At 44.8% G+C, this 72,089-nt stretch overlaps 1 protein-coding gene across 1 annotated transcript; it reads left to right on the top strand.

Moving 5' to 3' along the window:
* Nucleotides 1-31,985: 31,985 nt before the first annotated feature.
* Nucleotides 31,986-56,382, top strand: LOC144764050 (uncharacterized). Its single transcript, XM_078650199.1, has 2 exons — nt 31,986-33,890; nt 54,295-56,382. Exons 1-2 carry the CDS (start codon nt 33,309-33,311, stop codon nt 55,951-55,953), a joined length of 2,241 nt encoding a protein of 746 aa, XP_078506325.1. The 5' UTR covers nt 31,986-33,308; the 3' UTR covers nt 55,954-56,382.
* The last annotated feature ends 15,707 nt before the right edge of the window (nt 56,383-72,089 follow it).

The following is a 72,089-nucleotide window of genomic DNA, read 5'->3' as shown; positions in this document are numbered from 1 at the left end:
GTGTGGCTTGCTCATTCTAGAACACATGCTAGTGTGGCTCGCTCATTATAGAACACCTGCTAGTGTGGATTGCTCAATATATGACACCGCTAGTGTGGCTTGCTCATTATAGGACACCTGCTAGTGTGGCTTGCTCATTATATGGCACTTGCTAGTGTGGCTTGCTCATTATATAACACCTGCTAGTGTGGCTCGCTCATTATAGAACACCTGTTAGTGTGGCTTGCTCATTATAGAACACCTGCTAGTGTGGCTTGCTCAATATATGACACCGCTAGTGTGACTTGCTCATTATATGACACCTGCTAGCATTGCTTGCTCATTATAGAACACCTGCTAGTGTGGCTCGCTCATTATAGAACACCTGTTAGTGTGGCTCGCTCATTATAGAACACCTGTTAGTGTGGCTTGCTCATTATATGACACCTGCTAGTGTGGCTTGCTCATTATATGACACCTGCTAGCATTGCTTGCTCATTATAGTACACCTGCTAGTGTGGCTCGCTCATTATAGACCACCTGTTAGTGTGACTTGCTCATTATAGAACACCTGCTAGTGTGGCTTGCTCAATATATGACACCGCCAGTGTGACTTGCTCAATATATGACTCCTGCTAGCATTGCTTGCTCATTATAGAACACCTGCTAGTGTGGCTCGCTCATTATAGAACACCTGCTAGCATTGCTTGCTTATTATAGAACATCTGTTAGTGTGGCTTGCTCATTATAGAACACCTGTTAGTGTGGCTTGCTCATTATAGAACACCTGCTAGTGTGACTTGCTCATTATAGGACACCTGCTAGTGTGGCTTGCTCATTATAGAACACCTGCTAGAGTGGCTCGCTCATTATAGAACACCTGCTAGTGTGGCTTGCTCATTATATGACACCTGCTAGCATGGCTTGCTCATTATAGAACACCTGCTAGTGGGGCTTTCTCATTATATGACACCTGCTAGTGTGGCTTGCTCATTATAGAACACCTGCTAGTGTGGCTTGCTCATTATATGATACCTGCTAGTGTGGCTTGCTCATTATAGAACACCTGCTAGTGTGGCTTGCTCATTATAGAACACCTGCTAGTGTGGCTTGCTCATTATATGACACCTGCTAGCAGTATTGAAGACCTGTCTGCTTTCAAGAAAAATCTTAAAACGTATCTTTTCATCTGCTAGTTTCCTGCTCCCCCAAAAGTGTTCGCGCCGGGACACTCTTGAGTAGCTGTGCCCATTATAAGTCCAACTAACATAATATAACAGAGACAAAAATATAAACGATATATTGTTTCCAGATTTTTATATTAGTATTGAATGGGTTGTCACTATTAAAGATATGTATGGTTTCAAAATTGTGTACATAGGGACATGCTATGCTTGGTGTGAAGGTGCTACCCATTGATGTCTCATGTGTCTGTTGGTCCTCAAATTGAAAGTAGTTTCGGGTAAGGACCATATGTGCACAATTGAACACAAAGTGTATGGGTGTGATGGAGTCCAATGGTACCTTGTTCACTAAAGTCTCTAAAACCTTTAGTGATGCCTCCCGAGGAATTCTTGTATACTTGGCCTAAACGTCTAGAATCCTGAGTAAATCGGAATTCGGATCAAAATTAATCTCTTGAATAATTTTTAATATGTCTTTAGTGTCGCTTGCATACTTTTCTTGATCTTGCTGAGGGGACTACAATCTTAGGGTCCACCTCTGGGTTAGAATAGATACTGCCTTCTTCCTTCTACCAACTCTCAGGGGTGATTACTTCCTCCAGTTGAGCCTGCTTCCTTCTGGCTTCTTCCCAGGCTCTCAGGGCTTTCTCCAGCTCCTCCTTTGTCACAGAATGACCTTGTCTTTGGGTCCACCTCTCTCTCCCTGGGAGGAGCTGTATAATTTGGTAATATGTTTTTCTGATTGGCACGTAAGAGCAGAGACTGTAGTGAGTACAGCGTAGGTGCTTCTTGGGGAAAGCAGGAGTATAGTGCTTTCATTGCTGCCCTTAGTCTATAGTATACAAAGCTATGCAATGGGATGCACTCCTGCCTACCCCAAAACTCTGTGAGCATGAGAAAAGATCCCGCAGGGAAAGCATCATCCATAGTCCTCACCCCGTATCCCGCTATATGGTGAGTGCCCCTGCCTCCTTCGTGATTGATAGGGATGGGTGGTGTGTTAGTAGTAGTGACATTGCAAAGAGTGGAGTATTGTGTGCACGTGTAGCGAGTGCCTACCATGCTCTAGTTGTGCTGTACACTGGGCCAATCGACTTTAGGGTGCTCGACGGCCGCACTATCATGTAAGGAGGATCGGGTGGGTTTCATCATTTCAACAGGGGTGTGTGCCATGCACTGTTGGGGGGGTACCAGTAGTGAGTGAAATGGACCTGAGCACACAAGTAATACAGATAAAATTCCAGAGCTGCGAAACCTCCTCGGAGATAAGGACGTGTGAGCGTCTGCCATCTGATTCTTGGCTGTTTTCCAGCCCATGTGAGAGTTGGCATGCAAGATTGTGATGTTTAAAAAAACTCTTGTGTTAATGGGATGGGGATGTTGACAAACAAAGAGAAAAACTTGGGTAGCACGACTATCTTGATGATTGCTAGCCTGTCAGGTAGTGAGAAGGGAAGATGAATCTAGCAAGATATCTGATCTCACAGATTCGAGACGCCTGTTTCATGATTTTTACATATTACAACTTCTGGGTCGCGATGTATCCAGATCCCCAGTTATTTTAAGGGTTCTGTACACCATTCAGTGGGTGCGCTAGCACATGCGGAGTTGTGGTGGGGATCATCAGAAAGACGACCGATTTGGCCCGAATGATGATTAGACCAGAGTAACATTTGTACTTGACAAACTCCCTGACTGTCAAATCTAGGTTTACACCAGGTTCCCTCACATACACCACCATATCGCTGCCGTAGAGTGAGATGGCTAGGGGATGTTGGCATAAGCGCAAAGCCAAAGACGAGTGCTTTTGTCTGATAATGCATGCGAGGGGCTCCAGTGTCAAGGCAAAAAAATAGGGGAGAGTGAGCAGCCCTGCCGCGTTCCACTGTATATTTGCATGGGGTCAGAGGTTGCATCGTTTATGCGACACATGCGATGGGGTCTGCTCACAGCAATCAAATCCAGATAGGGAAGCTGATAGCATCCCCATTCAGACCAGCACAGTGAACATGTATGACCATTGTATGGAGTTTAACACCTTAGGGGCGTCCAGGAATACTGCTGCAGCCAGCATATATAACAGCAAAGAGGGTGCGAACATTATGAGCTGTGGACCTAGAGGGAATAAACCCCACTTGGTCCCGCAATAGAGACAGTAGCAATGGCTGCAGCTGGTATGCAATGATTTTCGCTAATATTTTAAAGTCAGTGTTGATTAGTGACAATGGGCGATATTAGTCCACTTTCTCAGGTGGTTTTCCTGGTTTCAATAGCATGATTAACAGCACCTCCCAGAAAGTGGGTGGGTGTAGAGATTGCCTGTCATATGCCTCTTGGAACATTTCAAGAAGGTGAGGTGCTAGCAGGTCTGAGCACATCTTGTAAAACTCACCTGGGAGACCGTCGCCCCCAGGTGATTTCCTGTATGGATCGAGCGGATGGCCTCACCCACCACCTCTTCTGTTATCTGCTAGACCAGATACTCCCTCTGACCCGGCGATAGTCACGCTAGTGCAATGTCATTGAGATATGTGTCTGTCTCACGTGGAGACGCCGAGAGGCACTCGCTGTAGAGTTTGGCGTAGAAGTCTACGAAACATTTCAGGATTGCTCGGGAGTCATGATGTCGCGTCCCTTCCTGAGTGGTGATACTAGGTTTTTGTGGAATGTCTCGAGGCCCCCTTATCTTGGTTGCCAAGCTGCCCCCAGGTCGGCCTCCCTCTCCATATGCCTGTGCGGACCAGCGATTCGACAAATAACAAAGCTCTTGATCTGCTACCTCAGCGTATTTGGACAGGTGAGTTCGGGAAACATCCTTTACAATGCAACTTTTACCACGCAGTGCCTTTACGACGCAACTATTACAACGCATGTCATTACAACGCATTGCACTGGGGGCGCTCTAGGATAGGGAATGGATTTAATTTACTATCCAACACCTTCCCTACTATCCACGGGGACTGGAGTTGGAATAGTAAATTAAACTATTCACTATCCAGCACCCCTAAGCACTATGCGTTGTAACAGCATGCGTTGTAAAAACTGCGTTGTAACAGCATGCGCGGTAAAAGCATGCGTTGTAATGTCATACATCCGGTGAGTTCTTATGTCTGCCTGTGTCTTGGGCTCTGGAGTGACTTCGTACGACCTCTAGAGAGACCAGGTATTTCAAGTGAGAACGTATGGACTGCAGCACTCCAGCCCAAAGTCCAGCCCGATGTTCCGTGAATCATGACTTTAAACGCCTCCCACAACGTCCCGGCTTTATCAACCGAGCCCTTATTTCCAGCAAAGTACTGCACGAAGGCTGTCCTAACATCGTCCCTGAAAACCGCGTCCGATAAAGCAGAAGTCTGAAGCCTCCATTGAAAGAGCCGGGCCCGGCGGCAGCGCCAGAGACAGCAGCACTGGGGAGTGGTCCGACAGTGTCCTGGGTAGATGACATACATCTTGCACCCATCTGCTAGCCTCCCTGGTCACCAGCCAGTAATCCAGTTGTGACCAAATATTGTGTGCCATTGGGATGAGCGTGCCTTCTCGGCTCTCTGGGTGCCGAATACGCCATAGATTTGTACGTTTTTTAGTTCCCCAGACCCTCTCAAAGTGCCCTGCTCTCCTGTTTGATCTGTCCAGGTGGCCCTGTCGGTCTGTCCATGTTTGGGTCTAATGGAAAGTTAATATCCCACCCCCCCAGATAATTGTAGAGGGTTGTAGCTTATATATCTGGGTATAGAGAGTGGTGTAGAATTCGGGATCGTTTGTGTCGGGCCTTATATATTGATTAGGGTTAGTGTTGTGTCCCTGCATGTCCCCTGCCCTATGACATACCTCCCCTGATCATATATTTCAGAGAGCAATGTGGTGAAGGGGGTTCTTCCACAGACCAAAATGAGGACCCCTCTGGAGTAGGAGGAGTAGGAGGAGGCCTCTTTCATGTGTGCCCGTCGCGTCCTTATGCACGGTAAAGTGCCTTTCATGTATGAATGCAATATGTACCTGGTGACGGTCCAAGTATGCAACTACCTGCCTGACCTTTCTAGGGTTATTCAACCCATGCATGTTCCATGTGATTAAGTTATGGTTATTTGTCACTGCACACATGACACTATCATATTATGCTAACACAATGTATGTGGGGGTCGCATGGTGAGAGGCCCATCTGTGTGGTTGTGTGTCAGATGGCATACAGTCAGTCTCCACAGCAAATCAACAATAACATACCCTCCTTCCACCCACTTCAGCGCCGTCAACTGGCCGAAGCCATTCCCAGTACAGTGCACTAATACAGTTGGATCGTACAAAGCATTCTGGTCCCGGGGGACTGAAACATTTAGTAGAACACATTTGCTCCCAGTGGGTTTTACCCTCTCGAGGGCCGCGAGATGCCATCAGCCCTCCGTTCCAACAGATGTGGCTGGGAGGACACTAAATGGTTCCTGGCCAGTAGATGATATAGATGATGGGGTACACAGCTTCCATTACCCGCTAAACACTAGTATGGTGTTGTGTGGAGGGGCCTAGTAAGAACCCATCTGCCAACCCATCAGATAGCCGCACTAAATTGCTTACAGCCCCTGACTGTTTCTTCTATAGATGCGCAACACATGCCTAGTACAAGAGCCCACCCAGTTCCAAGTCGTTCCTCAAAAGACTTATCTGTACCGGCTTCCCTTAGTTCGAGTCTAAATCATTAATCTCTGGCGTCAGCCGTAGCTGCATCGCCACTGCGGGGTGTATGGCGGGGTTGCCCCACAGTCCTAATGAAGTACATAGCTGCCTTGGGGAGGCAGGCATAGTTTGACGAAGGTCGTGGTCCACTCTCAGGTGAGCTGGATACAGCATGGCATATTTGAGGTCCAGGGTCTGTAGTTTTTTTCATCGCTGGGGCGAACTCCCTTCGCGCCACCTGAACCACGGCAGTAAAGTAGGGGTAAAAGGACACTTCATTTGCCTGATACTGTGTGACACCTTTTTCACACGAGAGGCGCAGGACCTTGTCCTTGTAATTCAGGAGTTTGGCAATAATCGGCCTTGGACATTTGTGACCATATCATGACACGGCCCCTCACCTCACTAGTTCGTCCACGCCACCCCATTCATTGCTGCAGGGAGAGGAGTCCCTCCGAATGTGGGGGGCATAGTCCCATTGTCGAGAAGCTTGGCCCCAAGAGGCTGAGTCGTGTGGGTTCCAGCTTAAACGAACACTGCCCACAGTAAATCATCATGTCAGAAAAGAACGAACATAATCCCCCTCCAGCACGATCCCCCCCCGAACTCCCCCATAACCGGGCCTCCCTCCTCCCCTCAGACATGTTGCTTTCCCTAATAGCACCGTTGTTGCACATTATTCACTCCATACCCTCTGTCAGATTCCCTGTCAGTGAGTCATGTTCCTCCTAGGGTGATGAACATACGGTAGCGATACCCCCCACTTCCCCTCTCACCCTGTGCTTTGCAGTTGTTGTCCCATGTTGCAGAAAAGACACCCAAAACCGGAAGGATCAGTCCTCATTGTCAGTCGGATTTTTAAGCAGCTCCACCATCATCACCCAGGCTCCCGCCGTGTCCCACAGTTTGTTGTTATCATTTGTCTGACCTAGTTGGAGCCGGAGGGTCCCCTCGCAGTTCGCCCACTTTATAAATTCTCTTAGCCAACGCGCAACACTGGGGGCTGTGTCCGCCTTCCAATGACTAGTGATTTCACGTTTGGCCAGGACTAACCTCAGATCCAGGAACTTACTGGTGGTTTTGTTACGGGCAGTGTGGGGGAACCAATGTAGCAAACACATCCCTGGAGTATTCTGCAGTTCCCGATCTGTCACCTATGTCAATTTAGCTAGGACCTCTCCCCAAAACCCCTGAAGCAATAGGCAACCCCAGAGCATGTGCAAAAACGCGGCATCCTCCAGAGTGAAGCGATACAAAAGGGGATGATGGACGGAGCGTTTGAGCAAATCAAACACTCTGTCAAATGATCTGGGTTTAATCCATCACCATTCTTTAGCTCACTCAGCCACCCCAGTTCAGACATGGCCATATGCAAATCAGTTTAACCCTGTGCCTCATGGGAACAGTCCAGCCCGAACTGCCAAGCCATGTCTTCCCTGGACCGGAAACAAGCATCCTGTTACCGGTTTCGGATTCATAATCCTCATCAGCCAGGCTATCTTGAATCCAGTGGCCAAGTGAGCAAGGGACTCACGTCTGACCATACCCTGCCACACTTAGGGCGAACAAAGCAATACAAAAGGGGATGATGGACGGAGCGTTTGAGCAAATCAAACACTCACCCCCAGTCAACTGATCTTGGTTTAATCCATCACCATTCTTTAGCTCACTCAGCCACCCCAGTTCAGACATGGCCATATGCAAATCAGTCTGACCCTGTGCCTCATGGGAACAGTCCAGCCCGAACTGCCAAGCCATGTCTTCCCTGGACCGGAAACAAGCATCCTGGGACCGGTTTCGGATTCATAATCCTCATCAGCCAGGCTATCTTGAATCCAGTGGCCAAGTGAGCAAGGGACTCACGTCTGAGCATACCCTGCCACACTTAGGGCGAACATCCCCTTTTGTATCGCTATCCTCCAGAGTGAGGTATGCCCTATGAAACACATAGAATTGGATGTGTTGAAATCTCGTGTTTCGAGAGCACTTCCATGCCCGCTCCATTAGCATCTCCCAGGGATTCGCCTCAATAGGCGCTCCCAAATCTGCCTCCCAGTTAGTGCGTAATCCCGCAAGAGGACCCCGTAAACCCTGTGTCAGTCTTAGATACAAGCATGTAACCGCCTTGATCCGACCCGCAGAGGTGATCACATATTGGCAAGGGAGGAAGGCCTGCGGTTCCTCCAGCCCCCGTTTTCCAATGTTTGCGCATTGCCGCCGTTACCACCACATGCAGAAGAAAGTCCTGAGCAGGCAGTTTGTGGCGTTCCATGAGATCATGGAATGATAAAAGGGCACCGTCCTCATAGAGATCCCCAATGGTGTGATCCCCATCTCCTCCCATTCATGCAAACGCTGCAGGTCCCCTCCGTGCGGCTGTGCCTCACAAAACTACACCGGAATCTCGGGTGCATATGCCGGACACAGTCTAGCGCGTTTTAGAGCCCTATGCCAACATTTCCGCAATACCCAAAACTCTCTGGGCGTTTCCCTTTCACACATCGGAAGCTGTAACAGAATCCTAATTAAGTGGCGAAGCCCCGGGTCCCTACCTCTCTGATCTACTTCGACTCCCAGTTTCCCTGCATCCACTGCGTGAGCCATTGGAACTGTGCCACATGGTAGTAAGCCTCAAAATCAGGTGCTGCAAGGCCCCCTTCTTGTCGTGGATGCATCATAATAGGCAGCGCCACTCGTCGTCTCCCTGATCCCCAAAGGAAACTGGAAACCATGGAGTTGAGTTGGGCGAAGCACTTCCCAGGCACCCAGAGCGGCAGTGTGACAAAATAATACAGCAGACGGGGTAGGGTTATCATTTTTAGCAGTGCCACTCCTCCCGCAACCGACAAAGGTAGAGACCCCCAGAAATCAAGGTTACTCTTGGTGGTCCGCAGAGCCTGCCCTACGTTACCCTCAAATAAATCAGTGGCCTCATGGTAAATTCTAACCCCCAAGTAGGGTAAACAACTGCCTTCCCATCTTACGTCAATCCCCTCTGGAGGATCCCCTTACCCCCGTGCCGTGGAAACAGACAGGTCTTGGCCCAATTAACTTTAAGCCCTGCTACTCGCACCAATTTCTCCAGGAGTTCCCAGGCACTGTGTAACTCATCAGTGGTATTGGCAAGGTATCCATCAGCAAAGCGTTGGCATATAAGGCAATGTAGTGCATCTGACCCATCCCCCCTAGACCCTTGTAATGTCTCCCTGTCTGTGCATAAACCACCAATGGCTCCATTGCCAGGGCGAACTGGAGGGGAGACAGCGGGCAGCCCTGCCTTGTCCCCCTGCCCACGTCGCAAGCAGCCGAAATCACCCCCCCGGTGCGAACCCTGGTCATCGAGCGAGAGTAGAGAAGCTTCGTCCAGGCCACAAACCCCTCCCCCAAGCCGAAGACCCTTAGCACCCGAAACAGATACGGCCACTCTAGGCTATCAAAGGACTTTTCAATGTCTACAGATAGTACACACGCCTCATTACCTCCGGCTGCCTCCTCCTGCATCAGTTGACATAACCGTCGAATATTCATGGCCCTGTTCCGGGTAGGAATGAACCCAGACGGGTCCCCGTATACCAGAGTGGTCATGTGCCCCATCAGGCGACTGGCTAAAATACCGCTCAGGATCTTATAGTTAATGTCTAACATCGCCAGGGGGCGATACGCTGTTCGGTCCTATTCTGGCTTGCCCGGCTTAAGGAGCGGTACAATCACTGCCTCCCTCGTCGAGGCAGGCAAGCATCCCTCCTGCTTTGAGCGATTGTAAAGGGACACCAATTTTGGAGCCAGCGCATCCATATATGTGACGTAGAACTCCGATGGTAACCCATCAGTGCCCGGGGTTTTGTTCTTGGCCATATGCTTGGGAGCGCTCCGGACCTCACCCAATTCTACTGGCCGGCCCAGGTTCTCCGCCTCGTCTGCTTCAACCTGCAGTAACTCTACGTCAAGGAAATCCCCTTCCTCTAGCTCTCTGGGGTCCAGCTTGCTGCAATGAAGGGTGTAGTAGTATTCCAGGAACTGTGTGTTAATGGCCTGCTGCTCTTAATGCACCGTCCCCCCCTCTTCCCACAGCTCAAGAATCGGTGTGCCCCTGCGCGCAGGATTCGCCAACCACTCCAGCAGAGCCCTGGATTTATCTCACTCCGCGTGCGCCCTCACCATGTAGGCCCTGTAATCGAAAGATCTCAGCCTCTCTACTTGCATAGCCAACTCCTCCTTCACCCTCAGGAGCCTTTCCTGTATGTCATCCCATCCCGGCCTCTCCTTTTCTTTCTCCCTGAGCCGTTTTTCTGCCCGCTGTACCTCATTCAATAGTCTGCTACCTACTACCACGGTTTCCCCAATGCACCGCCCGCGTATCACTGCTTTAAACGCATCCCATTCATTATGCAGACTGGAAGAGGTGCCCACGTTAAGCTGAAAATAATCATCTATAGCAGTACCTATGGTGGTTCGGAAGACCTGGTCCTCCAAGGTCTCCGGCCGGAGACGCCAATTAGGAATTACCGATCGGAGCCGAACCCAATTCTGGGCCACCAAGAGAGGGTTGTGATCTGAGATTGTCCTAGACAAATACTCACTCATCGTGATCAAGATGTGTACATCCGGGGAACACAACACAGCATCCAACCTGACATGTAGCTCGTGGACGGCTGAAAAGTAAGAGTAGTCACGATCGTCATGATGATGGGCCCTCCAGGAGTCTGTGAGTCCCCAACTCTGTTGCCAGTCCCGCCGGACATCTGCTATTCTACCAGTAGGGGCGTCGGGGAGTGGTGGGTGGGAGCGGTCCATGTCCACATCTGTCACACAATTAAAGTCCCCCCCCAAAAGAACAGGGCCTGTCTGTTCCCCCGCCAAGGTCTGTGAGAGCTGTGCAAAGAAGGCAGGCTGTTCGATATTGGGGGCATATATACTCCCTATTGTGATGTCCCGCCCATCAAGCCGCCCCGTGACCACAGTGAACCTGCCCTCCGGGTCTATCACCTGCCTCACACATTGAAATGGTCCTCCTGCATGCACCCAGATCAGTGTCCCCCTGGCATAAGTCAAGTAAGAAGTGTGGAACACCTGTCCTCTCCAACGGAGTTGTAATGCCACCCCATCTGCCTTCGTCAAGTGAGTTTCTTGAAGCAGTGCAATTTGCACTCCCCGCCGCACTAAGTAGGCGTGCATTTTGTGTCGCCTACACATGGTGTGCATCCCCCTAATGTTCCAAGGTATAATCTTAAGACCTACGGAGGTGCCCATGGTTCCATCCCCTATACGTGCTCTTCTAAGCCCCCCGAGCGACATGTCTGACCCTCCCCCATCCGTCCCAACCCTCAAACTTCCCCCAACTCCCACACCTCAGGGCAGGCACACAGAACCACGTTCCCATCCAAACCAAACTACTCATGTGAAGAGCCATAGCTAGGAGGTAGCGTGTAACTCTCGCGCAATGCCCCCAGAACCCCCCGCCTCCCCCATTCTTTGTGCAGAATCCGCAGAGCCAGCTGGGTCCCCGGCAATCCTGGAAAGTCATCAGCTACCGCTTTGCCCCACAGTAGACTGACCCCCCTGATCTGGAAGTGCAACAACCCTTTTAACAGGGGCCCCGCATACCCCTCACAGCCCCATCACCCAAACATTCCGTCAGCTGTCTGCGGGGTGACCCGGCAGCTCCATATCTGAGAGTCCCTGGGCGCTACCAGATCTTGGGCTCTCCGTCCCACTCTTCTTCGCGTCGGTGTCATTATTCGTCGGGCTGGGCACCCCACGACTGATGTCCACCACCGCCTGCACCACACTGTCTCGTTCCTGACATTGAGCTATCGGAGAAGTGGGTCTCCCCCTCGGCGGGGTATATTTCCTGACGTTCCCGCGGCGTCATCGACCGCGGAGTGCGCACCTCCCGCCACCGCGGCTCTCCAGCCAGTCCCACGCCGCCTGCGGGGTAAGAAAGAAATGGGTCTCCTCGTCCGCCGTCACCCGCAGACGGGCCGGAAATAGCATCGCGTAGGGGAGATGGAGCTGACGCAATTTTCTCTTGACAGCCAGAAAGGAGGACTGTTGACATTGGTCCTCCCTTGTATAATCCGTGAAGATCTACACCTTGCTGTTTCCTATTTGCAGGTTCTGCTATTCTCGAGCCCTCTGCAGGATAAAGTCCCGGTCACGGTAATGTAACATTCTCGCTACCATTGGCCATGGTGGAGCCCCAGGTTTAGGTGGGCGAACCGGAACCCTGTGTGCCCGCTCCACTGCATAGAATGGGGACAAACCTTCTGGCGCCACCTCTGTCTGCAACCAGTTCTCCAGAAACCAGACATCGTCTGTTCCCTCCTCTCGCTCCGGAATCCCTACTATGCGGAGGTTATTGCGCCGCGAGCGCCCCTCACTGTCCTCTGCCCTTACTTCCAGCACTTTGACTCTGTGCGCTACTTCATTTAAAGAATGGCGCAGGACTGCCACCATATCCGGAATGTCCTTCATGGTGGTTTCCTGGGTCGCCACCCTCTCCTTAAGCTTCCTATGGTCATCCTTCAGTAGGGTATGGTCTGATCCAATGGCGTCCATCCGTTTCTCAAGTGCCTCCCGTGAGGCCATGATGGCCTGCATAATTTCACCCGAGGTGGGATCCCGTGGCCGTCCCGGTCTCCGCCTCCCGACATCACCATCCTCATCGTCTGTGTGCTGTTCCGGCTCATCCAGGTGTAGGACCTCAAAGCCCTTCTTCCTGGACACTCGACCCATGATGAGTGGCAAGCACTACTGAAAGTGGTAGCATCGGTAAAGCCCACAGTCCCGCACTGCACCAGCACACCACCGTTGTCCCTCGAGGACCTCACCAGAAATCTCAGCCCCTTGTTCCACTCTGGACTTGCGTGGGACCAATTCGGCCGTCACCAGCCCACAGCCGCTGCTCTGCCCACCACTAATTATCGTCTTGGTCCTTTTGGGCAGTGGAGGGCACCCAGAGCCAGATCGTTGCCCCCCTCGCAGTAGAGCTCCAATACAGAACTGGGCCACACCACCAGCGCCGCCAGGAGGGCCCGTCAGAGGGGGGTCACAGTGCCGGGCCGTCCTACCTCAGGGATGAAGGCTCCAGGCAACGGCGTCTACGTCCCAGTCTCTAAGAGGTGGCCTAGCACGTCACCCGCCCGGCCTCTCTGTAAGTCCATCACCTGTTTAGAGGTACCGCAACGCACCCTCAGAGCTGCATGGGTCCTGTCGTCTCAGGGCTCACAGGCGTCGCAGTTATCCACCGTCCAGAGTTGCTTAGCAAGGAGGGTCCCAGCCTAGCACACCATCTCTCCTCGCAGTGCCAATTTCTGCCCGGCAGGTAGTGCGCATTCAGCGGCAATTGCCAGTCCAGCTCAGGGGGGGCGCACAGTTACCACCTCAACAACAAGGAGTGCCCCCAAAGTCTCTCGTGGCTTCTCCCGGCAGGGAGGGCGATTCAGCCTCAGGACAAGGCGAGTCCCCAGGGTACACCCCACCAGGCCTCCTCGGGGGAGCCCACCACAGAGGCCCAGTCCCCCAGCAGCGACCAGAGCCGCACCGGTGGAGATGGGGCCCCCGACCATGCACTCCTGCCCCTCTTCTCAGGGCCAGTCCTCTGTACAGCCCACTCCTGAACAGTCCAGCTCTCCAAGTCATAGGCAGCACTCTCCAGGGCAGTCCCAGGGTCTCCCCAACCCTGATCAAATGTTATGCAGGGCTAGTGGCAATGAGGCAGCCCGCCTCGGTTCCCAAATGGCGTCAAGCCTGTCCTGAGCGCCGCCATGTTAGGGATAGGCTCCGCGTCCTGTCAGCCAGGGTGTTGCTGCCTTCTCCCGCCCTCTCGCTGAGCCTCCTTACCGTCGAGTAGCAATGGGGCCACAACCTCCTCACCAGCGCCGTCCGTTGGGCCACCGCACCTGCAGGGCATCCCCCAGGCTCCAAAGTCGCCACCACAGTCAGGCACCAGCCAATGTTTTAAATTTGCTTTAAAAACAGTGTTCGGAATTCCATTCGGACCAGGAGCTCCATTTGATCTAATATTATTTATTACTTTTTTAACTTTATCAACCGACCATGGCTCTTTATCAAAAGAACCTAAAGGATCGTAGACACTTAAGTCTGACCCGCCATTTTTTATGCTGTCTAGCTGGCCATGATGGGTGGGATTAATTTTACTTGAATCATACTCTGGGCCCGGAGGAACAGATTTAAGGTTATTAAAAAAGTTTACCCAGCTTAATTCTTCAATATTGGCAATATTGCCTCTATGATTACCAAGTTCAAGATTATTAATAATACTCCATAATGACCGTGAATCTTTACATTTACATGCAAAATGTAATTTAACCCAAATTCCTTCATAGTACGATTGTTTAGCCTTCCATATTTCGTTCCTGTATCCCTTTTTCGTTTGTCTAATTTGTTGGGATATAACAAAATTAGATGTTACTTTTGCTTTCCTATACAATGCTCTTATTGGTTTATTGAGACTTCTTTTAAGGTATAGTAAACGATGAGAAAAGCACCCTGGATTCTTTTAAGTCAAAGTTATACCTTGAGATGGTTTGGGTTTAGGAAAATTAGCCAAAAGAGCGGAACATGAACAAGGCCAAAGAGCAACCATGGCTTTGCCTTCAGCAATAGCATCTTGTACATTTAAAATTAACCGGCAAAGGACTTCCAATATATCCCTTTCAGTACTCTCATTCCATATTAACCGTTTATGGTTAAATGGAGTAGGAGCAGTTTTGATTATTTTTGTTTCCGGTAAATAATCAAAAGAAAAAGCAAGATAAATAACTTGTGGATTATAATCGCTCTCAATCCTTGGTACTACCTGATAACTTTGTAGTGAATTAAAAAGTTTCTCAGAAATTATGGAGTAACCAATAATAGAAGGACTACACGTTTTATGAAATGTCGGTGTATTGTCTTCGTCTTGCATAATCTTAAGGTTAAATTTTTATAAATTCAAAATGAATCCATTGGGATAAAATTTTCGAATGTGTATTCAGCTTTTTACAGGAAAAAAGGTGCATGTTAAAATCACCAGAAATTACTATCATTGATTCTAAATGGTCGTAATATAGCACTTTCACTATTTCTCATAAACACGAAAGTTGAGTGGATCTAACCTTTTTTTTCTAACTTAAATAGACATTTAAAAAGATAATTGATTGTTTAGAAATTAATTTAATACACTGTATCCGTTTTGCCTGAAGGTCCATCTCAAAATGATTAATATCCAAGTTCGCAGAAACATAAATAGAGAGGCCGCCACTAGGACGACCAGTAGAGGCTTTACGAATAGCCCCATTCGAATATTCAAAATAGCCAATAAGAGGTTCACTAAACATATTCCAAGTTTCCTGCAACATTAATATGTTAAAGGTTTTAAAAAACATATTACATCCAAATCTTCAAGAAGCGATGTAAGACCATTTGTGTTCCAAGAGCAGATTTTAAAAGGTTTTAGTACTTTTTCAAGGGAAAACGGGCATCAATCTTTCTTCACAGAGTTTCCATTTGTCAATATCGAGAGAAGCCAACTCCAATCCTCAACCGGATTGGTTTCTTTCTTTAACTCTTTACATATTCGAAGATCTGGTTGACAACTCCTGACCTTAATACCGATCGACAAATTCAGCTTTGTTGATGGACCAGATGCACCTTTCAGAACTTTAACATATGGTTCCGGACCTATTTTTTGTTCACAAATCTTTAAGACCGGGCTGCAAGGTGACATACTAGGAATCAACAGGGTTGGATTTTGGGACCCATGAATTCTCCAAACTTTGATGCCCTATTTCTCAAATTGATTATTGTTAGCGATTATTTTACTGACAATTTTATCACTTTGCCAAGTTGTAACTGTTATTTCATTATAAAAGTTATTACAATATTTCTTAAACTCCACTGATTCCAAATCATCTGATGTTACATCCTTCAAGTCTACAATTGCATTCAATAGTTTCAAAATATTTCCACGGTTCAAGATATTATAAGGGCCTCTTGTAGTATACTGAGGGCAAAAGACTACTTTCTTCCTTTCGTACAAATGATCTGAAGCCTCTGTTTCCTCCTTATTTATGAAACCAATTAGGTCCCTCTTCCGAATAATAGAAGCCGGGACAGGGACTGTCGATTGACTTGATACATGGGCTTCTAATATCTTTTGCTCATGAATATGAGGTTGATCAATATGAATATTATTATGACTTCGATGGTTAACATTATTTACATTTTTCTGAGTGAAGATAATTTGTTCTCCACGTTGATCAACCGATTCTTTAGGAGACTGTTCATGCATAATATTCCCTGACTTTGATGGAACAGAAATTTTAGGCCATAAACTGACATTGGACACGTCATGGATGGGAGTATTAATGGTTTGTCCATTTTGTTTAACCTTTGGATTAACCAAAGGTGTTTCTGCAGATCTAAAAATCGGAAATAGGGCTTTCACATCAGACTCTTTAGGCTCATTAAGTTCTTTAATTACAACCGCTCTGAGAGGTTTTTTTTCCTGTGATATTTTATTGTTGGTTTTCCTTAACCTTTTTCTTGCCCATTTGGACAGAATCTCAGAGTTTGTAATAACACATAATGCTTGATTTGCTTCAGGACAGATCGTATTCGCCTCAGAGTTTCTCATAACACTTAATGTTTGATTTACTTCAGGACAGATCGTATTCGCCTCATCAACTATCAATTGTTCCTTAGATTCAATACTTTTAGGGCTAACTTGAAATACCTTAGATATTTTCAAATTGATGGCATCATTCGCAGGTTGTTTATTCGTATTGGTGTTTTTACTAATTCTGCTATTCATATTTTCTTGTGAATTCACTGATTTTTCTATGGTGATCAATCCTGATTGAACTGGATAATTTCAATTATTTTTTGCCCCAGTTAAATTAATGTTATCGTCATTGGTAATTAATTTACCTTGGGTTGTTCTACCTGACATCAGTTTTACTCCCTGTACCATGGAGCTAGCAATTGACGGTAGATCTGAAATGTTGTCAATCAGTTGTGCACAAGTACAGGTTATAAATTGATTCTCTTTATTCGATTGGACTTTGGTTATCAATTTGGTCAATTGGAGAAGTTTTGCGTCTATCCCTACTACATGGGAAGCCAGTGTGTTTAAAATATCTACCTGAATATTTAATTTATCCGAGTGGAAATTAAGAGCATTAGTGATTGAATCCATAGTATGGAGTAAACACTCCCATATTCCACGGTCAGGGCTAGAGGTTTTTTCTATATCACCAGATCTAGCTTGGAAATTCCCATCAAATTTAGTTAATAAAGATAGATCCACTGAGTTAAACTGATTATCTAGAACTATATGTGGGGATGTACTTTGCTCATTTGAGATGGGAAAGTTTTCAGCACTAACTGTACCTGGAACCAGTAATGGTTTATTAATGATAAAACTGTTCAAAATTATACTTGACTGGTCCAAATTAAAAGGCCTTGCATTGCCAGATTTAACAGATTGGCCATTTGGACTAGATGCTAATTCAGCTATCGCTGGTATTGATATTTGGCACCCCCTCTTGGTTTCTGACTCATCAGCGATGTAGCCTAACATGAAGACCTCATCGCTTACGTTCAGGTCCAGGCCCGAGGAGATGTTGATCACTGATCCGATCTCTTTGGCTATTAGCCAGCGATTTATAAAACTCCTCCTGTCTAGTTGCTAGAGATTCGTCAGCCGAGGATATCACAATGGATTGTGTAACAGAGTCCTGCAAATGGATTTGGGCTTTTGCCTTTAACTGGCCAAAAGATGTTAATAGTGGTTTGGGGGTTGGCGGCACTTCATCCTTTTCTAAGCCAGCGTTTTTGATCCTGACTTGAGAATTACCTCCATCTTTTAATTCCTCTGTTTCTGAAGACAACTTAGATTGTAATATTGCACACGGGTGAACTCTTTTTACACTTACACTGTTTTTGGTACTGTTTTTGGTGATACTTAAAAAAACTCTTAATAGACAGCTGAGTAACATGAACTTTATTTTCGCAGTCTTTACCATGATTTGAAGAGGTAACTGCCATTTAAGCTGGATCATTCGTACACTCCTTTATAGAGACACAAGCATCAATGCTTTCCTCACTCTTTTGACGGTGCTTCGATTGAGGGTTGGGCGGCGCCCCTCGCTGTCGGCCTGATCTCATTATCTACCGACTACAGACTAAATTAAGCGAGATACAGAGCGGGCAAGAGATCTAGCAGGACCTTGCCTGAGGCGTGGGGGGCCAAGCAGGGAGCCAAGCGGGAGACCAAGCGGGAGACCAAGCCACCTGGTCCCGGCTTACCGCTCCACAACTCCGCAGCTCTCCGGTGATGATTTCCCCCTGCAACGGCAGCGGCAGCGTTGTTCTCTCAGCACTCAACTCAGCTCTCACGACCGCATGCAGCTCGCAGCCCACTGCCCGCTCTGCTCCTCTACTCCTCGCTCATGGCCTGGCTGGCTGACCGCAAAATGTGGACTGGTTGCAGTGATTTCGCTATTGATAGCTCTCGCCCCTTTTTCCCCTGCAACGGCAGTGGCAGCGTTGTTCTCTCAGCGCTCACGACCACACACAGCTCGCAGCCTACAGCCCGCTCTGCTCCTCTGCTCCTTGCTCACGGCTTGGCTAACTGACCGCAAAACGTGGACTGACTGTTCCCGCAGACCGTAGTTGCAGTGATTTCACTATTGATAGATCTCTCCCCTTTTTCCCCTGCAACAGCAGTGGCAGCGTTGTTCTCTCAGCGCTCAACTCAGCGCTCATGACCGCATGCAGCTCGCAGCCCACAGCCCGCTCTGCTCCTCTGCTCCTCGCTCACGGCGTGGCTGGCTGACCGCAAAACATGGACTGGCTGCTCCCGCAGACCGCAGTTGATAGCTCTCTCAATTCCGTAGCTTTCCCTCTTTTATAGCTGCAAGGCTTTGTAGTTTGTAGCTTGTAATTTTGTTGTTTTTGTAGCTTTATGGCCCCTTGTGGCTCCTTGTGCCTCATAGCCCCCGTGTCCCTGGTGATGAGCGACCCGGAAAATGAGAGGAAGTAAAATGCAGATGGGAGCGATAGTCTGGTGCTTGCTTGCCCTTGCTTGTCCTGCAGTCCTGGGTGCTCCTTCTTTATTGGGGGCTCGCTGCTCGCCGCTCCTGCTGCTGCAGCTACTGCCTCTCTGTTTTCTCTGGTGTTCCTCTGCCCACTGCCCACCACCCACTGTCTCTGCTCCCTGGGGTGGGTTTGCCACGGGGCTGCCGACCACCACAGCAGGAGCAGGAGCAGCGGGGCAACAGGCTACAGGCAGTCAACAGGTAGTCGGGCAACACAGCCACTGTGTGTGGCTGTAGATGAATGTAGGTGGCTGTATGAGGCTGGAAGGGAGGTTTGAAATTACTGGGTTATCCCAGCCCGCCGGACCCCACCAGTCCCACTTCTCCGCCGGCCTTGCCGTTTTTTGCAGATTTTCGTGGCTCCGGTTTTCGTGGCTCCCGCTGCTTCCTGCGCCACCGCTAATTTTCCAGAGCGGGGGGGGAGGGGCGGGAGCAGGAGTGGGAGCAGGTTACCAGGCTCACCGCGTTACCTTTCTCGCCTTTCGCGGCCTCCACGGCGTCTCTTGGCATCTCTTGGTGCAGTACCAGTAGCGGTGGCGGTGGCAACAATCACCGCTGACTCCGCTGGCTGGCTCCGATCTGCTCTGCTCTGCTGACTGGCTCTGCTCTGCTCTGCTGACGGTCTCTGCTCTGATCAGCGGCAGAAACGGGGTTTTGGAGTGTTTGCCCCCAGTTCAGAGATAAAAATGGCTCATTATTGCCCGGATACTTGGGGGATTAGGGTCCTGCCGGCAGAGCTGCACTAAGGTGTGGCCATCTTGCAGTGGGCTCTCTAGCACCCCCCTGGTCAACAAAAACTTTGAAACCGTTTGAAAAGTTGGAAACAATTAGTTTGGCTACTCTGTCCCGGGTTGAGCAACCAATTCTAGCCGGACAGAGTTCTAGGGGGCCAGAGTGGACACTTTGGACAGTTACCTGTCCACCTGGGCATTTATGTAGCAAAATCCAAACTTTATGTGACAACTGCCATAGACCTCAATGGAGTGGTTCTAATGCTGAGGGATGCTCAAAGGATGCGCCGATTGTGGTGCAATTGGCGATGTGTCTTTGTGTATGCTCCTTGGTCCACGGGTAGAGTGGGGCGAACTTGGCCATAGAGATCATGGTCCCTTGAAGACCTCTATGTTGAAGTAGCAGGCCAGCAGATGCTGGGCTAGTGGTCAGTCTGTACCGCAGTTGGGGAAACATCCTTAGGTGGGGGCTATTGTCCCTTGGAAGAAACAAATCCGGACTTGGATAGCACTTCTTGGTCAGACAGACTCTGGTGCAACTTTTGGTTACCTCGGATTGGTCCTCTTGGGTGCTCGGTGGCTGGTAACAGTGATACATCTGGAATGGCTACCAACTTGCCTGTTTGGGCCTCTTCACCTATTGTGTCTCTGGAGCTGGTCCCAGGAGATCAGTCGACTAATCCTTGGAGTCACTGCTGAAGGTTGGAGCTAGGAATCTCATTTTCCCTGAACCAGGAGCTGCAGGCACAGTCCAATCTTTGCTAGCCCAAAGTGCAGCAGGTACAGTCCTTCTGACAGTGAAGCCTCTCCTTGTGCGAGTCCGAGGGCAGCTGGGCAGTCCTTCAGTTCTCCATTCAAATCCACCATGATCTGAGGATCAGAGTGCCATGGGGGCCATATTTATCCCAGAAAATTTCACTGAGGGGACCATGCCATCACTAGCCAATGGCCTATTGAGTCCCCCGTCTACCTAGTGATGAAGTTCCTGTGATGACTGGCATCTTGCCCCTTTTGAAATGGCACAACCCTTCCTTGGTTGTTAGGCGCTTGGTAGCCCTCCCTAGGTTTGTGTCTACCAGAGGTCTACATGCCCATAGTAGAACCCGTTTGGGGACCAGTTTTCCCTCCTTTACCATGTCTCTACCTTATCTCCAGGAATTAAAGGCATCCTGCTCTGGGGTGTTGGCTCTACTTCCCTCACAAAAGTGGCCATCCTTGGAGAGGAGGTGAGACCTCACTCTGTACCTACTGCCTTTGTTCCTGTGTTGGGGAGTTGTTTGCACATCTCCCCAGGCAGTCAGAAAGCTGTCTGTGCGCCTGGAAATTTGTGAGGCCACTGGGCTATCTGCAGTACATAGTGGCAACTTTCTAAAAGTTGCTTAACTTTAATAGTTGTATTGAATTCGACTTGGGCATCAGGTCAGGTTTAATGCCACAATTAATTTGATACCTTACACAACCCAGTTAGGAAGTCCAATTCAGGAGTTAGCCGGCTGGGGGGGCAAACTGCTAATCCTGAGTAAGCCAATGAGGCTACGAACTTGATCGATAGCAAAATGACAATTTGGAAGTGCTGTTGTTAAAACATATTAAACATATATGTCTTACTTAACAACATTGAACTCAGTGCAAAAGAGCTCTACAGGCCTTCTTTAGGGTTGACTTGTATGCAGTGTTAAGGGATATAGTGGCTTTCCCATTGGTGTGAATGGCAAATTCGAACTGGCAGTGAAAACACTGTCCTTCCAGTCTGCAGTGGCAGGTTGGGAGCCATTTTGAACCTTGTCACACACAGTGTGTGAAATGCTGAAGCCCTGAATGGACACTGCCTTACATGCCCTGGTTACCTTGCTCTAGGGACTTATAAGTAAGTCAGTCCTCGCTGTAGTGTCTTATGAGTTTTTATAACAGCACCCCTTTGGCTCCAACCAGACTCCATAGAGCTATGTCGTAGGTGTTTAGAACAGAATGCAATGAGAGCTTGGTATGGAATGTTGAGTTCGCAGTAACATGCAGAAGATGTGTAATATTTAGCTCTGTGTGTGGTGTAGTCATTGGCAGATACCCAGGCTGGGGTGGACACTACAACTGGCGACGAGATAAGCGATAAGTAACCTGAAGAGAGACCGTGCTCTGCCAGAGAGTTTTGCCGTGGTCCAGGCAGACTGCTCGTGAATACCATGTGGGTCGCTTTCGAAGTACAGAATCAACTCTTCATGCATGTGGAGTCAAAGAGCAGCTCAGCCGAAGTGAAACAGTTGAAGACCATGAAAACTGTGCAAAAAATCTACACGTCATTGACTGAGAACCTGTTGGTTTAACCATAAATAAAGGTACCCCGCTGGCATGCAAGATAGTATTGGACATTATATGGAGTTTTGCCACTGAAGGCAGATTCAACCAGGTTTACAAAGCACACTTGCTAACAATTCTAACTTGCCAAAAAACGCTGTTATTGACAGATGCTTGTCAGATTCATTCAGACAATGGATGCTGAGAGAAACTCTTAGTCTGGAGCGAGTGCTGATGGCTACTAGACAAAGACATGCTACTGACATGGAGGTGGCAGGTCCCCTGAATAAACAGTCATGAGTTTTCAAAGTAAGCCTAAGCAAAAGACAGAAGGACGCAAAATGACGTTGACACGTAAAATAAAGTTATGTTTTAGTTGTGGATTTTCGTTTCCACACTTAGATAAATGCCCTGCCATTGGACAGATATGTAAAGGCTGTGGGAAAGAGAACTATTTTGTTACAGTTTGCATAGTGAAGCAAACATTAAGGGGGCCATTAGAATGACGGGCGGAGTTTGTATGCCCGCCATCCTATCGGATAACGGGACTGCCCCCCAGAAGGGCGGGGGTCCCGTGGGGGGTATTAGGATGCGCCCGCACTGGTGCGGGCACATCCTGCATTTTTAACATTGTGGCGGGCATTGCTCTTAGCACCGCCCGCCACAATGCTAAAAATGCTTGTCGTGCATGTGCATGCACAACGTGGCAGGCACCGCGCGGTGCCTGCCATGTTGTGCATGCACATGTAGGGGGTACCATAGGTACCCCCAATGTGTCCCCCCCACCCCCCATCATCCTGGGGGCCCGCAACGGGCCCCCAAACAGAAAGTGGACCTGACAAAAAACAAAACTCATACAAACATTGTTCAAAGATTACATTGAAAATAAATGGATGTTCAATGCCCTTTATCATCGACAGTGGTGCGTCAATAAACATAATGCCTGAAGAGAACTCGGCCACTGGAATTATGCAGCATGAGAGGGCCAAATTATGCTGCAAGAAAACACATATTATCCGACATTTTGTAATAGTATTACTTAATTTTTTCATAATTTTCAAACTTAGTAACACTTTGCTGGCATATACACATACTTCTCCGAGGTTTCAAGATTGTAAATTTGGAGGGTTGCGTGGGGCTCCACGAGAAACGACTGACTCGTAATGTAGAAATGAGTAATCAACACTAAGGCAACGCCTAAGCACCAACCTATGGGCTTTATGAGATATTTTGTCGTAATTCAGTTAATGCAAATACAGAGGCGAGTGTAGTCAAACTACAACACCCAGAATTCCTGAAGTCACATGGTCGCCATAAGGAAGCAACCTACAGTGGAGTAGTGTGGCTCACTGGTTAGAGGCGGCAGACCCGGGAGCAGAAATCGGCCCGGGACCAGGGTTCAATTCCCGACGCGGCAGGGTTGTGAACTTGGGTCAGCGGACTCGATAATTCTCGCTTCGGTGCCTACTCTAATCAGGGGTTCCACTCGGCAACTCTGGGCATTAGCTTGCCTAATCTCCACAACGGCCCCATCAATTCCGGGGATGCCTGGCTCCACCTTGGGGACTCCCAGCAGGGACCATCCCACAGGGAAAGCCAGGACGGGTTCCCCAGAGTTATACAGCGCCAGGAAACCTACGAATGGGTAGCAGTGCGCTTTACAAGCTCAAATACATTTACATTTACATTTACATGGCCGCCTCCCTCTAGAGTGAAGTGTGGAAGAGCTGCAGAGAAGCAGATAGGAGGTAAGGAGAATCAGCTTGGGACGGGCAGGCACGAGTTGGGAATGAAACGAGCTAAGAAGGGGGAATTAATGCGCTCCCTGTTTTGTCTTCAAAACAGCGAAATCACTATAAGTGATGTGAAGGGAAACTGACAGCGCGCTTGAAAACGACCGGAGATCCATTATTAACCAGGTCAGTCACAGAGCACAAACGAAGCTGACTCAGCTTCCACCCAAATAGTGACGAGTGTACTTAGAATCCACTTTTCTCCTACAGATTGCCCGCACCCAGAAATTAAATATGGAGTGACATGCTCCTGAAGGGATCGGATTACCTAATGAAGGTAGGATTGGAGTTGCGAACTGCTTCACGCATTTGAGAGACTACACAAGCCTGTATATATTAAAATACCTCTGCATTACTTATAGGTGAAAAGTGTGTCCGAGCCATAGGGAGACGCCCATAGGCAGACCCACAAGATCAAATAAAGGTATGTCACGCAGTGTTTTGTGGAAGTAACTGTAAGGCTCAGGCTGAGATTGGCTCTAAACTAGATTTATTCTTTAGATTGCAGCTCTAAAGATTTAAAAACCGAACATAGGACTACCCCAGCCACTTGAAAGGTAATATGGACTAAACGCTGTATAATGTAAGCCATGCAGCGAAATGAGGCTAGAGAATGTACACTGAAACACCTTTTGGTGCTTTTCTTCTTTTCTATACACTTGCAGATAGAAGTGACAAAGCCCTGAGGAGAACTCACAACTTATGTGTGGTGTTCGAAACGCGTCGGCAGAACGGAGATACAATTTGTTCAAAATATTAATAATTATTGATTCATTGAATTGATAACAAGGGTTATCTCCTGTTAACTACGACTTTGTCTACTATTGTTCCTCTGATTTGATTCATTGATTGTCAAAAGGCAAAGAGCTGACATTTGCCAAAGGAACAGTTGAAAATAGATTTGTTTAAGTAAGGTTGTATATAATGAAAACCTAGTGTATAGTGTACAGTGAATGTTTATATGTATGTAGTAATGTGTTTTTTGATAAATGGTATGTATAAGTTAATGTGTATATTTGTTCTATATGGTGTGTTGTTTTTTCTGACATAGAAACAATTGATTTTTTCTATGGAGTGTATTTAAAAGAAAAGGTAAAAATAAATATACCGAACAAATCAAAATTAAGCTTGATCTGTTGCTGATGATTTAGAGCAAAACTGAACAGAGTGGGTTGGCATATATATATTTTTGTATTCATATAGGGTTCAGCCAGTCCCATATTTCAAGAACCTAACTCCTTTTTTCTAAAAAATATACACATACTTCAGCATAACATAGAAGGTTATACTACAATGCGTGCAATGTCGCTGGAACTTTGAGAGGCAAAGAAAAGCCCTGAAGCCAAAAAAATAGAAATGTACTTATCCACTGGCAGATGTCCAGGCAATGACGTGTAGTTCCCTTCTGGCAGATAAATGATGGTGTCTCCAGGAAACCATACACTCAGCGAGTGTCCAGCAATAGATAATAATAAAAAAATATAATAACTCTAAGCGCCCTGAAAGATAATAGGACCTCCTAGCCTAAAACCCTCGGTCATACATGCAAAAAACCCTCGGTCATACATGCAAAAAACACTCGGTCATACATGCAAACATGGTCCAAAAAAACCCTCGGTCATACATGCAAACATGGTCCAAACTACATATGGCATTCACCCGTATTTAACATTGCAGATTACAACTTACGAAAGAATGCTGATGACAAGATTTAGGCTGAATACTTTTTTTAGATTGGTTACGTTTCCTTTGAAAAATGCATGGGATTCAAGTCTCCCCCCATGCCCCTGCGACGAAAAATCAATTCAGTCTAACTTACATGTGATCATGTTTTGCAAATTCCACCACTCACACAGAAAAATTTGGTTACTCCCAACAATGAGGAGCTGAGGTTTTAGACAATGCAGACCGGCATTCCTTAGACTCCAAATGCTTGAATCTGAAACTGTCTGCTACATTGTTCTTAACTTTTTAAAATGTATCATGAAGCATAGACAAAATTTATAATTAACAATTGCGTAACTTTACCTCTGATGAAATGAAATGGTTTTTGCTTATGTATGGAGTTTTTGAAACGATGTTTTACATTGGTATTTTAGAGTTATAATGCACGCTGTATTCTCTTTTTTAAAATTGTTCTTTTATGGTTTTTCTTGTGAAAAAGCCGAATAAAGAAAGTTTATTATTACCTCCTAGCCTCTCACCGGCTCACAAAGAAAAGGAAAGTAGGATACAAATGTGAATCGCGCTCCAGCACGTTCACCCGATCATCGTCTTTAAACCAACCCTGCAATGCTCTGCAGAGTGTTACTGCGGTCGCGCTCCAGCGCGGTAAAAAAGAAAAACAAAAAACAAAAGACAAGATTTGGCCAGAGCGTGCTGTAAACTCCTTCCCAACTGAGACGGAAGAGCACCGAAGGGTCTCCTCACTCGAATCAAGGAAATACAGGCGGAGAACAAACACGGTCGCGCTCCAGAGCGAACGCTATGCATAGCAAGTTTGGCGTCCTGAATTCCACCGATACCCCCTGACAATGAAACAGGAAGACCATAGAACAGAAACGCTTTTGAGCCCAACAATCCGGTAAACTGAATTCACTGGTAACAAGCACCAGAAGCAGGGAGGGAGGTGTTTAGATACAGAAAAGAAAGAGAGGTAGGACAGGAATAAGAGATAGGTTTTCTGGGATATGTAGTCCCTCTTTCTTTCCACAGTCATACCACCCTAATGTCTAATCGTGACAGTTAATATGTGTCTTGAAAACAAGGCAATTGATAGAGAACGACATTGATGCCCATATATTGCTGACATGTTAAGAATTAAATGTGCAAAAGTGTTCTCTCGCCTTGAATTAAATAAAGGTTATCATCAGTTGGAACTCGAAGATAATTGCAGGTACATTACAGCCATTTCTGCACATGTTGGTCAGTTTCAATACAAAAGACTCTGTATTGATGTGTCATCGGCTGCTGAACTTTTTCAAGAAGTAATTCGACGTATTATACAGCCTGTTGTAAATTCATTCAATTATAGCTATGCCGTATTGGTTTTCGGAGCTACACAGAAAGAGCATGATAATGCTCTCATACAAGTATGAAATTTACTTACTGTTGCAGGTTTGACATTAAACGCAAACAATTGTGAGTTCCATAAAAAGATGCTAAAGTTCTTTGGCAATATCTTTGACATCAGATCCTGCCAAAGCACAAGCACTGTCAAATGCTGATTCCCCACAGGATGTTTCTGTGCTACGTTCATTTCTTGGCATGTCCAGTTACTGTTCACGATACATACAAGACTTTGCGACTTTAAGTGCTCCATTACGAGAATTGACAAAGAGAAATAATGAACATAGGTGGTCACATGAATGCAAGCAAAGTTTTATGAAAATCAAACAAGCCATTGAAAATGCTACTGAAATGGCCTACTTTAACCCAAAGCTTCATTCAGAGGTTGTTTTTGATGCTAGCCCTGGTGGGTTTGGTGCCATTCTTGCACAGCACAGTGTAGAACCAAATGCATGGAGGGACATAGTGTGGCATATCCCAGTAGAGGTTTTCCCAGACAGAATGTGCTTATTCACAACCTGAGAAAGTAAGCAAAGCTGTGGTACGGGCTTGTGAATATTTCCATGTGCTCTTTTATGGAAAGCATTTTATGGTGATAACTGATCATCAAGCTTTACTGACGATCTTTAGCAATTTAAAAGCCAAGATGCCTCCTCACATTGAAAGATGAGGATTACGATGGAAGGATTACAACTAATCTATTGTGCATTGTCCAGGAAAGGATCTAAAATTTTTCCAGAGTGCCTTTACAAGGTCAAGGTACTCCATCCAAGATGGCTAAAGCCTGCATCAAATTTATTGTCAAACTGAACATATTAGCTGCCATTTTGTTAGCTCAGACCATAATTACATATCAGTCATGGAACAAACATAATTGACCTCTCACAAACGATGGTGAATATCAAAAATGCAAACATGCCAAAGATGCACTATCCATAACTCAAGAAGGAGTCGTATTGCGAGGGTTGAGAATCCTAATTTCCTAGAGTCGGCAACAAAAAATGATTGAAGTGGCTCGTGAAGGATATCTTGCTATTGTTGCCACAAAGAGAACTCTCAGAGATAGAGTTTTGTTCCCATACTTAGATGAGAGGGTTGAAAAGAAACTCCAGGCCTGTCATCTATGCAACTGCCTTTCTACAAATGTGTCAACATATGTTGAACATGTCAGAACTCCCTAAGCATACCTGAGAGAGAATAGCCATCGATTTCTTTGTTCCACTCGATAGCAGACATAATTTCCTAGTAATTGTAGATGAATTCACTCGCTTCCCACTCATAGAAGATCTTTCATCCACAACACATGAACAAGTTATTGAGAGACTAGATAACATATTTGCGACATGGGGCATTCCAGCCATTGTGAAGTCTGATAATGGCCTGCCCTTTAACCTTCGATACTTTAAGCATTTTCTGCAGCATGGGAACATAAAGCATTAGAAGAGTTTGTTTTAATGCAAATATTAATTTAATAACTTACATGATCCAGTTAAGTAGTCCCATGCAGGAGTTAGACGTGTTGGGGTGCCAACTGCTAGCCCTGTATTAGCCAATGGGGCAATTAACTTTATCCACAGCAAAACAACAATTTTAAAGTGTTACTGTTAAAATATAAAAAATATATCTTACTTAAAAGAAATACAGCTCCCTCTCTTAGGGCTCTCTAGGCCCTCCTTAGGCGAGACGTATATAGTGTTAAGGGATAGGCTGGCTTTGGAATTGGTGTGAATGGCAAAGTGGAACTCGCAGGGAAAGCGCTGTCCTGGCAGGCTGGGAGCCATTTTGTACCTTGTCACTCACAGTGGACACCCTGCCTTACATGCCCTTGTTACCATATATTAGGGATTTATAAGTATGTTAGTCGTTGCCAATTGGGAGTTTACAATTTGACATGTAGTTTGTATAGGGGGGAGAACACAGGCACTGCTGTCTAGTTAGTAGGCCTCAGTCCACTCTCAGATTAAAAAAACTGGCAGCATCAGTCCAAAAATGTGGGGGTGAACTTACAAAAAGAGGCATTTATTTTCAGACACTTGCTGCAAGTAATGGGAACAGCGATGTAGTAACTGAATGTGAGTGACAGGCAGTGAATAGACCCCCTGGGTGCAAGCCATGGGGACATGAGACAGGTATGGGAGCAAGATATGTGCTACACAGAATTCATGGGCACCTCTGATGGTCCCATATACTCCGCTGTGACTACCACAAACAGACCGAGCGTCATTCCACCTTCAGAAGCTTATAGGACACTCTTATTAAACACTGCACTTAAGACAAAACTCTCAGACAGATTGATAAAGATAACCCTGCAGGGGGCTCAGTCAAAATGTTGTAGTTTAAATATCGACCTACAGTTATATTGAGTTCTAAATATTGTAGGGACAGAATTTCGAAGTAAAAAATATCATTGACCTGAATGTCGACTTTAAGGTAGGTAATATTGATTTTTTTAATATCGAAGTATGTATTATCGAAGTTAATAATATCGTTTGCAAAAATATAGTTGTAAATAATATTGATTTTTTTAGTGTTAGGTATTTTAGTATGTATTTTATATGTATGTTTAACATTTTTTTTAAAGAGTTTACATAATTTTTATATATATATGTATTAAAAATTTAGAAAATAGTAAAAACAAATGAAAGTAAATTTTGCGTTTTACTATCAGAGCGGGTTGTGGGTTTATAGGGGAATAGGGTGGGAAGTAAATTAAATATAATTAATTAGTTAATAAGCTTATTTATAGTTATTGATAAATAATGTATTGTTAATTAATTATTAATTGTTAATTACTTTTTATTAATTGGTTAATTTATTATAGTATTAATTATGATTAATGTATTATTCATTTTTATCTATTGTTATTTTTAATTAATTTATTGTACATTAATTACTAATTGGTAATTATTTTGAATTAATTGATTAATTGGTAATTCCATTAATTATGTTATTTTTAATGTGTAGTGGGTTGTGGGTTTATAAGGGACTAGTGTGGGAAGTCATTTAAATATAATTATTCAGTTAATATGTTTGTTTATTGTTATTGGCAATTAATTTATTGTAAATTAATTATTTATTGGTAATTCATTTTAATTAATTGGTTAATTTATAATTATATTAATTATTAATAATGTATTAATATGTTTTATTTATTGTTATTGTTAATTAATTTATTGTAAATTAATTATAATTTTGGTAGTGAATTTTAATTAATTGATTAATTGGTAAGTACATTAATTATTTAATTTTTAAGCTGTTGTGGGTTTATAGGGAAATAGGATGGGAAGTAATTTAAATATAATTAATTAGTTAATATGTGTTTATTGTTATTGTTAATAATTTATTGTTAAGTAATTATTGATTCTTAATTAATTTTTTTAATTGAAAAATTGATAATTAAATGTATGTGTAGCACATTGTGTGTTTATAGGGGAATAGGGTGGGAAGTAATTTAATGTTATTTAAGTAAATATTAATGACATTTTATAGGTATTTTTTAATAATTATTTTGTTAAATAATTATAAATATGTTATTTATTACAAAAATATATATATTTATAAGTATGTTAATTTAACCCCTACGCTATCCAACACTATCCCTACTGTTGCACTCACTGGAGTTGGGAATAGTAATTGTTACCCCTCCACTATCCAACACTTTCCTTACTGTGGAACTCACTGGAGTGGGAATAGTAATTTTTACCACTACGCTATCCAACAATTTGAATACTGTTGCACTCACCTGAGTGTGAATAGTACTTTTTATCCCTACGCTATCCAACACTTTCCCTACGGTTGCACTTATTGGAGTGGAAATAGTAATTTATACCCTTACGCTATCCAACACTTTCCCTACTGTTGCACTCACTGAAGTGGGAATAGTAATTTTGACCCCTCCGCTATCCAACACTTTCCCTACTGTTGCACTCACTGGAGTGGGAATAGTAATTTTTACCCCTCTGCTATCCAACACTTTCCCTACTGTTGCACTCACTGGAGTGGGAATAGTAATTTTGACCCCTCCGCTATCCAACACTTTCCATACAGTTGCAATCACTGGAGTGGGAATAGTAATTTTCACCCCTCCGCTATCCAACACTTTCCCTACTGTTGCACTCACTGGAGTGGGAATAGTAATTTGTACCCCTCCGCTATCCAACATTTTCCCTACTGTTACACTCATGCGAATGGGAATAGTAATTTGTATCCCTCCGCTATTCAACACTTTACCTACTGTTGCACTCACTGGAGTGGGAATAGTAATGTTTACCCCTACACTATCCAACACTTTCCCTACTGTTGCACTCACTGGAGTTGGAATAGTAGTTTTTACCCCTAAGCTATCCAACACTTTCCCTACTGTTGCACTCACTGGAGTGGGAATAGTAATTTTACCCCTACGTTATCCAACACTTTTTCTACTGTTGCAGTCACTGGGTTTGGAATATTAATTTTATTTCTTCCGCTATCTAATATTTTTTATATTATTTTAGCTAATATACTGTATGATTAATTGAAAAAAGATGTAAATTTTTTTATTGTTTACATTTGTTATATATACATTTTTAATTGTTATTTATATTATTGGTTTATGTGTATAGATGTATTTATAATTTATAAAAAAATAAACATTTATAAGTGATTAAAATAAATATTTAAACATTAATAAGTAAGTAGATATATATTATATGTATATGTTTAATGTTTTTTAAAATTATATATATTACTAATAATTCTTAAGCATTTAAAATATTTTAACTATGTTTGTTTTAATTATATTTATTATTTACCTTGTTTTACATTTTTTTTTAACTTAACGATATTTTTGACATCAATATTTTTGTCCAATATTTTTGTACTTACTTTAATGTAGATAGGATGTCGATATTCTTGTCCTCAATATTTTTGCTACAATATTATTGTAGGTCGATATTTTGACCTTCGATATTTAGTCAGTGATCCAACCCTACAGATAGATATAGATAGATAAACTTGAAAATATAGATACATTGATAGATAGAATGATAGATTTGCAAATATAGATGGAATTAAAAAAGATTGATACTGTTGCAAAGATAAACGTTGCATAGATAGAGGGACAGTAGATAGATAGGTTGATAGATAGGTAGATACATACATAGAATGATAGGTAGACAGACGGGTTGAGCGGCGCACTGAGGTTGATAGTTAGGATTGCAAAGACAGACAGCACAGCACAGATACAATTAGTAATGTAATAATAAAATACCCGTATAAGCACAGCAAACAAGAGCACTGAAAGCAAACTAGAAAGACCTTAAAGACCTATTAAGTTGGTTTACAAGCATAGCGGAAGTCCTCAATTAAAATACATACAGGAGTGCAGTTATAAAGGCATCTCATTGTGTACATTCTCAATTCTGAATTATGTTATAAAGAATAGATGAAAATGGACACCAACTGGTATACTCTGATATAGCAGCAAACAGGTAAACAAAGGCAGCTCCAGAAGGAATTTACAACATCATTTGCAGCCGGCAGGAACTAATAAAGTGGCAGAAGTAGGCAGGCCACTGCTCCATGCTGTATTGTGTGGTGGGCGAGGGCAAAATGTGAATTGCACAAAATCAGACCAGTGGATGGAGAGCTGAAACCGCTTTAAGTAAGTAAATCATATATGTATTTTGTAAAATAAAAGTTATTGGGTAACACCAGACTAAACGGAAAACTGTGCATGTGTAATTCTTTAGGAGCGCACATTTGTGGAGAAAAATGGGCATACCTACAGAATGATGTAACAGACGCCACCCCATTGCACCTTATGTTTTTCTTTTTTTGATGCTGTGCACCCAACAGTAACCTTCTCTGGTGTCTTGGTTTCTCCTTGAGTCCTCACTCCTGAATAGAAGGGAATCATGGAAGGATTACATGCCCTTACTCTGCCTACTGTATCTGTACATTGAAAGTGTAATCTAGAATTTCTCCAAAGCACTAGTCTCTATGGACAGTTAAAAGTCTCATTAAATGGCAATAGATTTTTATGATTGGGTCTGCATTTAAGCTTGTTCTGTGTTTCCTTTTCTTAATCTTAACAGGTCAAATGAATGCAGTGATGAACGAAAATGGTAAAGGCATTAAACATCACTTTTGTAGGAAGTGATATAAAAACAGTATATCTCAAAATCTCTTCCCTTGAAGGCTAATTCCTCGTCAAGCTCTTTCTGCAGCAGAAAACCTACACTGCCCAATGAGGTATGTACTTGGCTCTTAGGCATCAGCTGATGAACATTGAAGACATAACACACTGACATATTGAAGCAATTTTGAGGCGCTCATTACGAAGGAAGAGCCAACCTGGTATGAGAAAGAGCACACAGGAGAGAAGTTAAATGAATATCTAGAATGTGGCAAAACATTTATTAGGCAGAGAAATAGCAAGCACAACTTCAGAAACTTCCTGCTGGAGAAAGACCATATCGATGGACTGACTGTGGCAAATTGTTCTTTGCAATGAAAGACCTAATGCAGCATCAGAGTGCCCACATAGAGGAGAAACTATATACATGTACAGAATGTACTAAAGTGTTTCGAAGGAAGCAGAACCTAAAGCACCATCAAAAGATCCACACTGTTGAGAAAGTTTATGAATGTAGTGAATGCTGTAAGGCATTCATTAAAAAGGAACAACTTGAGGTTCACCAGAAAATCCACACTGGGGTGAAACCATATAAATGTACAGAATGTGACAAGGCATTTATTACCAATGGAGGCCTAACAAGTCATCAGAAAGTCCACACTGGGGAGAAACCGTATGAATGTACAGAATGTAATAAAGTGTTCCGATGGAAGACGAATCCAAAGTGGCATCAACAAATTCACACTGGGCAGAGACCTTATGAATGTACAGAATGTGACAAAGCATTTTTTACCAAGGGAAATCTAATGAAACATCAGAAAGTCCACACTGGAGAGAGACCATATCCATGTACAGAATGTGACAAAACATTTATAACAAATAGAGAGCTGAAGCGCCACCAGAAAACCCACACTGGGGAGAGACCATATCATTGTACAGAATGTGACAAGGCATTTATTACTGTCATATAGCTCCTGTATATCCTTATATCGTGTTAAGTTAGCATAGGTACATTTGAGGTTTAAACGCCATTTTTCTTTCTTGCAGCTTCTGCACACGACACTTAATTGTTGACTTAGCTTTCAACCTAGTAGTTTGCCGTGGTGTATGTGAGAATAATATGTTATTGCTCTGATATCAGCTTTGCTTAATAAACTATGTCTGCACGAAGAGTGCTGAAGTTTCAGGAACAACACGATATGGAATTGTTATGAGGTCTGATCTCCACGCCTTCATAGTCATAACACAAGTGCAGCCTTTGCCAACTCTGGCTTCAGGCGGGATTGATATTGCTTTGCACGAGGCACATAGAACACACTTGATGCGGTGCACATGCAGAGAGAGCTGGTGTATGCTGATGTGATTCCTTTCATGCTAGGACACTAAGGTATGGGCCCGCCCTAAAACAACCCAAAGAGACCTTCTTAGCTAATAATATAATATATGTGTTAGGGTGGGTGAGATATAAGTGTTGTTAACTCTTATTCATTACAGTATGTTAACATGCTTTCACCATTCGCTTTTTATGTCTTAGTAACTATGCTGGTAATTTTGCTACTGATAATAAGTATACTTGTATTATCTAAGATACTGCGCCTGAGAAGACGGCATTAGTAAATAAACATTTCAAATGCACATGTGTCTTCTTTACTCCATGTTCTGGTTTGTAATGATAATATAACGAAAGAGTGTTCATGAGTTCCACGTACCCTGAGGTACTGTAAGTTCATGTTCTGGTTTGTCTAAACATTGGGAGTTTGATATGTCCAATGAGACACTGTAGCTAGCTCGGTAAGGGGTGAGTTGGATACTAAGGTGAGTTTTGGGACACCCTAATTCGCCGAGGTTCCACTCCTCTGTGCACAGTTCTGTGTGAGAACAGAAACCCTGCGACATGGCGCCCAACGGTTTCGGTGGTCTTATATCATGAGACTCGAGTAGTATATCGTTCATACCTTAACCCCTTCACCTTCGTTTCCGGAAAGCGAGGTGTCGGTGAAACCTACCTATTTTTTGAAATAGGTCTTATTCAAGCTTGATTCTTTCTTAAACGGTTTCTTTGAATTACTACCCAGTTGTGCTACGAAGTATTCTTTGTATTTTCTTGATTCCAGTGTTGTCATGGCGGCGGTAGCCATTGCGCAGCATAGTCGCGTGGCGGTGCGCAACCATCTTCAGACGTACCAAGTACCGGTAGATGGGATGGCTGTGATTTTCGTGGTGTGTGCAGATCCGGCGTTCCCTTTCGAGTTGTTTTACTCTTGGGTTACGTTTCCGGCTGTGGACGCAACTTCTGGTTTGTTCCACTCCTACACCGCCTCAGCTGTCCCGGCTGAGTATACACCGTACAGGGCATTGGAAATACCTATTGATCATTGGCAGCATCGAGTTTGGTTTGATGGCGCCCTCCCCCACTCTTTGTCCGCTGCGAGGTTAGGTCCACTCTCAATTCCAGGTACAAATTGGCCTGCGTTGGGTGGTTTCACCCCGCACCCGAATCACGGCGCTTGTACCCTGCAGGAAATTCGTAGGCTACATGTTGTGTCCATTTCCGTGATTCGAGCATTAGTGCAATACATCAGTCGCCACCTGCCTGGTGGTCCCCAGGGGGGTGCGGCCGTTCCCATGGATCGAGGCGGAATGCGTCTCAATCCAGTGATGGTAAATTCGGTTTTTGGTGCACGTCCAGTTGACAACGATGACTTCCCGTTCTGGCTAGCAGAGAAGTTTGATCAACTGGAGGCGGTTTTTCCGAATTCTACTCCTGCTGATAAGCATAGAATGTTGACGATTACTTTACCGAAGGATTTAACTCCTGAACTTGTTGACTGTGAAAGCTGGGGAAAAACATTTGCGGCCGTTTATACGAGGTGCTTCGGCACCCCGTCTATGAATGCCCTGCCTGACATCATTAAACGTGTTCAGAATGATCACGGTCCAGAGGCGGCGGTTGAATTGGGTATGCGCCTGTGTGGTTCTTTTGAGATTGTAAGTGATCTCATACTCTCCAATGTTAAAGGGGATGCTGTGAACTTTCAGGTGTCGAACGCTTTGGCTGCTCTGCCCGATGCGATAAACCCCGTCAGTTAGCAAAGATTGTTGTGGCCGCTTATAAAACGATTGGCCGCACAAGTAGAGGTCTGAAATATTTTACAGTAAAGGAGAAAAAACAACCTCAGGGACAATCTGCAGTTGCAGATGTCCAGCCTAAGTCCAAAAAACAGAATTGGCCTAAAAAACAGACACAGAGGAAGCAATATAAGCAGACTCAGGATTCTTTTCCTGCACTACAGACTCCTGCGCCGACAGAGAAAGTTTATGATTTGCGCGATCGCGCGATGATTAAATCACCTGATCGATTTCAGGGTTCTGATCAACGCTCTCCTCGTTCCTTTCAGGAAACATCGGCCCCGAAGACCGGTGAAGGAGGGGGTGGACGTGGACGTGGTGGCCAACAGGGACGTGGTCAGTCCCGCCAAACGGACGGCGCAGTGAAGCAGGAGGATTCTACGCCTAAGAGACCGCAGTTTGCAAAAAAGAAAGTCGCAGCCTTAACAGCGCATCGATATGCCACAGATAGTGAGAACGCGGCTTCGGAATCTGACGTGGGCTCTGACCTTGCTGGACAGCGCGGCGGAGATAACCATAGTCAGAGAGGCGCTGCGTCCACTACTGAGGGTGACAGCGACTGATGTCTACGTTGTGATAGAAACAGCGGATACGAGACTTGCTCCCCCAGAAAGACTTTATGAAATTGTCCTGTTAATTGAAGGTGACATACAGCGTACCGTTAAAGGTGTATTTTGGGAAAATCTGTCTTCTACGTATGATATTTTACTTTCGGAGGCTGACTGGCCCCCACCTTTTGTGCTCGCGGCGCCGCGAGGGGAGGAGGTGATCCTCCCCAGTTTCGCGAACACTGTCTCGAAAGAGCATGCGCAGCATTTTGCAGAAGAGTGGGCTCGAGCTCTCGCGCCGGCTCTGTACCGTAACCAATGTGGTTGGGATAAATTGTCGCCTTGCCACGAAATTCCGTTGCGGTCTCAGCCGCAGCCTCAACCTCAATATCCCATTAGGCGTGAAGCAAAATCTTCCGTCGCGGAAATCCTTGAACAATTGGAATATCAGGGAGTTATTGAAACGTGTGTGTCACCGATGAATAATCCCCTTTTTACTGTGAACAAACCTGACGGATCATATCGTTTGGTTTTGGATTACCGGCATTTAAACTCGCATTGCCGTAACTGTGCAGTACAGAATACTCACGGCTCTGCCCTTGTGGATAGTCTTGTGCGTAAGCGTTTCAAGACAACGCTTGACATATCCAACGGTTTTTATGCCCACAGATTGGACAGCTTTCGCTCCCAATGGACCAGTTTTACGAGCGCTGGAGTCCAAAAACAATTCCGGCGTCTTCCTATGGGCTATAAGAATAGTCCTGGTATATTTACCGCTCGCATTGTCTCTATTCTGGAGGCACTCGACCCTGATGCTTTTTCGTATGTGGATGACATATATCTCACAGACGACGATATTTGGGAGCATCTGTGTCGTGTAAATTCTGTTATTTGCAACTTCGCAGACATGGGTTACAAATTTAACTTTGCAAAATCGCACATTGCTGAACACACAGTGTTGTTTTTGGGCTATGAGCTCAACCATGAGGGTAGAGGTTTGGCTCCTCACTTCTTAGAGAAGTGCGCACAATTGCGCGCTCCTACAACACTGAAAAAATTACAATCTTTGCTGGGCTTTTTGAATTTCGGAAGGACATACATTCCGGAATATGCCCAGCGTATCAAGCCGTTGTATGCATTAATACAACCTACATTCTCAAAATCATGCTGGCTGCCTGAGCATTCAGCCATTTTGCAATCCTTGCAGGCTTATCTGCTCGCTTCTAAATACTTACTGACTCGTGATAACCACACCAACCTGGTGATAAGAATAATCCCAGGGGCGGTGGGTTTCACGTACCTGACTTTTAATGAAGGAGACACAGTGCCTATTGCTTACAAGTCACACTTGTACACTTCGGCTGAATTGCGGTTTCCCACTGTGGAGAAAGTTTTAACTGCTGTACAGATGGCGATTCTTAAAGAACGAGCTCTGTCACAGGGGAAGCGCATGTTAGTGGTAACACCCTGTCCTCATTTGGAGGCAGTCACGAAAGCCAGTGTACCAAATTCTAAAGCTATGCACCCACGGTGGATTCAATGGGCAGCGTCATTGACGTCCACGGATGTCACGTTTATTTTTGACGCCTCTTTACGGTCGCAAGAGTACTTGCAGTATGAGTTCGTTCATCCTGCTCCTCTGGCTATGCGACCTTTGGAGGACTTCCATTGCATCATTTACACTGATGGGTCGGCGCAGGTTGCGCATGGCTCTAAACATGCCTACGTTTCCGCATGCGCTATTGTGGTTGGTGCTATGTTGAACGATGAATTCATTTCCAGGGAGGTACACACGTTGCCCCTGGGCGATTGCACTGCACAATTGGCTGAGCTTCGTGCTCTTTTACTAGCGTTGGAGTACGCAGATCCAAGTGTTACTACTCTGATTGTAAGTGATTCTTACTACTGTGTCCAGTCTTACAATGAAAACTTGTTCTTTTGGATTCAAAATGATTTTCATGATTCCAAGGGTAGCACAATAAAACACAAAATTATCTGGGTTGGAGTGGCAGAGCTTAAGGCTATGTTGCCTCTCGTTTATGTGATTCATACTCTCGGTCATCAGCGCGTAGGAGTTCACGCTGTTGGCAACTCGCTTGCTGATGAGGCAGCGAAATCAGCAGTATCTACATACTTAGTTGCAGCGGTTACTAGGTCAAAAACCAAGATTGATAGCGACATCTTGGCAGCAATTGCTGCCTCTGAGAAGGGAAGTAAACATCCTGCGGGATTCCCTTCGAAGTACAAATACCACTTCAGTCCCGAAAAGGTTCCTTTTGTGACAATTCCTGATGTTGGGAACGGCTGATTCCCAACTCGGATCGCAGAGCAGACTTGATTACAGCGGCACATGAAGGTGTGGCGTCTGCGCATGCGGGCGTCTCGGCCACTGTAACTCAATTACAACAACGTTTCTGGTGGCGGGGACTGTACAAACAGACGCGTGATTATGTCCTTCTTTGTGACATATGCCAGCAGATTAAACCTTCGACTGCTACGCGTCCGCCACAGACTCAGTTGTACATTTCTAATAAACCGCTAGGTTGTGTTTATTTAGATCACTGCGGTCCTTTTTCATCTGATACTGCGTATAAGTACATCTTAGTAGCAGTTGACTCATGCACACGCTTTGTGTGGGTATGGCCACATCGCAGCGCTGATTCACGGACTGTCATTAGAGATTTGCGTGTCTTTATAGGGATTTTTGCCTGTGGTACCTTCCATTCGGATCAGGGTCCGGCTTTCGCCTCTAAGGCGTATAAGGATGCCATGACTTCGTTGGGGGTCCAAGTCAAGTTTTCGTCTCCCTACAGACCTGAGGGTAACAGTGTAGTTGAGCGAATGAACCGTGATTTAAAGCAATCTTTGACAGCCCAAGTTATAGGCACTGGCAGAAACTGGCTGGCTCACCTCTATGGCGTGCAGCGTGCTCTTAATAATCTCCCTAGAAGGTCTCTGGGTGGGCGGACCCCATACGAAATGCTCTTTGGCATCAAGATGTACGTCCCTGACCTTGACGGTCTAGACTGTGTTGTTCGCGCCACTTCCTTTGACGCAGATGAACATTGCAATGTTTTACAGAATCTACAAAAGACCAGAGACAGTCTTGCAAAGGAACATTTGCCCTCCACGTCGGATGATGCGTTGCAGATCCCGGTAGTTGGCTGGCTACCCCAAGTTGGTGAACTGGTTCGAGAGAAGATCGATAACAAGAAAGAATTTGGTCCTTCCTATCGAGCTCCGGTTCCCGTCCTTGGAGTGAAGGGCACACGAACAGTCATTTTACCACCACTTCCTGGTCGTAAGGAAAACAGGTTTATTTCAATTGACAATGTCAAGATACACAGAGTGGCCGATTCTTCTTAGCATGACACCGGCTGTCACCTGTCCTTCCATTGTGAGAAATTCAGTTATGCCCACTGCTTCTAATATTGAACCTGAAGTGGCCATCGAATTACCTGCTGTTTCCAGTCCGTTATTAAATAATTTACCCGGAACTAACATTGATGAGATAGACTATACCTACCCCACTGATTTGTCCATGCCTGACCTGCAAGCTCGTTTAGCCACGGAATCCAGATTTTCATTTGACTCTGCTTCCCTTGCCTCGAAGAAACCCTCTCGAATTGCAGTTTATGCTAGCCTGTTTAAAAAACATTTTTTGATACCCCCTTGGACATACATTTGGCTGGTCCTTTTTTCAGTTTACCTTTTTATGTCAATTGGTTTTGTGTTTTATTTTTTTCGAATCATGAATGGACACTATGTCGAGGAGAGAACTTGCATTACTCATCTGAATGGAACTTTGGCCCCGCTTTCCTCGTCCCATTCTACACACAGATTTAAAAGAGACTTGACTTTGGTTAACATCACAGCATGGCCTGTCCTTGATGGAATCGTGTGGGATGCAGTTCGGTTTCAGATTCATGGCCCAACGGAAGTCGTTAATGTCCCTAATGTACTTAGAGTGAATATGGGGGATGTGGTGAAACAAAACATTCGTTCTGATGACTGGGATGTCAATGCTGTAGAAAGTTTATTTTCTGATTTGCAATACTATGCTGCATTTGATGCTGAGGATTTATATTTAGAATCTGCTAATTATGGTGAATTATTCTGTTACCAACATTATGGCAATCACTTCTTACACAAAACATCATCCAGAAGGGATACTGTTAACTTTACTCAGTGGGAACATTGCCCAGCGCCTCATCAGGGGAGTTCTGAAACATTTCTGAGAAAGTATACTTACTTCACTGACTTTAATCAGTCCAATCCCGAGTCCTTTTATTTTAAGTTTCGAAAAATGCCAATGTCCAAGGTTAGACTTACCGATACTAAATTGTTGTATTCCAAGTCCTTCCTTGATCAATTAGTTACTGGAGGCTATGAGTTATGGAAGGATACGATAGACCTTAAATCAGTTTGGGGTTCAAAGGCCTGGCAGGTACAAGGCACTGAGGCTTTTCACCGTGCATGTCTCATCCCGAATCATATGTTGTTTCTAAATGAAACGATTTCCCAGACCACCTGCTTTGGATTGGCTACTTCTAAAAAGTTAAACACTCCTTCTTTCCCGGAGTTGGAAGAATATTATGGTTGGAGTAATTTTACTCAGTTGTCCATTAGAGAATTACAGACTCTACTTCTTAATTCCTCCTTTAACATTTCCAGTATGAATCCTAAGGGTTGGCTGCTTTGGCACCGTAGTGCTGATTCTTGCCAACATAGATTTTTGAATTTAACTGACGGTTTTAAAACTGTTAGATCTGATCCCAGATTTAGTTTAGGTCATACTGTCACCTCGTATTCTGTAGGCAAATTGTGTCAAAATTGGCTGAAACATTCAACTTTACCTGCGGTTAAGGATCACCTTTCTAAACTAAATGCAGATGTGGATTTGAATGATTTCATTAAAGGCCCGGCTAGTGGCAGGTCGAAAAGATGGTTATATGGGGTTTACAATGAAATTTGGAAGCTATCACAGATTGAGGCTGCTACACGCCTTAGGGCTATTGATCAAGCAAATCTTGAGAAAGTGCTTGCAGTTGTTGACAATAGCATTAATGTGCTTTCCTCTAGAATTTACACATTGGATAATATTGTGTCTTCAGTCGTCGATATTGTACATGATGAAGTGTCAGTATTATACCATGGTCAAAATCAATTACGATCAATCATGCAGTTTGCATGGACCCTTCAAACTCTGAAAATGGGTAAAGTTCCCTGGGGGTACATGAACGTTTCTTCTTTATTTGCGCCGTTTAATTTGACTGATAAACAACGCTTACTTTCAATGCGTGATGCTTCCTTTTCTATGTTACATATTGAGAGGTTAGAATCTTTACCTTTTTCCGTGGCGGAAGCCACAGCTGCAACGTGGCTTATCCACGGTTTAATAACGCTGCCTTTTGCTTTATATAAGTTTTCAAATTGCATGAAATATGTACCCATAGGTCGTTTTGAACCTTTAGGTAGCAGTTTCCTTCATGAAGTCTGGTCACTCCCATACACATACAGATGTTTTAAGGATGACCAGGAAGTTTATCTGACAGGGGAGGAGTGCACTGAGACGCCAGATCATTCTTTAATGTGTAGACACATACAGTTACACGGTTCATGCAACAAGGACCGACCGAATATGGCTTGCGTTTTACAAGGCACGCCAGTTCCTGCTATCATCCCCACGTTTAAATTATTAGAGAATGGTAGTTATTTAATGCTCAATAATGAAAACTGTTGTGGGTTAATTAAAGGTATAGCTTTCATAGTAACAGTAAGTGAGCGGGTTATTTGCTGCAGAAATGTGCTTTATCCTCCCACACGTGAACATAGGGAGTCTTCCATCTGGCCACAGATACCAACCTTGGGAGCAGAATTCAGCGGCATGGCAAGAATAAGGGCTCTTTTGTCCCAGAAAGAGGTGGCCTTGAGCTCGGCCCGTGAAACTTTCGTGCTTCACATTGCAAACACCCGTACAGAGGTTCAGGCTCTTTTGAATACTGATTTGCCTTTGCATTTCGGAGCAATGGTTCGAACTATCTTTAACGCATCCTCCACAAAAGGCCTTGCACATTTTTTTAAAGTTGTTAGCAGTGGTCTCGTGACTTCATTTGAAAAGATTTTTGGAGTCATCCCTGCTTTCTTCCATTCTATTTTTTCATCCTTGTTTGGAGGGTTCCCATTTTTACTTGCATTAGCAGCTGGCGCGCTAGTGGTTTTTTGTCTCTTTAAATATGGATGTCCTTCCTGTGCAAGACCCCGCGCAACAGCTACTGACGCGGTTTCGCAACCGCATGCTTGAATATTATGGCACACTGCCGTTGGCGACATTGAGCACGGCATATGGATTATCTTTTCGATTCTCCTACTTCACCTGTGTCCAGCCTGTATTTCACTGCCTGACCTGTGATTTCCATTGGGCCATTGATTTGTGTCTCTGCGGACCGGTTTCTCCTGACGTCGATTTTAATCAGCTGATGAGTCCTATCATTGCTCACGAGTTGGTTTGTTCTGACGAGAGGATTATGGCCTTAGCAGTGGCGCATGGACTAATGGGTCCCTGGGATATATTGTCGGCAGCACAGACTTTCTTGGAACTAAGTTTTCTTGAAATCCCACCGAGCTGTCCTCTGATGGTTATAGAGGATCCGGTGCTGGGAGAACACGTATGTTCCTTTCATCTTTTAAATTGGATGGCTGAACTATTTTCGGATGAGGACAGTGATTTCCTATTAGAGGCAGTTGCTGCTTATTTTTCATATACAGTTTTATCATAGACACTGCCTCGGATTGACGTGCTGATTAATAGCATTTCATTGATTTTATTGACTTATTTGTCGAGAACTTTTTTATTTTACTTGCCTATTGGCTTGAGCCACGTTATATTTTTGGGCTATTTTTTAGCATTACTTTTTAAAGTTTAGTTTCGATTCATGCTCGTTTACTGTTGAGTTCTGCTCTCATGTGATGGCACTTCTGTTATCATATTTAGTCCGTTCTCGGATCATGGGGGGGTGTCATATAGCTCCTGTATATCCTTATATCGTGTTAAGTTAGCATAGGTACATTTGAGGTTTAAACGCCATTTTTCTTTCTTGCAGCTTCTGCACACGACACTTAATTGTTGACTAAGCTTTCAACCTAGTAGTTTGCCGTGGTGTATGTGAGAATAATATGTTATTGCTCTGATATCAGCTTTGCTTAATAAACTATGTCTGCACGAAGAGTGCTGAAGTTTCAGGAACAACACGATATGGAATTGTTATGAGGTCTGATCTCCACGCCTTCATAGTCATAACACAAGTGCAGCCTTTGCCAACTCTGGCTTCAGGCTGGATTGATATTGCTTTGCACGAGGCACATAGAACACACTTGATGCGGTGCACATGCAGAGAGAGCTGGTGTATGCTGATGTGATTCCTTTCATGCTAGGACACTAAGGTATGGGCCCGCCCTAAAACAACCCAAAGAGACCTTCTTAGCTAATAATATAATATATGTGTTAGGGTGGGTGAGATATAAGTGTTGTTAACTCTTATTCATTACAGTATGTTAACATGCTGTCACCATTCGCTTTTTATGTCTTAGTAACTATGCTGGTAATTTTGCTACTGATAATAAGTATACTTGTATTATCTAAGATACTGCGCCTGAGAAGACGGCATTAGTAAATAAACATTTCAAATGCACATGTGTCTTCTTTACTCCATGTTCTGGTTTGTAATGATAATATAACGAAAGAGTGTTCATGAGTTCCACGTACCCTGAGGTACTGTAAGTTCATGTTCTGGTTTGTCTAAACATTGGGAGTTTGATATGTCCAATGAGACACTGTAGCTAGCTCGGTAAGGGGTGAGTTGGATACTAAGGTGAGTTTTGGGACACCCTAATTCGCCGAGGTTCCACTCCTCTGTGCACAGTTCTGTGTGAGAACAGAAACCCTGCGACATGGCGCCCAACGGTTTCGGTGGTCTTATATCATGAGACTCGAGTAGTATATCGTTCATACCTTAACCCCTTCACCTTCGTTTCCGGAAAGCGAGGTGTCGGTGAAACCTACCTATTTTTTGAAATAGGTCTTATTCAAGCTTGATTCTTTCTTAAACGGTTTCTTTGAATTACTACCCAGTTGTGCTACGAAGTATTCTTTGTATTTTCTTGATTCCAGTGTTGTCATGGCGGCGGTAGCCATTGCGCAGCATAGTCGCGTGGCGGTGCGCAACCATCTTCAGACGTACCAAGTACCGGTAGATGGGATGGCTGTGATTTTCGTGGTGTGTGCAGATCCGGCGTTCCCTTTCGAGTTGTTTTACTCTTGGGTTACGTTTCCGGCTGTGGACGCAACTTCTGGTTTGTTCCACTCCTACACCGCCTCAGCTGTCCCGGCTGAGTATACACCGTACAGGGCATTGGAAATACCTATTGATCATTGGCAGCATCGAGTTTGGTTTGATGGCGCCCTCCCCCACTCTTTGTCCGCTGCGAGGTTAGGTCCACTCTCAATTCCAGGTACAAATTGGCCTGCGTTGGGTGGTTTCACCCCGCACCCGAATCACGGCGCTTGTACCCTGCAGGAAATTCGTAGGCTACATGTTGTGTCCATTTCCGTGATTCGAGCATTAGTGCAATACATCAGTCGCCACCTGCCTGGTGGTCCCCAGGGGGGTGCGGCCGTTCCCATGGATCGAGGCGGAATGCGTCTCAATCCAGTGATGGTAAATTCGGTTTTTGGTGCACGTCCAGTTGACAACAATGACTTCCCGTTCTGGCTAGCAGAGAAGTTTGATCAACTGGAGGCGGTTTTTCCGAATTCTACTCCTGCTGATAAGCATAGAATGTTGACGATTACTTTACCGAAGGATTTAACTCCTGAACTTGTTGACTGTGAAAGCTGGGGAAAAACATTTGCGGCCGTTTATACGAGGTGCTTCGGCACCCCGTCTATGAATGCCCTGCCTGACATCATTAAACGTGTTCAGAATGATCACGGTCCAGAGGCGGCGGTTGAATTGGGTATGCGCCTGTGTGGTTCTTTTGAGATTGTAAGTGATCTCATACTCTCCAATGTTAAAGGGGATGCTGTGAACTTTCAGGTGTCGAACGCTTTGGCTGCTCTGCCCGATGCGATAAACCCCGTCAGTTAGCAAAGATTGTTGTGGCCGCTTATAAAACGATTGGCCGCACAAGTAGAGGTCTGAAATATTTTACAGTAAAGGAGAAAAAACAACCTCAGGGACAATCTGCAGTTGCAGATGTCCAGCCTAAGTCCAAAAAACAGAATTGGCCTAAAAAACAGACACAGAGGAAGCAATATAAGCAGACTCAGGATTCTTTTCCTGCACTACAGACTCCTACGCCGACAGAGAAAGTTTATGATTTGCGCGATCGCGCGATGATTAAATCACCTGATCGATTTCAGGGTTCTGATCAACGCTCTCCTCGTTCCTTTCAGGAAACATCGGCCCCGAAGACCGGTGAAGGAGGGGGTGGACGTGGACGTGGTGGCCAACAGGGACGTGGTCAGTCCCGCCAAACGGACGGCGCAGTGAAGCAGGAGGATTCTACGCCTAAGAGACCGCAGTTTGCAAAAAAGAAAGTCGCAGCCTTAACAGCGCATCGATATGCCACAGATAGTGAGAACGCGGCTTCGGAATCTGACGTGGGCTCTGACCTTGCTGGACAGCGCGGCGGAGATAACCATAGTCAGAGAGGCGCTGCGTCCACTACTGAGGGTGACAGCGACTGATGTCTACGTTGTGATAGAAACAGCGGATACGAGACTTGCTCCCCCAGAAAGACTTTATGAAATTGTCCTGTTAATTGAAGGTGACATACAGCGTACCGTTAAAGGTGTATTTTGGGAAAATCTGTCTTCTACGTATGATATTTTACTTTCGGAGGCTGACTGGCCCCCACCTTTTGTGCTCGCGGCGCCGCGAGGGGAGGAGGTGATCCTCCCCAGTTTCGCGAACACTGTCTCGAAAGAGCATGCGCAGCATTTTGCAGAAGAGTGGGCTCGAGCTCTCGCGCCGGCTCTGTACCGTAACCAATGTGGTTGGGATAAATTGTCGCCTTGCCACGAAATTCCGTTGCGGTCTCAGCCGCAGCCTCAACCTCAATATCCCATTAGGCGTGAAGCAAAATCTTCCGTCGCGGAAATCCTTGAACAATTGGAATATCAGGGAGTTATTGAAACGTGTGTGTCACCGATGAATAATCCCCTTTTTACTGTGAACAAACCTGACGGATCATATCGTTTGGTTTTGGATTACCGGCATTTAAACTCGCATTGCCGTAACTGTGCAGTACAGAATACTCACGGCTCTGCCCTTGTGGATAGTCTTGTGCGTAAGCGTTTCAAGACAACGCTTGACATATCCAACGGTTTTTATGCCCACAGATTGGACAGCTTTAGCTCCCAATGGACCAGTTTTACGAGCGCTGGAGTCCAAAAACAATTCCGGCGTCTTCCTATGGGCTATAAGAATAGTCCTGGTATATTTACCGCTCGCATTGTCTCTATTCTGGAGGCACTCGACCCTGATGCTTTTTCGTATGTGGATGACATATATCTCACAGACGACGATATTTGGGAGCATCTGTGTCGTGTAAATTCTGTTATTTGCAACTTCGCAGACATGGGTTACAAATTTAACTTTGCAAAATCGCACATTGCTGAACACACAGTGTTGTTTTTGGGCTATGAGCTCAACCATGAGGGTAGAGGTTTGGCTCCTCACTTCTTAGAGAAGTGCGCACAATTGCGCGCTCCTACAACACTGAAAAAATTACAATCTTTGCTGGGCTTTTTGAATTTCGGAAGGACATACATTCCGGAATATGCCCAGCGTATCAAGCCGTTGTATGCATTAATACAACCTACATTCTCAAAATCATGCTGGCTGCCTGAGCATTCAGCCATTTTGCAATCCTTGCAGGCTTATCTGCTCGCTTCTAAATACTTACTGACTCGTGATAACCACACCAACCTGGTGATAAGAATAATCCCAGGGGCGGTGGGTTTCACGTACCTGACTTTTAATGAAGGAGACACAGTGCCTATTGCTTACAAGTCACACTTGTACACTTCGGCTGAATTGCGGTTTCCCACTGTGGAGAAAGTTTTAACTGCTGTACAGATGGCGATTCTTAAAGAACGAGCTCTGTCACAGGGGAAGCGCATGTTAGTGGTAACACCCTGTCCTCATTTGGAGGCAGTCACGAAAGCCAGTGTACCAAATTCTAAAGCTATGCACCCACGGTGGATTCAATGGGCAGCGTCATTGACGTCCACGGATGTCACGTTTATTTTTGACGCCTCTTTACGGTCGCAAGAGTACTTGCAGTATGAGTTCGTTCATCCTGCTCCTCTGGCTATGCGACCTTTGGAGGACTTCCATTGCATCATTTACACTGATGGGTCGGCGCAGGTTGCGCATGGCTCTAAACATGCCTACGTTTCCGCATGTGCTATTGTGGTTGGTGCTATGTTGAACGATGAATTCATTTCCAGGGAGGTACACACGTTGCCCCTGGGCGATTGCACTGCACAATTGGCTGAGCTTCGTGCTCTTTTACTAGCGTTGGAGTACGCAGATCCAAGTGTTACTACTCTGATTGTAAGTGATTCTTACTACTGTGTCCAGTCTTACAATGAAAACTTGTTCTTTTGGATTCAAAATGATTTTCATGATTCCAAGGGTAGCACAATAAAACACAAAATTATCTGGGTTGGAGTGGCAGAGCTTAAGGCTATGTTGCCTCTCGTTTATGTGATTCATACTCTCGGTCATCAGCGCGTAGGAGTTCACGCTGTTGGCAACTCGCTTGCTGATGAGGCAGCGAAATCAGCAGTATCTACATACTTAGTTGCAGCGGTTACTAGGTCAAAAACCAAGATTGATAGCGACATCTTGGCAGCAATTGCTGCCTCTGAGAAGGGAAGTAAACATCCTGCGGGATTCCCTTCGAAGTACAAATACCACTTCAGTCCCGAAAAGGTTCCTTTTGTGACAATTCCTGATGTTGGGAACGGCTGATTCCCAACTCGGATCGCAGAGCAGACTTGATTACAGCGGCACATGAAGGTGTGGCGTCTGCGCATGCGGGCGTCTCGGCCACTGTAACTCAATTACAACAACGTTTCTGGTGGCGGGGACTGTACAAACAGACGCGTGATTATGTCCTTCTTTGTGACATATGCCAGCAGATTAAACCTTCGACTGCTACGCGTCCGCCACAGACTCAGTTGTACATTTCTAATAAACCGCTAGGTTGTGTTTATTTAGATCACTGCGGTCCTTTTTCATCTGATACTGCGTATAAGTACATCTTAGTAGCAGTTGACTCATGCACACGCTTTGTGTGGGTATGGCCACATCGCAGCGCTGATTCACGGACTGTCATTAGAGATTTGCGTGTCTTTATAGGGATTTTTGCCTGTGGTACCTTCCATTCGGATCAGGGTCCGGCTTTCGCCTCTAAGGCGTATAAGGATGCCATGACTTCGTTGGGGGTCCAAGTCAAGTTTTCGTCTCCCTACAGACCTGAGGGTAACAGTGTAGTTGAGCGAATGAACCGTGATTTAAAGCAATCTTTGACAGCCCAAGTTATAGGCACTGGCAGAAACTGGCTGGCTCACCTCTATGGCGAGCAGCGTGCTCTTAATAATCTCCCTAGAAGGTCTCTGGGTGGGCGGACCCCATACGAAATGCTCTTTGGCATCAAGATGTACGTCCCTGACCTTGACGGTCTAGACTGTGTGGTTCGCGCCACTTCCTTTGACGCAGATGAACATTGCAATGTTTTACAGAATCTACAAAAGACCAGAGACAGTCTTGCAAAGGAACATTTGCCCTCCACGTCGGATGATGCGTTGCAGATCCCGGTAGTTGGCTGGCTACCCCAAGTTGGTGAACTGGTTCGAGAGAAGATCGATAACAAGAAAGAATTTGGTCCTTCCTATCGAGCTCCGGTTCCCGTCCTTGGAGTGAAGGGCACACGAACAGTCATTTTACCACCACTTCCTGGTCGTAAGGAAAACAGGTTTATTTCAATTGACAATGTCAAGATACACAGAGTGGCCGATTCTTCTTAGCATGACACCGGCTGTCACCTGTCCTTCCATTGTGAGAAATTCAGTTATGCCCACTGCTTCTAATATTGAACCTGAAGTGGCCATCGAATTACCTGCTGTTTCCAGTCCGTTATTAAATAATTTACCCGGAACTAACATTGATGAGATAGACTATACCTACCCCACTGATTTGTCCATGCCTGACCTGCAAGCTCGTTTAGCCACGGAATCCAGATTTTCATTTGACTCTGCTTCCCTTGCCTCGAAGAAACCCTCTCGAATTGCAGTTTATGCTAGCCTGTTTAAAAAACATTTTTTGATACCCCCTTGGACATACATTTGGCTGGTCCTTTTTTCAGTTTACCTTTTTATGTCAATTGGTTTTGTGTTTTATTTTTTTCGAATCATGAATGGACACTATGTCGAGGAGAGAACTTGCATTACTCATCTGAATGGAACTTTGGCCCCGCTTTCCTCGTCCCATTCTACACACAGATTTAAAAGAGACTTGACTTTGGTTAACATCACAGCATGGCCTGTCCTTGATGGAATCGTGTGGGATGCAGTTCGGTTTCAGATTCATGGCCCAACGGAAGTCGTTAATGTCCCTAATGTACTTAGAGTGAATATGGGGGATGTGGTGAAACAAAACATTCGTTCTGATGACTGGGATGTCAATGCTGTAGAAAGTTTATTTTCTGATTTGCAATACTATGCTGCATTTGATGCTGAGGATTTATATTTAGAATCTGCTAATTATGGTGAATTATTCTGTTACCAACATTATGGCAATCACTTCTTACACAAAACATCATCCAGAAGGGATACTGTTAACTTTACTCAGTGGGAACATTGCCCAGCGCCTCATCAGGGGAGTTCTGAAACATTTCTGAGAAAGTATACTTACTTCACTGACTTTAATCAGTCCAATCCCGAGTCCTTTTATTTTAAGTTTCGAAAAATGCCAATGTCCAAGGTTAGACTTACCGATACTAAATTGTTGTATTCCAAGTCCTTCCTTGATCAATTAGTTACTGGAGGCTATGAGTTATGGAAGGATACGATAGACCTTAAATCAGTTTGGGGTTCAAAGGCCTGGCAGGTACAAGGCACTGAGGCTTTTCACCGTGCATGTCTCATCCCGAATCATATGTTGTTTCTAAATGAAACGATTTCCCAGACCACCTGCTTTGGATTGGCTACTTCTAAAAAGTTAAACACTCCTTCTTTCCCGGAGTTGGAAGAATATTATGGTTGGAGTAATTTTACTCAGTTGTCCATTAGAGAATTACAGACTCTACTTCTTAATTCCTCCTTTAACATTTCCAGTATGAATCCTAAGGGTTGGCTGCTTTGGCACCGTAGTGCTGATTCTTGCCAACATAGATTTTTGAATTTAACTGACGGTTTTAAAACTGTTAGATCTGATCCCAGATTTAGTTTAGGTCATACTGTCACCTCGTATTCTGTAGGCAAATTGTGTCAAAATTGGCTGAAACATTCAACTTTACCTGCGGTTAAGGATCACCTTTCTAAACTAAATGCAGATGTGGATTTGAATGATTTCATTAAAGGCCCGGCTAGTGGCAGGTCGAAAAGATGGTTATATGGGGTTTACAATGAAATTTGGAAGCTATCACAGATTGAGGCTGCTACACGCCTTAGGGCTATTGATCAAGCAAATCTTGAGAAAGTGCTTGCAGTTGTTGACAATAGCATTAATGTGCTTTCCTCTAGAATTTACACATTGGATAATATTGTGTCTTCAGTCGTCGATATTGTACATGATGAAGTGTCAGTATTATACCATGGTCAAAATCAATTACGATCAATCATGCAGTTTGCATGGACCCTTCAAACTCTGAAAATGGGTAAAGTTCCCTGGGGGTACATGAACGTTTCTTCTTTATTTGCGCCGTTTAATTTGACTGATAAACAACGCTTACTTTCAATGCGTGATGCTTCCTTTTCTATGTTACATATTGAGAGGTTAGAATCTTTACCTTTTTCCGTGGCGGAAGCCACAGCTGCAACGTGGCTTATCCACGGTTTAATAACGCTGCCTTTTGCTTTATATAAGTTTTCAAATTGCATGAAATATGTACCCATAGGTCGTTTTGAACCTTTAGGTAGCAGTTTCCTTCATGAAGTCTGGTCACTCCCATACACATACAGATGTTTTAAGGATGACCAGGAAGTTTATCTGACAGGGGAGGAGTGCACTGAGACGCCAGATCATTCTTTAATGTGTAGACACATACAGTTACACGGTTCATGCAACAAGGACCGACCGAATATGGCTTGCGTTTTACAAGGCACGCCAGTTCCTGCTATCATCCCCACGTTTAAATTATTAGAGAATGGTAGTTATTTAATGCTCAATAATGAAAACTGTTGTGGGTTAATTAAAGGTATAGCTTTCATAGTAACAGTAAGTGAGCGGGTTATTTGCTGCAGAAATGTGCTTTATCCTCCCACACGTGAACATAGGGAGTCTTCCATCTGGCCACAGATACCAACCTTGGGAGCAGAATTCAGCGGCATGGCAAGAATAAGGGCTCTTTTGTCCCAGAAAGAGGTGGCCTTGAGCTCGGCCCGTGAAACTTTCGTGCTTCACATTGCAAACACCCGTACAGAGGTTCAGGCTCTTTTGAATACTGATTTGCCTTTGCATTTCGGAGCAATGGTTCGAACTATCTTTAACGCATCCTCCACAAAAGGCCTTGCACATTTTTTTAAAGTTGTTAGCAGTGGTCTCGTGACTTCATTTGAAAAGATTTTTGGAGTCATCCCTGCTTTCTTCCATTCTATTTTTTCATCCTTGTTTGGAGGGTTCCCATTTTTACTTGCATTAGCAGCTGGCGCGCTAGTGGTTTTTTGTCTCTTTAAATATGGATGTCCTTCCTGTGCAAGACCCCGCGCAACAGCTACTGACGCGGTTTCGCAACCGCATGCTTGAATATTATGGCACACTGCCGTTGGCGACATTGAGCACGGCATATGGATTATCTTTTCGATTCTCCTACTTCACCTGTGTCCAGCCTGTATTTCACTGCCTGACCTGTGATTTCCATTGGGCCATTGATTTGTGTCTCTGCGGATCGGTTTCTCCTGACGTCGATTTTAATCAGCTGATGAGTCCTATCATTGCTCACGAGTTGGTTTGTTCTGACGAGAGGATTATGGCCTTAGCAGTGGCGCATGGACTAATGGGTCCCTGGGATATATTGTCGGCAGCACAGACTTTCTTGGAACTAAGTTTTCTTGAAATCCCACCGAGCTGTCCTCTGATGGTTATAGAGGATCCGGTGCTGGGAGAACACGTATGTTCCTTTCATCTTTTAAATTGGATGGCTGAACTATTTTCGGATGAGGACAGTGATTTCCTATTAGAGGCAGTTGCTGCTTATTTTTCATATACAGTTTTATCATAGACACTGCCTCGGATTGACGTGCTGATTAATAGCATTTCATTGATTTTATTGACTTATTTGTCGAGAACTTTTTTATTTTACTTGCCTATTGGCTTGAGCCACGTTATATTTTTGGGCTATTTTTTAGCATTACTTTTTAAAGTTTAGTTTCGATTCATGCTCGTTTACTGTTGAGTTCTGCTCTCATGTGATGGCACTTCTGTTATCATATTTAGTCCGTTCTCGGATCATGGGGGGGTGTCATATAGCTCCTGTATATCCTTATATCGTGTTAAGTTAGCATAGGTACATTTGAGGTTTAAACGCCATTTTTCTTTCTTGCAGCTTCTGCACACGACACTTAATTGTTGACTAAGCTTTCAACCTAGTAGTTTGCCGTGGTGTATGTGAGAATAATATGTTATTGCTCTGATATCAGCTTTGCTTAATAAACTATGTCTGCACGAAGAGTGCTGAAGTTTCAGGAACAACACGATATGGAATTGTTATGAGGTCTGATCTCCACGCCTTCATAGTCATAACACAAGTGCAGCCTTTGCCAACTCTGGCTTCAGGCTGGATTGATATTGCTTTGCACGAGGCACATAGAACACACTTGATGCGGTGCACATGCAGAGAGAGCTGGTGTATGCTGATGTGATTCCTTTCATGCTAGGACACTAAGGTATGGGCCCGCCCTAAAACAACCCAAAGAGACCTTCTTAGCTAATAATATAATATATGTGTTAGGGTGGGTGAGATATAAGTGTTGTTAACTCTTATTCATTACAGTATGTTAACATGCTGTCACCATTCGCTTTTTATGTCTTAGTAACTATGCTGGTAATTTTGCTACTGATAATAAGTATACTTGTATTATCTAAGATACTGCGCCTGAGAAGACGGCATTAGTAAATAAACATTTCAAATGCACATGTGTCTTCTTTACTCCATGTTCTGGTTTGTAATGATAATATAACGAAAGAGTGTTCATGAGTTCCACGTACCCTGAGGTACTGTAAATTCATGTTCTGGTTTGTCTAAACATAGGGAGTTTGATATGTCCAATGAGACACTGTAGCTAGCTCGGTAAGGGGTGAGTTGGATACTAAGGTGAGTTTTGGGACACCCTAATTCGCCGAGTTTCCACTCCTCTGTGCACAGTTCTGTGTGAGAACAGAAACCCTGCGACATTACCAATGCAAACCTAATAAGACATCAGAAAACCCACACTGGGGAGAAACCATATGAATGTACAGAATGTGACAAGGCATTTATTACCAATGCAAACCTAACAAGTCATCAGAAAGTCCACACTGGGGAGAAACCGTATGAATGTACAGAATGTAATAAAGTGTTCCGATGGAAGACGAATCTAAAGTGGCATCAACAAATTCACACTGGGCAGAGACCTTATGAATGTACAGAATGTGACAAAGCATTTTTTACCAAGGGAAATCTAATGAAACATCAGAAAGTCCACACTGGAGAGAGACCATATCCATGTACAGAATGTGACAAAACATTTATAACAAATAGAGAGCTGAAGCGCCACCAGAAAACCCACACTGGGGAGAGACCATATCATTGTACAGAATGTGACAAGGCATTTATTACCAATGCAAACCTAATAAGACATCAGAAAACCCACACTGGGGAGAAACCATATGAATGTACAGAATGTGACAAGGCATTTATTACCAATGCAAACCTAACAAGTCATCAGAAAGTCCACACTGGGGAGAAACCGTATGAATGTACAGAATGTAATAAAGTGTTCCGATGGAAGTTGAATCTAAAGTGGCATCAACAAATTCACACTGGGCAGAGACCTTATGAATGTGCAGAATGTGACAAGACATTTATTATCAAAGGAAACCTAAAACAACATCAGAAAGTCCACACTGGAGAGAGACCATATCAATGTACAGAATGTGACAAAACATTTATAGCAAATGTAGAGCTGAAGCACCACCAGAAAATCCACACTGGGGAGAAACCATATAATTGTACAGAATGTGACAAGGCGTTTATTACCAATGGAGAACTAATAAGACATCAGAAAACCCACACTGGGGAGAAACCATATGAATGTACAGAATGTGACAAGGCATTTATTACCAATGGAGAACTAATAAGACATCAGAAAACCCACACTGGGGAGAAACCGTATAAATGTACTGAATGTAATAAAGTATTCGGAGTTAAGCAGAATCTAAAGCTGCATCAACAAATCCACACTGGGGAGAGACCATTCAACTGCACTCAGTGTGACAAGGCATTTATTTCCAGTGGAAACCTATTGCGACATCGGAGTGTCCACACAGGGGAGAAACCATATCAATGCAGACAATGTGAAAAGGCATTTATAACAAATGGAGAGTTGACACGACATCAAAAAGTCCACACTGGAGAGAGACCATTCAAATGCACTGAATGTGAGAAGGCATTTTTTATAAAGTCACGTCTAATGCAACATCAGAGAGTCCACACTGGGGTGAAACCATATCAGTGTACCGAATGCTGCAAGGCATTTATCGCAAAGAGCCAGCTGAAGCTACATCAGAAAATCCACACTGGGGAGAAACCGTATCAATGTAGTGAGTGTGGTAAAGCATTTATAAAAAGTGGAGCTCTGAAGCGACATCAAAAAGTCCACACTGGAGAGAGACCATTCAACTGCACTGAATGTGAGAAGGCATTTATTCTAAAATCACGTCTAATGCAACATCAGAGAGTCCACACCGGGGAGAAACCCTATGAACATAATGAATGTGACAAAGCCTTTATTTCAAACGGAAATCTAAAGCAACATCAGAAAATCCACAACGGGGAGAAACCATATGAATAGACGGAATGTGAAAAGAGATTTATTTGTAAATAAAATTGTATTTAACATCGGAAAGTTCACTCTGTAGAGAAACCATATCAATATATTGAATGCCACAGAGCATACATAACTAATGGAGAGCTAAAGGAACATCAGAAAATCCACATAGAGAGAAATCCTGTGTATACACAGAATGTAATAAAGTCTTCTACAGGAAGAATAAGTAAATGCAGCATCAACAAATCCACACTCGGGAGAAAAGATATCAATGTATAGAATGTGAAAAGCATTTTTAACTAATGGAGAGCTAACGCAACCTCAAAAGTCAAAACTGAAGACTACACTGAATGTGGCAAGGAAGAAAGGGAGATTTAAAACAACATCAGAAAGTCCACACTGGGAAAAATCTGTATGCATGTGCAGAATGAGACAAAGTGTTCCTAATGAAGTAATCACACGAATGTACAGAAAGTGAAAAGGCATTTATTAGAAGGATACAGCACAGCCAATATACCATCAGAAAGTTCACACATGGGAGATACCATCTCAGAGCACTTACTATGACAAAGCATTTGTTTAAAACAAAACAAACTAACACTATATCATAAAGTTCACATGGTAGACAAATGACATGAATGCAACAAAGGATTTATTAGAAAGGCACAGCCAATGTTCCATCAAAGTCCACACAGGGAAGAAAGTCATGAAACATAGAACTCATATCGCAAACAAATGTGTCCTGGCATTTGTCAAAAAAGAAAGACATAACACAACTCCAAAAGGTCCACCTGGGGGTGGGGGAGAGGGGGAGAAACCATATAAATGTACTGAATGTAACAATGAATTTATTGGCAGCGCATAGCTACTACAACAACAGGAAGTTAACACAGAGGAGAAAGTCATGATGATAGAGAATGCATGTCACTGCACTCAAAGCAATAAGGCATCTTTTACAAGCACAAAGCTCATGCAACATCAGAAAGCCATTACTAGTAGGACACCTGCCCTCCACACAGGAACAACACTATAGGAATATTTTAAACATGACAAAGCAATCATTACAAATGGACATGGGAAGTAACTGAAGCAATAAATGTGACCAGGTGCTGATCCAATAGCTATATTGACAGAAACAACTTTTTGTTATAAAGGATTTTTTTATTGGAAGAACCAAATTTGTCAACATGCATTCCAGAGCGAAACTGTGTCTGTTTTCAGGGTGACAAGACATCCATTACAAAGGAATATCTTATGTTTGATCAGAAATTATACACTGGGGAGAAGCCATTTAAGTATTATTAACATGAAAGAGCATTTCCTTCAAACACTCTCTGATGAGGCATCAAAAAGGCCACCTGGGTGTAAGATGTACTGATTGTGAAGACTTTCATTTGAAACTGTTATCAGTTGCTACAACAAAAAATCCACACCTCCTCACAGATTTAGGGGATGAAATACATGAACAAAATGTGGAACAAAGGAACAGAAATAGTGGCAGTCATCATAGATGCCGAAGGATTAGTCAAGAAAAGGTACCAGGGCAACTTACTCCTCACCCACAGAAGTGACAATATGCAAATTCCAGAGAGCATCAAACTTTCTCAGAATGCAAATGTTACCGAAAGAACAGCTAGATTTCTTTCCCTGTTCCTAGCCTACTATGGCATAAGGACTATTTTGGCCACCTAGTGATAAGACCTGGCTCTGCCTATTTACTCAGTTATGTGAGATTTGTTCTGCAAGTCCTTCAAGGGCTCGTATCCACAGTTTTGAGGACATTTGTGATAATAACATTCAGGGAGTTTGTTATATATGATGTTCTGTTCATGCTGTTTATCGTTGATATTGTATTTCTTCCATTAATAATACTACCCAGGAGAGGTCAGGTGGAGCTTTGGAGTCGGTTGAAATTCAGATGCCACTGACCTTAGAGGTTTGAAGTCCTCAAAGTACGTGCACATCAGGTTTATGTTTTCATGTGGGTGAGGAGCTGACACCACTTGTACAGACATTACAGGACCGTTTGCTGGCCAACCTGTGAATAAGAGGTCTCTACTTAGTCTCCTACATCACGTGTAGGCAACAATTGTATTTCTACTTCTGTACAGTGTATTTTTTTTAACACGCTAACCTGGAATAAAATGAACATCCGCTGAAAGTAGCAACTGCAATCCTAGATGTTTGAACACTGTAAACTTTCTTAAACCATACTGTGTATATAGTTATTTACTTTCTTAAAGCATGCTAATGTCCATTCAGGCTGCACCTGCGCAATAGAAAAAACAAATAAATAAATCTGTTTGCCTGGACAGGGAAAGACAAAGCAAAGGTCTTATCTCACCATGCGCCTTGTTCCAAAACGATAAACTCTGCGGACACCATAGGGGAACAATGGTAGGGGGGTAATGAGAAGAATCAAACTGAGGATTTATGTTTAGAGGTCATGGAGAGGGTCTCGAAATATCAGCAGTGTGTACCCGACCCCTTAGTCTTATAAAACATGAGCACCTAGTTGATGGACCATCCTGAAGACATTGATACTTGAATAGATACTATAAAAAACAGAACGCTTCTCTTCACTTGTTTATGAAAGGCAAACTTATCTTAATTCCGCAATAAACATGGCTTGCTCTCGTGCTTTAAAAATTTTAAAAGAGGGAGTTACTCCCTGTGTGAGCTATAAAAGGTCTCCTCCGCCCATAATGCTCCAGCTACACATCCTCAATGAACACCCACAGTCTCAAGACAAGTTAAATCTCTCATCGATATGGAAGAAGGACCGGCTTCTAACACTACTGTTATTTATATCTAACACTGTAGCGCATCACATGAGTTTGGCAATAATGTGGTTGATTCCAGTTTAGCCATCATGAGGCTGGATGCGAAAGTTATAAGGCAATGTGGGTAGGTATTTGTTTGGAGGGCTGTTTGGGTGACTATTACTAAAACACAGGTGACACAGAGGTTTGATAGCAGAAATACTTCTGACCCAACAGAAAGCCTTAGTGAAAGGAGGGGGTCAAAACTGCAGATTAGGCTGCTTGCCTGTAATGTGAGAGGGGTGAATGACCACTACAAGGTCCAACTGGTGACTGCATACCTCAATAGGCCTAAGGTGAAGGTTTAATTCATTCAGGAGACGCATGCTATTTCTGTGGGGGTTAATAATTTTTCCAAAATTTGGAGCTTGTACCTCTATTTCTGTTCCTCAATCACTAGGGAAGTGGCAATAATGGTTAAACAAAGCTTAAGGTTCAGGTCTCTGGACGCGTTCTGTGATGGAGAGGGCCGGTATGTGGTTGTGCAGGGGTTGTTGGGTTCGGAATGCATTACATTAATTAATACATATGAGCTGCAATTTGCTGATCCTGCTTTTTTCAGTTTTTTCCACTAAAGTTAGGAACAAGCTTGTGACCTCTTCCCCTCGCTTTGTAATTTGTTGAGAATACTTAATGCTGAAAACTGATTTGAATAGCACTGGCAGGGGGACCAGGTGATACACCCAGGGACAATCTAAGGCATATTATGCCCCAGTACAAACTGACAGTCTTATACTCTGTTGAATGCCACAAATCCAGAGGGTATAAATTCTATTCCGTAGTACATGAAATATCTTCCAGGATCGATTCCTAGTTAGGATCAACAGATGACATTGGTGAGTTGAAATTATAACACATTTACTTAGGACTTTGTCTGATCATTCTACGGTTCCGATGGTTTTGACCATCGCCAGCAATGTAGGGATACATGGAATGTAGCGACTGCGATCGTTTGAGCTGTTAGACCCAGTCTTTAAACAGAAGCCCACCAAGTGAGTATATCCTACATGTTGAACCAGGGCTCTGTTACATCTGTGGCAACTCTTTGGGAATCGTTTAAACAGTGATTAGGGGTGAACGCATATCTCAAAGTCACACGATTCGATCGCTGTGATATCGAATGTCATGCCATGAGCTACAGATATCATTGCTAGAATGAGACTATGGTAGTTTTTCAGCCTACTGTGTAGCATTTAATCCTTGTGACCTTAACAGTTGCTCATCAGGATGCAGTAGGGGCCTGCACTGGAAGGAGGTGTTATCTCCCTCCTGCAGGAAGTCGCATGGGTGTTGGCCCAAAAGGCGCGTTTTGAAGGAGAAGCCGCCTTTGAAGGGCACATGGGAAACATTTGGGAGAAGGGCTGCTGTATTGTTTGGGGGGAGAGGCTGGTACTAGGAGCAGGAAAGGAGAAACCAGTTGCCAAACCAGTTTTCCAGGGTAGTGTAGCAACATATCTTGGTTGAGCTAGAGAGTGCTGGGAGCCAAGAGAGGGGTCCTGGCATATATTGGGAGTGGGCAGAATGGTACTCCCTAGGGCAGCTAGATACCGCACTTACTAGTAAGTGGTTTGGAGATGGGATGGAAGCGGGTAGCCAATTGGCTACCAACAACATCCGACCCTGAGGGTATTTTCTGAAGATAAATAGGGCACCATTAGCGCACTGCACTCAGATCATGACGGGACTTGAGGAAGGGTTGCACTCCTGCTCCAAGTTTCTGGCAAAGACAGGCAGCACCGATGTGGACTGCACCTGCTGTGGTTGGTGGCTAGCAAAGGAGAAAGAACTGTACCTGCTGTGTCCTGTGTCATGGAGAAGTTGTTTTCTAGGCCCAGCCAAAGCAAGAGGCTCCAAGGGTCAGCTGGCTGACCGCCTGTTCACAAAACACGGACACAACAGCTGAAGAAGTCTGCTAAGGGTAACTGATAGCCCAGATCGCTGCATCTCATCGCTGTAAAGGACCAGGACCTGAGTGTCAGAAGTTGTACCCCAGTCTGCTGGCCCCGGGAAGGTGGTCTGGGCGCAGCTTGGTCGCCAAGAAGTCAAGCAACAGTCTAAATAAGGATGTAGCTATGCCAATGACACCGGATGACTGGCAGTTCGGTGGCAACTTGACTTCTGCCAGGCACGAGAAGATCTTTAGGGACGTCGACCCCTGTGGCCAGGATCATCTCACAAAGCCTGTGGATCATTGTGCAGCTTCAGCATACTGCATCCTCAGCATCAGGACCACTTCCATAGGGATCCATTGCTATGTTGATAAAGTGCCTGGAACTTTTGGAAGACCGCTTATTCTGTGCAGGTAACTGTTTCTGAGGGCCTTTCGGGTCCCCTCCACTGGCTACCTGCTGGAGTTGGTTTCTCAAAGGAACTCTGACCGCATTACAACTAGTCCAACTTTTTAGTGAAAATAATTCTAAATGCCAAATTCCTGAGCTCCGAAACCATCTAGAGGATATTTTTTAATGTGGTTTGTAGAAATATATAAAGTCTACCTTATTTTCATAATTTGGTGTCAGATTTCTTGAGTGTCTCAGTTATTTCTTCAATTGTTTTGGCCCTTTATTAAATGCTTTACACTTATTCCTTTGTGTAAGCTTTGCTGCTCAGAGCCACAGTTGCCCAGGGTTGAGCTAAAGTTTAAAAAACGAAACATGAAAGAGCCTGTGTAAGCAGAACTCCTCCTGTGCTCACTCTTACCGACGAGATGAGCACGGGAGGAGTTCTGCTTACACAGGCTCTTTCATGGTCCCGGACGCACCCGCCCGCCTGACCATTACCCAGTATACATTTTCTCCATTATTGTACCCGCATTCCGGGTTGGAAGTATCACCGGACCTCCGATACCTGCACGACGCTCTCAAGCCCTGAAGAGTCATAGGCACTGCCCTTTGACGAAACACGTGTCGGCTGGCGTTTGTCTCTTCTCTTTGATCATCCACATGTATAAAATTCTTCAAGAAAAATATCCGGTGTCGACTACAGTTACTACCACTTGTTGTATTTACTATTGACAATCATATGTGTGCCCAGGTTCTTGTGTTTCATTGCAGAGGGAAGGGCTGTGCTCCTCACTCTTTTAGGGGTTTTTATGTTTTCCCCTATCCTGGCGGCACCATATTCCTCATTGCACCATTTACCTAGTTATCCTCATTAGCTACCTGTTGGAGCGCCACTCGCCTGCCACACCAAACCCTGCACAGTAGCCGTAGATGAAGAAGCATGCCACTGTTTAGTGGGTGAGACGTCTATTCCAAAAACTTTGTCTTTCCCGGTAGAACCTTCAATTTGTTTTATTGTATTTTCTTTTCTTAAGTGTGTAGAAATGACTTTCAGACTTTGCAACTAGGTTGGTCTTCGTTTGCTCTCCCTGTGTGAAGTAAGCACAGGATACAACTCAAATGACAGACACCAGTTCAGACATGGAGGGAAACGCAGCACAAAGGATACCATAAACATTTTAGACTCCAACTCAGACATACAGGGAATGGGAGTAATTGCATTTATATAGAGTTTACTTCGCCAGATGAGGCGTCAAAGTGCTTTTTGGTGCCTAGCACACTACCCCAGAACCCAAAAAGGATTAGTGGTGAAGTTATATAGGGAAATATGAAATTAATTTTAGCGGTGAACATGTAAGTCTGTTAGATGGATTGAAAAGGATAGTGGAGGGATAGAAGAGGAAAGGGTCTAGAAAGTGCTTGTTTATTTGGAGATCATAGCAGTAGGAGGAGGTTTGGGATGAGTAACATAGAGATGGAGATGGGAAGTCTCTCTAGAAGTGGATGAGGGAGAAAGATGAGGTATCAGATGAGTCTAGGAGGGATACATGAGAGAAGGGTTTAGAAAGGCTTGTTTGGGAGATCTGAATAGCAAAAGAGGTTTGAGACAATGCAAGGAGGGGTAGAGGAGGGAAGAATCTAAAAAGAGTTATTCTGGGTATCATAGCAGGAGAATTGGGTTTGGGATTCGTCATAGAGTGGAGGTAGAGGATCTATTGAGAGAGGCATATGGTGAGATATATGGTAGTGAGTTGGAGATGCAGAATTATGAATATGGTAATATAAAGATACATAAGTGCATGCAAGGTATATATATGTATACAAAAGTTAATATAGCAAGATTTTAGGTTATATTTTATAAATGCAGACGTTGCTGCTAATTTATAACTATTGTAGATAAATAGTTATGATAAAAATGCACTTATTTATGCAGTGTGAATAAAGTAGCGAAGGCCCAAGGATTTCAAGGCTTTAGACAACACTTGAATAAGTGTGGTTAGTTAGTGGATGGAAACACACTCGAAGCTCTGGACCTCTTGGGCTTCAGGGTTAGGGAAACAATTTTAAGAAGTTGGGAGTGTGATTTCCATATAAGATAGGTTTTAATTTGCCAGGATTAATATCCGTTTTTTCCAGCTTGTGATATGAAGGACAGAGGCATTTCTGTTTGCAGCAAAGTTTCTTTATTTTAATTCATGCGACAAGGACAGCCGACACGTGTTTCGCCCCCTCTTGGCGATTTGCGCCGGGGCTTTCTCAAGGCTAAATGGATTAATTCACGTCGAGAATTCTTGTTTCAAGATATTTACATTCTCCGTAATATAAAAATATAATTCTTCAATAAAAAGACATTTCTATTTAGGCTAATGCCTATGGTCCTGAAATCCTCCCGGCATGGCAATTCCTGGGTCTGCTCCTTCCGCCGGCGGAAGGAGCAGACCCAGGAATTGCCATGCCGGGAGGATTTCAGGACCATAGGCATTAGCCTAAATAGAAATGTCTTTTTATTGAAGAATTATATTTTTATATTACGGAGAATGTAAATATCTTGAAACAAGAATTCTCGACGTGAATTTATCCATTTAGCCTTGAGAAAGCCCCGGCGCAAATCGCCAAGAGGGGGCGAAACACGTGTCGGCTGTCCTTGTCGCATGAATTAAAATAAAGAAACTTTGCTGCAAACAGAAATGCCTCTGTCCTTCATATCACAAGCTGGAAAAAACGGATATTAATCCTGACAAATTAAAACCTATCTTATATGGAAATCACACTCACAACTTCTTAAACTTATTTATGCAGTGACCTATATACAAGTTAAACACAGAATACTATAACCCTAGCTAATATGTAAAAAATGTTAACCACACCTAACGAATATATAATTATAAACATAATTATTTTACACAATTATACAAAGGAATGCACATATCTAGGTACATACATATAATCCAAATAAATGCTTATATGCACAGGGATGTCCTGTACATTTATGTTTGCGTATGGTGGGGAAGAGTCAACTCTTGAGTAGTTTCTGAAGAGAAGACGGTTATCCCTGGATCTTATGTTTGGGGGCAAAGAGTTTCATAGTGTCGCTTCTGGAAAAGAGAAGGGTGTGCCAACTATGTTTTTTTTCTTCTATGGTGGGATTTTGAGGCGAGGTGTCAATCTAGAGCGGAGGTAAGTAAGTAAGTAAATTTATTCGATCAAAAAAGAAATTGATCATTTACAGAAATAAAAAACATCCTAATACAATATAAAAACAGTTAAATAAAATTGGATAAAAACGTCATATTCCAAATAGCAACAATTACAATTAAAAAGATGTATCACATACTCTCAGATCAGGCTATGTTAAAAAAAAAGCAGAGGTTAATTTATTTATTTATAAAGTTTTGTATAGCGCAATCGCTTTACAGAGTAGACAAAATAGAGGTAACACAAGGGAAATATGGATTAAATACAGTTTCATGAAATAGATACAGGGTCATAGTCACAGTTTATACAAACAGTATGGGCGAAGCAGTGGGAAATGTAAACAAAACAGTTCTGAGGAAGTTATGGTAAAGTATAGCGAGGGTCGGGATTGGAGGTACAGTTTTCCTTGAGGTAGTATGTAGTGAAGTTCAGATTTATTTAGCGGGTCTGGGGGTGGCTTGGTAGGGGGAAGGTTTAGGTACTTGTTAACCCCTTCGACGCTGATGACGAGCTGAGCTCGTCATGAGGTACACCTCTCCTACGCTCATGACGATCTGAGCTCGTCATGAACCGCGGATTTTTCAAAAAGTCAGCGCACAGCGGGAAAATGAGCCGCACCGATGCGGTTAAGAAGTAACATTTTGTTTCTTCTTGAAGTGTTGGAATGTTTGAATGTCACATAGATCCTGTGGCAGCGAGTTCCATAGTCGGGGAGCATTCCCTCGAGAAGGAGTGGGTGCAAGATTTTTCTTTTCACCCATTTTTCAATGGCTTTGCAAAGAGAGGGAGGTTAGTTATCAGTCTGTAATTGTTAAGGTCTTTCAGGTTGGCATCTGTTTTTTTGATGAGGTGGGTGAGGTGTGCATGTTTAAGGGAGGCCGGCCAGCATGGAGCCACTCAATAGGGAGGAGTTGATGATTGTGGACCATATGGGGAAGATGATGTAGCTAAGACTTCCGACAAGTGCAGTAGGGAGGGTGTCTGAGATGTTCAACCCTGGCTTCATGCATGAGAGTAGTTTGCAGACTACGTCTTCAGGGATATAGCTGAATTCAGTTAAAATTGCATCACTTTTTAATTGTATAGGAATGCGGTTGGTGTTCTGGATGGCTTTTAGGCGGACATTGGGGAGACAGCGGTTGGGTAGAGGTAGGGCCTTGCGTGGACCCTCTTCATTCTGGGGGGCAATCATGGGGCATGGGGGTGGGGGGCAGCAGAGAGAGTTCAATGTTAGATTTGTTTTCAGAGAAGAATGTTGCAATTTCTTCACAGTGCTTGGTGGAAAAAGTTCATGAGTGTTGAGGGAGAGAAGAGTTTTGCTTCCTGATGGTGTTGAAGAGGTCTTTGCTATTTAGTGATTTGAATCCTGATCAAGTGCATTCCTGTTCCATTTATTGCTTTCTGGGTGATACAATGAGGCTTGAATGTGGATGTTCTGGCAACCAGTGGCCAATGTAGTGCCCTCAAGGCAGGAAATGTGGGCTTGTGGCTTTACATGCAATAGTAGTCTAGCAGCAGAGTTCTGAATCCGTTGTAATCTTTTCATAGTTGTTGAAGATGATCCGTGGTAGAGGCTATTGGTATAATCAAGGGATAGGTGAAGAACTCCACTCTGCCTGTGGAGTTCTGCCCACTCTCCTCTCCTGTGGAGTTCCGAGAAACTCAGCAAAGTGACAACAGCAAGTTGGCGGGCTCTAGCGTGAAAAAACTCACATGCTAGACCTCCTCCCAGAGAGATTGTTTATCATGGGCAGTTGCAGCAGGCCGTGTCCGCTCGAGTTGAGAAATCTGCCATTCACGCTGAGGAAGCTGGCGCTCGAGTAGGATGTCTAATCGAGTGGCAGAAAGCAGCAGTGCCCTCTGGTGCGATGTGTGGTGCTGTTCGTGCTGAACAAACTCTTGGTGCTAAAAATCAGTGCGAGCAGCGTGACTTAACAGACTTCACCGCTTGCAGAACTCTGCGGAAAGTGATGGAGTTTTTCTAGCACTTTTCGGAGTTCCACGGAGTAAAACTCTGCAAACTCCACCCAGTCCTAGTTTAGACAGTACAAGAGTGGTGGTGTTAGCGAGCCAGTGACCAAGATGGCCACCTGACTCCAAAGCTCCGGAGCCGCCTTCACCTTTTTTGGCCTCCTGCTCCTCCATTGCCTCTCTTGGGCTGAGACGGTGCGGAGTTCGGCTGCCTCATTAACAGAGGCATGAACCGAGCCACAGGGGCTACCTAGGAATCCAGCCGAGATTCAAACTTCACTAACCACATATTGTGCCTGGTCCAAATTACAAAGATATTTACATGCACACTCTCTCTACTCTCCGCACATACCATTGCCCGACAACACTTGGCGATCTCCAACGACACAAAATGCTCACTAAGCGAACATTAGTCCAATTTGGTCTGCATACTGTCGGTGACTTCATATGGGGTGTGCGGTTGCGTACAGTGGAAGACCTAACAACACATCGGGATGCATCATACATGGACAAATTAATTTTACACACACAGAGCCTTGAACAGGAGACTCCCATCCATGTCACAGGAGCCGGCAGATTTCCTACCGCTCACATTAATCATCACAGCATCAGATGGCGCATATCTAGTTTCACGACTTTATCACACATCACTAACACTCCAACCACTAGCTGGGGTGAAAGCTTGTGTGGCCTGAGAAAAGATTTAGGTTATTCGCTGCCAGACTGTACTGCTGTGAACAAACACATTATGTGTCCAATAATCATAGGCACAAATTGCTACATTATTAAATGCCTACAAAGAGCATACATTACACCACACCTGCTGGCCAATATGGACCAACTAAACCACACACCTGTGCTAGATGTGTCCTAGACCATGCAGACTTCACACACTTTGCTTGGAACTGTGGACCCGTATAGGCATACTGGGGGTATGGTTTTACACAAGTTGTCCTTGATGATTAAATACACAATTTTATCCACTCCGCTGATGGCCCCGCTGGGTTACAACAAGTCATTACAGGTGGTAGTGCGGAGAATTGCTGCCATTGCCTTACTCATTGCCAAAAGACAGGTCTCAATGAACTGGGGAGGAACACCGGTTGCAACACTGAAAGCCTGGTTGTGTGATTTCATATACTGCGACACCACAAGCGACATATATGCCACACGACAGCCACCTGCCTCATGACCAAAAAATATATGGCAACCACTGTGGGACTACTTGCTGGCACATTAGTTAGATGCAGATTAATATGTATGCACAGCAATCCCTCTCGCGAGACATGCCCTAATGTGGTTCTTTGGATGAATGGTGGAAATATGACAATGCCCTTCCGTGTGCTGGGTGTTTGCCACTTACCTGAGAGCGAAAGTATATATCCATACAGGCTGACTACAAGTCCTGAATCACAGAGAGGCTCCTAGTTGATGGGGTTCGGGTTGGAAACAGTACCTGTCCCTCATTGGACTACCTCTGAGTACTCGCTGGACTATGGGACTACAAAAGTGATGTGTTACAAATTCAACCTGTTTGTTATCGACAAATACCAAGAAAAAGCAGACTAGTTGTTATATTAATCCTTCTCGCAGAGAAGGGCTCTCTGCTAGTTTTGCTGTTTATTTTGTTTGTTTTTTGTTTCAGAAGAACTTAGGAGATGATGCCTCGCTGATTGATAACATTGTAATCCTGCAATGGTTCGAAAAGTTCAATAAAGAAAAGTAAAAGAAAGACAGTACAAGAGAGATGGTAGCTTGGACCTTGTGTAGAAACACCAGGTGGGGGAAGATGTGTCACAGAGTTTTATAGTAACGAACGTTGATCTTGCCAGTTCCCAAATTCTGAGGTTTCTTACTTCCTTAGATACTTTAGGACACGGGTACTCATAGTACGGCCCGCAGGCCGGCAACGGCCCGGCAAGCCTTCCGTGGTAGCCCGCGGACCATGAGACATCGTACTCGTGTTTTCAAAGAGTGTCTGCAAAAACTCTTCTGCTCTGTGGGGGCCGGGCGATTCATTCCAGCGAGGCCAGAGTGGGGCTGCAGGGGCGCTAAGAGGAGGTGAAATACAGCAAAGCCCCATTCACATGCAAATGGTCTTTTTAAAGACCTGTGAAGTGCTCGGGTGGGGCTGTGTGTCTGTGCGCGCTGGGGAAGCAGGCTGGGGAAGCTGTCTCAGCCCAGGTGACACACAGGCAGGGTGAGATGACAGAGGGTGACAGAGGGAGGTAGAGGGACAGAGTCAGAGGGAGGGAGGGAAAGGGAGGGAAGACAGAGACAGAGGGAGAGGGAGGGAAAGGGAGACCGAGAAATGGAGACAGACAGAGGGAGGAGGGTGACAGAGGGAGGAGGGTGACAGAGGGAGACAGAGTGAGGGAGGGGAGTGAGGGAAGGGGAGTGAGGGAAGGGGAGCGAGTGAAAGGGGATTGAGGGAGTGAGGGAAGGGGAGGGAGTGAGGGAGTGAGGGAGGGGATGAGGGAGGGAGAGAGGGAGTGACGGAGGGAAGGGGAGTGAGGGAAGGGGAGGAGTGAGGGAAGGGAGTGAAGGAAGGGGAGGGAGTGAGGGAAGGGTGAAGGAAGGGGAGTGAGGGAGGGGGTGAGGGAAGGGGAGTGCGGGAGGGAGGGAGTGAGGGAAGGGAGGGAGGGAGGGAGTGAGGGAAGGGAGTGAGAGGAGGGGAGTGAGGGAAGGGGAGTGAAGGAAGGGAGTGAGGGAAGGGGAGTGAGGGAGAGAGGGAGTGAGGGAAGGGGTGAAGGAGGGGGTGAGGGAAGGGGAGTGAGGGAGTGATGGAAGGGGGGTGAGGGAGAGAGGGAGGGAGGGAAAAGGAGGGAGGGAGGGAGTGATGGAAGGGAGTGAGAGAAGGGGAGTGAGGGAAGGGGAGTGAGGGAAGGGAGTGAGGGAGTGAGGGAAGGGGAGTGAGGGAGGGAGGGAAGGGAGGAAGGGGAGTGAGGGAAGGAGAGGGAGAGAGAGAGGGGAGTGAGGGAGGGATTGAGGGAAGGGAGTGAGGTAGTGAGGGAAGGGGAGTGAGGGAGGGAGGGAAGGGGAGTGAGGGAGGGAAGGGGAGTGAGGAGGGAGAGAGGGAAGGGGAGTGAGGGAGGGAGAGAGGGAATAGGGGGAAGGTAAGGTGATTGAGTGTGAGGGAGGGAAGGAGAGGAAGGGAGAGGGAAGGAAGAGGGAAGGAGAGGGAGAGGGAGTGAGACAGTCAGAATCAGGGAGAGATAGGGAGAGAGAGGAAGTGAGACAGTCAGAGTGAGTGAGACAGAGGGAGACCGAGGAGGGAGAGAGGAAGAGAGAGGGATGGAGGGAGGGAGGCAGAGGGAGAGAGAAAGAGGGAGGGAGACAGAGAGCGGGAGAGAGAGAGAGAGAGAGAGGTGTGTATGCCGGGTCTGGTAGCTCAGTGGACTAAGGCGTCTGCTGCAGGGACCTGTGTTCAACCTCACAGTTTTTTTTGTTTCTCTAGCCCCGCCCCCTCCCCCACTGACCCCGCCCCTACCGGTGCGGCCCTCGGACACAAACCCCACTGTAAATTTGGCCCCGAGAGAAAGTTTGTGAGTACCCATGCTTTAGGCGGTATTCCCAGATCATCAGGCCTTGCGGTGAGTAGGTCATAATATTTCTAATTGTAATTTTGTTTTCGAACTATTCAATTTGAGATGGCCCTAAGTCATCCACTGATCAACGGCTCTGAAGCAACTTAAAATTTGTGAGTTTCCAGTGTTGTTAGGGCTTTCCACTTTAATAAGTATTTGTGTCATTTGTATAGTTGTAACATTTGAGGGGAAAAATATTGATCCATGCCAGTAATGACTTCATGAAGATGCTGAAAAGCATGGGTGAGGTGATACAGTCTTGAGGGACCCCTGCTTTTGTGAAGTACAGTTTGGAGGAGAAAGAGGGGGTATGGATGACATTTGTTCTGTTTAGAAGGCAGGATTTGATCCAGTTTATAGGAGTCCCTTCTATGCTGACTTAGTAGAGTTTTGTGTTAGAGTATCATGGTCAACCGTGTCAAAAGCAGCTGAGAGGTCCAAGAGAAGTAGTGGAAAAGCCCTGGTGTGGTCAACTGTGTTCTTAACGTCATCCCAGATGGCAAGGAGGGCAGATTCTCTATCTCTGGTTAAACAGATTCCTGTTTGGAAATCTGAAAGTATGGAGTTATCTTAAGTGAATTATGACATCTGGGCAAATGCTGCTCTGTCTTTCTTACAGCTTGTGCCCGAAAGGTAATCTGTAGTTACCGGGGTTAAGCAGGTCCAGGTTAGTTTTCTTTAGTATTGGGCATGTGTAAGACTTTTTTAGGTATTCTGGAAATATTCCCATAGTTAAAGAATCGTTGATGATTCTTCTTACTGGTGTGGCAACAGAGGCAGTTAGAAGAATTCTCTTGAAGGTCTGTGGTGGACATGGGTAAGAAGGGTTGCCAGCAGGCCTGCTTGCTTTGACCAGTTATGTGAGTGATATTTGTTGAAAGGAATGCAGTGGCTGATTATTCCCACTCAAGGAGGTATTTTTTGGGAAAGGGTTGGTGTTGGTGGTTTTCCTTTGTTTTAAATAGGAGTTCAACATGTCTGCTTTGGTTGTGCAATGGTTTGCCAGTTTCTCTGTGAATTCTTGAAAAATTGGATGAGATTCTTCTAGGCAATTCGGTGAGAGTTGTCTGCAATTCTTTATTTGAACATTTAACATTTTGAATTCTGTCTAAAAAGTATCTTTTTATGACTGCTGATTTGTATAATCTGTTGAGTTTCTCTAGGTGAAGTTTGTCTTGATTGGTGTTTGTTTTGAGCCAGGTGCATTGCAGCTTTCTTTTTTGCAGTTTAATCTCTTTTAGCTCTGTATTTCTCAAAGATGCCTGTTTTCTTTTCGCCTCTTTTGTTGTTCTTTGTGGTATTAAGATATCAAAAGCTTCCTGTAGCCACTCATATCATTTTGAATGGAATTTATTGTGCCTAGATCTATATTGGATGTTAGTTGTGTGTCTAAGTGTTCAAAATTGAGTTTGTTCCACTATCGATAGGTGGATGCCCCAGGTTACTTACTGGTAATCTTCATTACTCCGAGTATAGTCTTCCTCGCCACATGCACCAAGCACAGGCCCCTCCAGTGGGCAGATCAGATCATTAAACCACCAGGCCTGGAACAAATCACTATCCAGAACCCTCCTCTACCAAGGTGAGCCATGCACTATCAAGTGCAAGCAAAAAGCTGGACCGCATAGGGCCCATGAGCAGCACGAGGCACGCCCCCCCCCCCAGGAGGCAGGACAGGAAGGAAGACCGGAGGCCGGAAGAACCCCCGGTCACCCACTGCAACAGCAGGAGAGCGTCCCGTGTCCCGCAACCCTTCAGAGTGACAGCACGGAGGCAGAAATGTGGAAAATCAACAGACCGGGATACATGCATGCCGGTAAGCTAAACATGCTGCATGCTCGCGACCACCGCTGGAGCAGGGATGCATGAAAGAGAGGTGACCCCACAAGGGAATTCAAGGGACACTACAGACGGCAGCGACCCTTGCCGCCAGTGCCTTTTAGACTAGGGCAGGACCAACAGCAGCGTCCAAAACCTGCCAGAGCCCGAAGAGACGAGCGGAATAAAACAGCATAGCCCCCTACTTTCAACACCCGCACCCGCTAGTGCAGGGCAGCCGCAGAAGCCAACAGTGCAAGTGGAGAAACCCCTGATACCAGCAGGTCAACATGAGGTGGGGGAAGGAAGGGGAACCCAGCTAGCGCATGGCCTCCTACCCAGGGTTGTGGGACACGCTAGAGCAGGACCTCGCCCCCACTTACCTGAAACATGCTCTGGAAGAGTCTGCAACACGGAACAAAGAAAACAGGTAATGGGGTGGGTTGTCCCTCCCCTTATACTGGGTCAAGGGTGACAGGGGTCGG

The sequence above is a fragment of the Lissotriton helveticus genome, chromosome 6 (genome assembly GCF_964261635.1).
Source record: "Lissotriton helveticus chromosome 6, aLisHel1.1, whole genome shotgun sequence".
NCBI classification, from domain to species: domain Eukaryota; kingdom Metazoa; phylum Chordata; class Amphibia; order Caudata; family Salamandridae; genus Lissotriton; species Lissotriton helveticus.
The sequence above is the reverse complement of the archived record's forward strand: the minus strand, read 5'-3'. Positions and strand labels throughout refer to the sequence as shown.

Bases quoted from the DNA above. Each gene is read 5' to 3' on its own strand.
- LOC144764050 (XM_078650199.1), top strand. From the start codon at position 33,309: ATGAAAGACCTAATGCAGCATCAGAGTGCCCACATAGAGGAGAAACTA. The intron at 33,891-54,294 runs ATTACTGTCATA...AAACCCTGCGAC, and splicing joins CAGAATGTGACAAGGCATTT to ATTACCAATGCAAACCTAAT.